This window comes from Leopardus geoffroyi, chromosome C1 (genome assembly GCF_018350155.1).
Source record: "Leopardus geoffroyi isolate Oge1 chromosome C1, O.geoffroyi_Oge1_pat1.0, whole genome shotgun sequence".
Lineage (NCBI taxonomy): Eukaryota > Metazoa > Chordata > Mammalia > Carnivora > Felidae > Leopardus > Leopardus geoffroyi.
The window spans coordinates 104,571,029-104,632,368 of NC_059328.1; the positions used below are offsets into that span (position 1 = coordinate 104,571,029).

General features: G+C 44.2%; 1 protein-coding gene and 1 non-coding gene across 6 annotated transcripts; one reads left to right on the top strand and one right to left on the bottom strand.

Moving 5' to 3' along the window:
* Positions 1 to 15,111: 15,111 nt before the first annotated feature.
* On the bottom strand, positions 15,112 to 42,134 carry LOC123598613 (neuroblastoma breakpoint family member 6-like protein). Of its 5 annotated transcripts, none has more exons than XM_045478966.1 (9): positions 41,717 to 42,134; positions 32,003 to 32,211; positions 29,992 to 30,091; positions 28,113 to 28,348; positions 24,220 to 24,271; positions 23,116 to 23,279; positions 21,458 to 21,613; positions 20,557 to 20,676; positions 15,112 to 15,584 (listed from the first exon to the last, which is right to left on the bottom strand). In XM_045478966.1, the coding sequence occupies exons 2-9, from the start codon at positions 32,178 to 32,180 to the stop codon at positions 15,574 to 15,576; spliced, it is 1,017 nt and encodes a 338-aa protein (XP_045334922.1). In that variant the 5' UTR covers positions 32,181 to 32,211; positions 41,717 to 42,134; the 3' UTR covers positions 15,112 to 15,573. The 5 variants fall into 5 exon arrangements, with proteins under 5 accessions (XP_045334922.1, XP_045334921.1, XP_045334924.1 ...); XM_045478965.1 differs by lacking the exon at positions 41,717 to 42,134 and adding an exon at positions 32,594 to 32,727; XM_045478968.1 differs by lacking the exon at positions 41,717 to 42,134 and adding an exon at positions 32,594 to 32,726 and having other exon boundaries at positions 21,458 to 21,562.
* Positions 42,135 to 55,079: 12,945 nt separating this feature from the next.
* On the top strand, positions 55,080 to 55,152 carry TRNAV-CAC. The gene has a single exon. It is a non-coding gene; the product is annotated as a tRNA-Val (tRNA).
* The last annotated feature ends 6,188 nt before the right edge of the window (positions 55,153 to 61,340 follow it).

Genomic DNA, 61,340 nt, shown 5'->3' on the forward strand with positions numbered 1-61,340 from the left:
AAGAATTGAGATCATACCATGCATACTTTCAGACCACAATGCTATGAAGCTTGAAATCAACCACAGGAAAAAGTCTGGAAAACCTCCAAAAGCATGGAGGTTAAAGAACACCCTACTAAAGAATGAATGGGTCAACCAGGCAAGTAGAGAAGAAATTAAAAAATATATGGAAACAAACAAAGATGAAAATACAACAATCCAAACGCTTTGGGATGCAGCGAAGGCAGTCCTGAGAGGAAAATACATTGCAATCCAGGCCTATCTCAAGAAACAAGAAAAATCCCAAATACAAAATCTAATAGCACACCTAAAGGAAATAGAAGCAGAACAGCAAAGACAGCCTAAACCCAGCAGAAGAAGAGAAACAATAAAGATCAGAGCAGAAATAAACAATATAGAATCTAAAAAAACTATAGGGCAGATCAACGAAACCAAGAGTTGGTTATTTGAAAAAATAAACAAAATTGATAAACCTCTAGCCAGGCTTCTCAAAAAGAAAAGGGAGATGACCCAAATAGATAAAATCATGAATGAAAATGGAATTATTACAACCAATCCCTCAGAAATACAAGCAATTATCAGGGAATACTATGAAAAATTATATGCCAACAAACTGGAAAACCGGGAAGAAATGGACAAATTCCTAAATACCCACACACTTCCAAAACTCAATCAGGAGGAAATAGAAAGCTTGAACAGACCCATAACCAGCGAAGAAATTGAATCAGTCATCAAAAATCTCCCAACAAATAAGAGTCCAGGACCAGATGCCTTCCCAGGGGAGTTCTACCAGACGTTTAAAGCAGAGATAATACCTATCCTTCTCAAGCTATTCCAAAAAAACAGAAAGGGAAGGAAAACTTCCAGACTCATTCTATGAAGCCAGTATTACTTTGATTCCTAAACCAGACAGAGACCCAGTAAAAAAAGAGAACTACAGGCCAATTCCCTGATAAATATAGATGCAAAAATTCTCAATAAGATACTAGGAAATCGAATTCAACAGCATATAAAAAGAATTATTCACCATGATCAAGTGGGATTCATTCCTGGGATGCAGGGCTGGTTCAACATTCGCAAATCAATCAATGTGATACATCACATTAATAAAAGAAAAGATAAGAACCATATGATCCTGTCAATTGATGCAGAAAAGGCCTTTGACAAAATTCAGCAACCTTTCTTAATAAAAACCCTCGAGAAAGTTGGGATAGAAGGAACATACTTAAACATCATAAAAGCCATTTATGAAAAGCCCACAGCTAACATCATCCTCAATGGGGAAAAACTGAGAGCTTTTTCCCTGAGATCAGGAACATGACAGGGATGTCCACTCTCACCACTGTTGTTTAACATAGTGTTGGAAGTTCTAGCATCAGCAATCAGACAACAAAAGGAAATCAAAGGCATCAAAATTGGCAAAGATGAAGTCAAGCTTTCACTTTTTGCAGATGACATGATATTATATATCGAAAATCCGATAGACTCCACCAGAAGTCTGCTAGAACTGATAACGTGAATTTAGCAAAGTTGCAGGATACAAAATCAATGTACAGAAATCAGTTGCATTCTTATACACTAATAATGAAGCAACAGAAAGACAAATAAAGAAACTGATCCCATTCACAATTGCACCAAGAAGCATAAAATACCTAGGAATAAATCTAACCAAAGATGTAAAAGATCTGTATGCTGAAAACTATAGAAAGCTTATGAAGGAAATTGAAGAAGATATAAAGAAATGGAAAAACATTCCGTGCTCATGGATTGGAAGAATATTGTCAAAATGTCAATACTACCCAAAGCTATCTACACATTCAACGCAATCCCAATCAAAATTGCACCAGCATTCTTCTCGAAGCTAGAACAAACAATCCTAAAATTCATATGGAACCACAAAAGGCCCCGAATAGCCAAAGTAATTTTGAAAAAGAAGACCAAAGCAGGAGGCATCACAATCCCAGACTTTAGCCTCTACTACAAAGCTATAATCATCAAGACAGCATGGTATTGGCACAAAAACAGACACATAGACCAATGGAATAGAATAGAAACCCCAGAACGAGACCCACAAACGTATGGCCAACTAATCTTTGACAAAGCAGGAAAGAACATCCAATGGAAAAAAGACAGTCTCTTTAACAAATGGTGCTGGGAGAACTGGACAGCAACATGCAGAAGATTGAAACTAGACCACTTTCTCACACCATTCACAAAAATAAACTCAAAATGGATAAAGGACCTGAATGTGAGACAGGAAACAATCAAAACCCTAAGGAGAAAGCAGGAAAAGACCTCTCTGACCTCAGCCATAGCAATTTCTTACTTGACACATCCCCAAAGGCAAGGGACTTAAAAGCAAAAATGAACTACTCGGACCTTATGAAGATAAAAAGCTTCTGCACAGCAAAGGAAACAATCAACAAAACTAAAAGGCAACCAACGGAATGGGAAAAGATATTTGCAAATGACATATTGGACAAAGGGCTAGTATCCAAAATCTATAAAGAGCTCACCAAACTGCACACCCAAAAAACCAAATAACCCAGTGAAGAAATGGGCAGAAAACATGAATAGACACTTCTCTAAAGAAGACATCCAGATGGCCAACAGGCACATGAAAAGATGCTCAACGTCGCTCCTCATCAGGGAAATACAAATCAAAACCACACTCAGGTATCACCTCACGCCAGTCAGAGTGGCTAAAATGAACAAATCAGGAGACTATAGATGCTGGAGAGGATGTGGAGAAATGGGAACCCTCTTGCACTGTTGGTGGGAAGGCAAACTGATACAGCCGCTCTGGAAAACAGTGTAGAGGTTCCCCCCAAAATTAAAAATAGACCTACCCTATGACCCAGCCGTAGCACTGCTAGGAATTTACCCAAGGGATACAAGAGTACTGATGCATAGGGGCACTTGTACCCCAATGTTTATAGCAGCACTCTCAACAATAGCCAAATTATGGAAAGAGCCTAAATGTCCATCAACTGATGAATAGATAAAGAAATTGTGGTTTATATACACAATGGAGTACTACGTGGCAATGAGAAAGAATGAAATATGGCCCTTTGTAGCAACGTGGATGGAACTGGAGAGTGTAATGCTAAGTGAAATAAGCCATACAGAGAAAGACAGATACCATATGTTTTCACTCTTATGTGGATCCTGAGAAACTTAACAGAAACCCATGGAGGAGAGGAAGGAAAAAAAAAAAAGAGGTTAGAGTGGGAGAGAGCCAAAGCATAAGAGACTGTTAAAAACTGAGAACAAACTGAGGGTTGATGGGGGGTGGGAGGGAGGGCACCTTTTGGGATGAGCACTGGGTGTTGTATGGAAACCAATTTGACAATAAACTTCATATATTGAAAAAATAAATAAAGCTGAAATTCTAGACCTTCTAGCAGCCATCTGGGAGCCTGCGAGACTCAGGATCATTCACTGCCCAGGAAATCAAAAAGGCGACTCCCTAGAGGCAGTCAGAAACCGCCTTGCTGAGGTGGCAGCCCGAGAAGCTGCCCTAACTAAAAAGTAAAGGTTCTTTGGTGCTACCGATCTTAATAGAGCCCTTGCTTCTGCCGGAGCCCAGTTACACTCGTAAAGATTTAGAGTGGGTTTCAAGAAAAGGGGGAAGTATGATACCGGGACAAAAGTGGGTTTAGGATCCTGAAGTTACCTTAGAAAGTGTAACTTAACCAAATTGTGCCTTGAGACAGGGGAAAATTGGGTTGATGTTCTGCCTTTTGCCCTTTTGCGAGCGCGTTGTACTCCATTTGTCAAGGGATTTTCCCCTTACAAAATTTTATTTGGCAGACCTCCACCTATCCTACTGAGGCTAGGAGACGACGTAAAGGAACAGCTGGAACAGGACCACTTGCTGGCTTCACTCATGGCCCTGCAACATGTACAAAAGGAAATAACCGGGGACTTAAAAGAAGCCTTCGCTTATCCTCCTGTTCTTCCCCACCCCTTTCAACCAGGAGACTTAGTCTGGGTCAAGAGGCAGGAGCTTAAAACCCTGGAGCCACGCTGGAAAGGACCGCACACCGTGATCCTGACTACACCCACGGCCGTGAAGATAGACGGTGTCCGAACCTGGATTCATCACTCTCAGGTTAAGAAAACTGCGTGAGGGCAGAAACACCCCAGGCTGATATGGAACCAGAGAACGAACAGCAATGGAAGGTCCAAAGGCACCCAGAGGATCCTTTAAAGATAAGACTAATTCGGGCATAATAATAATTGCCTGGGTTTGTATAATGATAAGCTTGGGAAACTGTACGAGATTGCACCCCCTATCTTTTTGGCCATACTGATGGGAACTCAGGGACACAGTCACGGGAAAGGTAGTAGCGTCTAATACCTCCTCCACTATGCCCTGTTTTTTCTTTGACTTATGTGACCTAGTGGGTGAATCATAGGGAACTTTACTAATTATAAACAGCCAATGGGGTTTTGTTCCTCCAGTCCCAGAAAACCCCTATATGACTACTTATGGATGTGGACACAGGGATCAAGAACAAAAATTGGCAGGTATAACAGGGATGTACGGCTGCCCAGCAGGTAAAAAAGATGAATGTGAAGGAGAGGGTCAGTACCACTGCGCCAAGTGGGGTTGTGAGACGCTAGCCCCCTGGCTAGCAGGACAGGGCCTTGACCCCCTAATTACTCTCCTTAGAATCCCGAAACCCCAATGTGAGATCCCAGGAACCTGTAACCCAACAAAAAGTATGTTTAAAAAAGGTTTCTAGTTCCAGTACTTTCCCCTCCTTTTGGGACACCGGACACACTTGGGGTCTCCAGATGTACACTTCAGGAGTTGATAAGGGCACTTCCTTTACTATACAGACGGTTAAGAGAAGAACACCCAATCCAATAAGGCCAAACAAGGACATGATTTTATCCCCCCGCTCCTTCTGACTGTCCCTTCCCAACCTACCCTGCAATCGGGTGCCCCCACAAAGTCAGAATTACCGACTACAAGTCATCTCCAAAACCCATTCTCCCCTGAGACACATTGGTTAGATGTAGTAAATTCTATGTATGCCTGGCTGAATTCATCTCACACCGAGATTGTACAAGATTATTGGCTGTGTTTAAACCCTAAACCCTCATATTATGTGGGAATGGCTACAAATGCTAGCATTGGACAAGACATAGAAAAACATGTCATAAAACTGCAAAATCCAAGCATGTCATTGTGCCCTTGGGGTTCGCGACCAATTTTAACGCTAGGAGACCTCCAAAGGCAGGGTTGGTGCATAGTGTCCCAAGAATATAATTGGCAGACCTCCCCTTACAAAAACTCTTGTGCAGAAATGCACATTCCAAGTAGTTCAGAGATACCGATAGCGCCCAAGATATAGCATACCGAGGCCCTACTGGAGCCTGGTTTGCTTTCTCATCAGGAATTATCCCCTGCATTGCAGCTGCGTACTTTGGAGTCGGCACCCGAGAGATTTGTATCCTAGTTCATATTCTCCTGCAAATATACCTATAGAGCGGAGAGGCAGGGAGAGAACATTTACTTCTATTAGAAGGACAATCCAGGACAAAAAGGGCAGCCCCAATCCTTATTCCACTTCTGGTGGGACTAGGAATTGCGGGATCCACAGCTGTTAGAACTGCTGGACTCATCGTAGGAGACCAAAATTTCAAAACCTTGAGCAAGCAAGTAGACCTAGACCTAGGCTACTTGGAAACTTCAATCTCTCGGCTAGAACAACAGGTAGATTCTTTAGCCAAGGTTGTATTGCAGAACAGAAGAGGACTTGATTTACTCTTTATGAAGGAGGGAGGCCTTTGCATGGCCCTCGGGGAAACATGCTGTTTTTATGCCAATAATTCTGGAGTAATCCGAGACACTCTCAGCCTGGTCAGAGATAACCTTAGAGCTAGAGAACAGGGCAGTTCTTATCAATTGGGTAGCATTATCAATTGGGTAGTACAGTATGTCAACAGACGAATTGGTGAAGTAAAAATTATGATGATTAGATCCAATTATGTCCCCTTAGTCCTTAATAATGAATCAAGGGATTGATTCATTAACAAGACAAAGGGGGGAATGTAAGGGTTAAATTGTAGTTTAGGGTTAAACTGTAGCTTAACCGCTTTGTTCTGCTTCTGTAAGTAACAGTTCATTGCTCAAGGGATTAAGAGATACTGGAAGAAGTGGCGCCAGATGCAGGGTCGAGAAGGTCAACTGGTTGCGCCTTAACGACAGAATGTCTAAAATAAACACCCACATCCTGGAACTTGTTCCTTTATGTTGTTCCCATATGCTAAGACAATGTGGTTGGGGCTATAAAAACTCTATACGCTGGCTGTTCGGGGCCGCACTCTGATCAAGAGTGTTGGTCCCGATCGGTCGGCCTTGCCTCTCGTTGCAATAAACTTTGCTGTGACTGTCACTGGTGCCCGTAGCATTCTGTATCAGGAGTCGTGTGGATGCAACAACAGCAGGCTCTGTGCTGGCAGCTCAGAGCCTGGAGCCTGCTTTGGATTCTGTCTCTTTCTCTGCCCTGGTCCCCACTGGTGCTCTCTCTCCCTCTCAAAAATAAACATTTTTTGAAAAGTGACTTTATTAAAGCATGGGGACAGGACCCTTGGGAAGAAAGAGCAGCACTGGGGTTGTAAAGAGAGACTGGTTATATACTATTGAGTTCGGGGAGGTAAAGACGGAGGCCTTTTGATATGCTACAAGAAGACTCCTGAGATGCCAGGGGCATTAACATTAGGACAATAGGAGTTCCTGGAGAAGTGTTATATTCTATATTTGCCTCACTGGGCTCAGGTTATAAAGAAACTTAATTTTACCTGCCATTTCCTTCTTGCCTTTGTTTCCCACATCACTAAGCAGAGGAAGGTGATATTAGGGGCTCTAGGAAACTATAGGTTTGTGGAGATTAGGCTATTGATAAGATTGCTGTTTTCTTGTCATTTACTACTAAGACATTTGTAAACTGATGGAGACGCATGTCCTGTATGACTGTGATTTCTGTTAACCGTTTGTCCCTCCCCCTTTTTTTTTGTTCTTGGGCAGCCAGGGGTGCCTGAGGAATATCACACATAACCCACCTTGGGGGTGGGGGAAGTTGTACTAGCTCGTGTTTGGCTCCCAGCTTGCGTTATGGTCCCTCATCAATCCTACCTGAAGCACAAAGAAAAAGAATTGAAAAATACAGAACTGTAGCAACCTATATAGGGCAATATCAAAAGTTCTAATATATTTAGAGTTCAAGAAGAGGAAAGAGAATAAGGCAGGAAAAAAATCGATATCTAAATGTGTTGAGAAATATGTATTTACCGCACAACACTGTTGGCTAGGGCGTACAAAAGTTTGTCCTGTTTCAGGAGAGGGGACAACCCGAGGACAACCGCAGCCGGCACCTGTGCGTGTGGATTTCACCCACCGCTCACCTCCCTCCCTTCCTCCGGATCTTCTCCGGGCACCTGTTCCCAACACCCAATCAGCAGTTTACACGCAAAGAGAACCAACGATGCTCGGCGGACCAGCACATCTCCAGGGGAGGCACGGAGGCTGGGACTGTCATTCACGGCCCGCAGCGCGCCTTGGCGGTGACAGCAAGAGCGCAGGCTCGGCCAGAACCCCGTGGGTGTTTGCATCTCTGCGGGTGGCGTGTAAGTGTGAACACGCTGCCCGGTAGTGTGGACTAGAGTGCGGCACGGAGATAGGAGAGAAGAGGGGGACCCCAGGGGGAAAGAGCGTGCGCAGGCAGGAGGGCCTCCTCCGGCAACCTGAGGACCTGGGTGGTTGGTGCAGAGTTTGAGAAGCGACCCTGGGACGACATCACCAGCATCCAGCCTCATCACTGGAGCTTTGGGACTGGCCTCGGAGCCGTTTCTGCATCTGCGTCTTGCAACACGCTGGCGACCCAGGGATGAAGAGAATTCCTCCTTGAAGGGAGACATGGCCAAAACATGACCTTACCGAGAATCTAGCCCAGGCCAAGGTGGGGAAGAGCTCCAAGTCCCAGCCAGTGCATCGCCAAGGCTAGTTTTCTCCCACCCGCCAATTAATTGCACCTCCGTTAGAGTTGAGCTCACCCACCCTTGGGGGGTGCCGTCCTTCTGATGAGGGATCATGGGATGGACTGAGGACAGAGTGCAAGCTACCCCACTTCATTGGATGTGTGTGACATTTCTCAGGCACTCCTGGCTGCCCCAGGACAAAGGAAAGGAAAGAAAACAAATGGCCAGCTGATAGAGATCACAGTCATACAGGACTTGGGTCTCCATCCATTTGCAAATATCTCAGTAAATTACAAGAAAAAGGCGGTCTTATCAATAGCCTAATGTCTAGAAACCTAGAGACTCAATTTCCTGGAGCCCCAACATCGCCTCTCCACAGTGATATGGGGAACAAAGGCAGAAGGAAATGGCAGGAAATTAAGTCTCCTTATAACCTGCAGCCCATTGACTGATACTTGAGGCCAGCGAGTAAAACGACAGGAACTCCCTACTGTCTTAATGCTAATGCTTTGCTAGAGGGAAAAACCACCTTAGCTGGACAATAGCAAGGCCTCAGGTATCTCCGGAGTCCTCTTTAGCACAGCAAAGTCCCCCTGGAGGCCTCCCTTTTGTCTTTACCTCCCCAACTTCGTAGTATATAACCAGCCTTTGTCCACAACCCAGACTTTTCCAGACTGCCCCGTGAGGACAGAAGATCTCTGCGATGAGGCGGGAGGGGAGGCGCCCCAGCGTGAGCCCCAGCAGTCCCCAACATCCCCCAAAGGATTTGCAGCGACAGAGGTGATGACGGCTTTCAAGGAAGCCTCGGCTGCCCTGAACTGGATTCCGTGTCCTTCCCCTACAGCCTGCTGCCCCTGCCAACTCTCCCAACTTAGTTGATGCCGACATCCTCCTGTGTGCCCCGGCCAAACTCTGAGTTCGTTCTGACACCAGCTTTCCTCAGACTCCATGTCTATTAAGTTGGTAATTAGTGTTGTCTTGTAGATAAAGTGGGGACATTGATCTACACCAGGGGTTCTCAACATTGCACCACTGATACGGTAATTCTTCGTTGTCGAGGGGTTTCCCATGAATTCTATGCCATTTTGGTGCACTGCAGGCTGGGGCTTCCCAGGCCTCTGTGTACTCAATGCCAGTAGAAGCCAAACACATCCTCAAATCGTGATAATCCAAAGTTTCTAGACATTGCCAAATGTCCTAGTGGGAAAAGGGGCGGGGGTGGGCAAGATGACCCTCTATTAAGAACCACTGATAAACTCCTGCCCCTTGTCTGAATTGGGGTTAATAACCCTCTTCATAAATGCAGGAAACTGATTCAAGTCTTGGCCCTGAGCTCATTCAGAGATTAAGATTTGAGACTTTAGTCTCAGCATCTTTGGGCTATGCTACCTTTGCTCCTTTTCTTTGCTTTTATCCTAAAATCAGCCTCAATCAAGCCTGGCCTTCCAGGCCAGGCTGGAGTTTGAGTCAACTCAGCAAGGTTCTTCGTGACCCTTTTGGAACCTCACACTTCTTTCAGTTTAGCCTGCAGAGAAGACACAGAGATAGCACTTTGTTCTTTACCTGAAACCCAGGGAGCAAGTGAATGATCAGTAACCTCGCTGATTGTAGTCTCTGTGGCTTGCGCTGCTCTCCAGAGCCTTTCGGTCCCACAGGCAGGGAGTTATGTCGTGGGTCACTTCTGGTCATTCAAAACAACCAGATTGGGAGAGACACATAGGAGAAGCCAGCTGCTACCTTGGACATGTCCACGAGGGGCCCCAAAAGAGTCCTGGCCAGAATGAAAGGCAGCCATTCCCTCCTGTTAGAAGGGAAGAAAGCCTATGAGATTTCAGGACCTAAAGTTACCATAAATCAACCTCATCTGAATCCCTGTCTTCCCATGTCTGGTGAAAGTGAGTTGAGTCTCCTTGCCAAAGTAAACAGACGGACAACATTGGTCAGGCTACCAGTGAGTAGGCAATCCCCAATCTTGCCTTGAACTTCCTTAGCCAGGATTTCTATGGATTCCAAGGGTGCAACTGAATACTTTTTTCATTTGCCCTTACTTAAAGAAGAAAGGAGGCCCCTGGCTGGCTCAGTTGAAGGAGCACGTGATTCTTGATCTCCAGGTCAAGTTCGAGCCCCGGGGTGAGTGTAGCAATTACTTAAACTTTTGAAGGGAGGAAGAGAGGGAGGAAGGAAGGGAAGATCAGGTGTGAAGGAAGTAGGAAAACTGCTACATTAAGGAAAGCTATCATTCTTGATACCCTCACAACCCGTCTCCTTAATTTTAATTGCACTTTCCCAGGTACATCCCCAGGTGTACCCATTTTACTCTCAATGTACAGTAGATAGGGCCATGTATGAGGTTAGGACATTCACAGATGAATATTTGAAGTATAATAGTCATTTTTTAAAAATATACATTCCAGGGGCACCTGACTAACAGTCAGTAGGGCCTGGCACTCTCGATCTCAAGGTCATGAGTTCAAGTCCCATGTTGGGTGTACAGCTTACTTAAAAAATAATAAACATATATATTCCAGAAAAACATATAACACACTAAGCTCAACAGTATCACATTTACAAAGATGGAAAAGAAGAATTATATATTAGCACATGAACACTGTCATAAAAGGGACCCTAATTATCTGTTGTTTCCACTAAGGAAAAGATCTCTTTTTCCTAGATCTTTTTTTTTTCTTTCTTAGTCTAGTCTCTCACTTTCTCAGAATCTGACATTCAGTGCCAAATCCTAACAGTGTTTTGATTCCAGACTATTCTTTCCACTCAGCATGTTTGCCTCTCTTTCATCCTCTTATATTTAGAAAAAAGTCGTCCTTTTTTTTTTAATTTTTTAATGCATATTTATATTTGAGAGAAAGAGAGAGAGAGCACAAGACGTGGAGGGGCAGACAGAAAGGGAGACACAGAATCCGAAGCAGGCTCTAGGCTCTGAGCTGTCAGCACCCACGAACCATGAGATCATGACCTGAGCCGAAGTTGGACGCTTAATCAACTGAGACACCCAGGCGCCCCAAAAGTCAAGTCTTTTCTTAAATCTCCAATTTGCAACATCAGATCTCACACTCAGGTTAGCCAATTAGAGATCTTCCGTAGGCCCCTATGTTCCTAGAAAGAAAAAGTGTAAATAACACAAGGCTTTATTTCATAGTAAACGGTTCCTAAAATCAAAGGCCAGAAAAGTGATCTAAATTTTTTTTTGTTCAGGAAAAATCCAGACTCTGCTGAGTGTTGTAGACACTTAGCCTCTTCCTCAGATTGCAGACAACAGACTTATTCTTGCCAGAGGGTCCGATAGAGAATCTTTGACCACGAGAGTCAACCAGTGCATAGGAGGGCATGCGTCCTACACTGAAATGAGAGGAATGAAATGACAGCACATCTTAATCTGTGTGACTGTTACATAGAGTTTTACATTTTTTCAGAATTGAGCTGTTGAAAAAGAAGAGCAGAACTAGAGGACCTGTGCTACCTGATTTAGGACTTAGGAGAAGTTACGGTAGGCGAGGCAATGTGCTAGTGGCAGCAGGGTACACAAATAGGCTGAACTGAGAGCCCTGAAATTGACATCTACTTGGTCAACTGGTTTTCATAAAAAAATAGTTAATGAGGGAAGGAAATAGGTTCAATAAATGGTGTTAGAACTAGTACCTATATAGGGTGCCTGGGTGGCTCAGTCAGTTAAGCATCCAACTTCAGCTCAGGTCATGATCTCACAGTTCGTGAGTTTGAGCCCCACGATGAGCCCTGTGCTGACAGCTTGGAGCCTGCCTCAGATTCTGTGTCTCCCTTTCTCTCTGCCCCTTGCCCGCCTGTGCTCTCTCTCTCTTTCTCAAAAATAGACATTAAAAAAAAAAATAACAGTGTCCATATTGATGGGGAATAGAGACATAGAGACCTATGGCAAGGAGTTTGGATTTTAATTAAAACACTCGAAGCTCATCCTCATTTCTCCTAAAAAGCGCCCATAATTTTAAATATCTCAACCAGAAAAACAGCTACAACAGCACCATTTCATCAACGGAAATGACAGACAAGACTCCCTGAGAGGAAGCATTTTGTAGTAGCTTCTGCACATGCGCAGACGTGGAGCACAGCCAGGTTTCCCACACACCTGGCTCTAGGAGTGTTTACTGTGGGTGGGTTTTCCTTCCCTTCTGACCACGAGTCAGTGGTAAATCCCTGGTGGCAAAACAGGGTCACAGCCAGTGCTGGGGATTGAAAGCGAACTGAAAGATGAGTCAGTTGCTGTTCAGACAGACACCAGACGCTACAGTTTTGGATCAGAGCCAAGGTTACTGCTGCCAGAACACAGAGTGCTCACCCTGCTGGCAGATGCATTTCCTTTCATATTTCCTCTGTAAGAGTATTCACATTTTGTTGCTTTGTTCTTAGCTTACTTCTGGACAGGATGCTATAGAAAACACAAATAATGTGTTGTTCTTTTCAGAAATGTTGTTTGATCAGAAGGTAGGATATTGAACAAGATAACTAGGCTGTCCTCTTCAAAAATGGAATGCCATCAGAAACAACAAAAACATGGGAATGCAAGCTGGTGCAGCCATTCTGGAAAACAGTATGGAGGTTCCTCAAAAAACTAAAAATAGAACTACCCTACGACCCAGCAATTGCACTACTAGGTATTTATCCATGGGATATGGGTGTGCTGTTTCAAAGGGACACATGTACCCCCATGTTTACAGCAGCCAAAATATGGAAAGAGCCCAAATGTCCATTGATGGATGAATGGATAAAAAAGAAGTGGTATATGTATACAATGGAGTATTACTTGGCAATCAAAAAGAATGAAATCTTGCCATTTGCTGCTATGTGGATGGAACTGGAGGGTATTATGCTAAGTGAAATTAGAGAAAGACAAAAATCATATGACTTTACTCATATGAGGACTTTAAGAGACAAAACAGATGAACACATAAGGGAAGGGAAACAAAAATACAAAAACAGGGAGGGGAACAAAACAGAAGACTCATAAATATGGAGAAGATACTGAGGGTTACTGGAGGGGTTGTGGGAGGGGGGATGGGCTAAATGGGGAAGGGGCACTAAGGAATCTACTCCTGAAATCATTGTTGCACTATATGCTAACTAATTTGGATGTAAATTAAAAAAAATAAAAAATTAAATTAAAAAAAAAAAAACAACAACAAAAACAAAGACATCAGGGATCAGTTCCAGGTAGTAAGGATGGAAGTGCAATTTAGGAACTTTAATTAGATCCTGGGGAAATATCAGTACCACAATACACACTCTTAATCCTTAATCTCTCTCTCATATTTACATGATATAGACACAGATGTTAAATGCATCTGTATGTATACACATACATGTTTATATAGATAGAACATTTTTTAAACAAAGGGAAAATTATATCTGCAGCATATATTAGGTAACATTACTGGATTAATATTGTACTTAGATTTGATAATTGAATTGTATTATTGTTGTATAGGATAATGCCCTTAATATCAGGAAATACATGCTGAAGTATTTAGGCACGAAGTGGGCTTACATTTACTAAAGCAATAGGAATGCAGGTATGGGTGCATGTAGACAGAAAAAGCAAATGAATGTTAATTGTTGAATTCAGATGAATAGAATACAGGTGTTAGTTGTATTCTTCCAACTTTTCTGTAGGTTTGAAATGTTTCAATGTGAATAATTTTGAAGGAAATGGACTGTAAAACATGGGAGACTGAACGGCTGAGTCCTGGACTCCCCCTTACAGAGGGGTGTGACAGTCCTCAATACTGCCTACTGGTACAAGAAAATGTAAGTCACTAGTCTGCTGTACACACCTATCTAAAGGATCCTTTCCTGCCACATGGGAAGGAAGTTCAAGAATTCCTTACACCTAGATAAATGGGTTAAAAAGGCTTAGGGTGGAAAGCCGCCTCCACAGGCCAAAGCACCCAAAGTTAGCTAGCGAGATATTATAATGGGATCACGAGTAACTTGCTATCCTTAAAGCTGCATGCTCCATCAATCTTAAAGAAGACGGCTAATTAGTTATATCCCCTACAGGAAACTACTTTCCATCTGGCACTAGTATCTTATTGTGCTTTGATCACAACTTCAAACGCCACTTGCCCCCCAGACCCTTTGCTTCTTACATGTAACACAGGTTAATGGTTACTATGTGATGGTTTCCTTCTGCACGTTCACCACATGTAAAATCTTGAGAGCTCAATACAGAGAGGAAATCCCCGTTTGGGGGTCTTGTCTCCTCCCAGACATTTGCCTCTCTCGTTTTCATTTCTGCATTCGTTCTCTTGCCGGACAAGAGAGAACATAGAATTCCTGATCTGTGACACTGCCACCCAGGGTTTGTCCTTCTTACACAAATCAGCCTTCTAGCCTGGAAATCTAGTAAGTTTAAGGCTACTTTATGTGTTTCAAAGCTTCAGAATAAGATGTCCTGCTTTTATAGCTACTTGCAAAAGACAAGTCAATGGGTACTTATTTTCAAATATAAGGAATTTTTCAGGAAAAACAAAAGCCCAAATGAGAGCGGAGTTATCTGAAACCTACCAGTTCCATGTAGATACTCTGTTTCTCCCTGTGTATTCTAAACAGAGACCTCTAGGATGGAACTTCTGCTAGACCTGTACGGGAAATAGAAGGGTGAACCGCAAACTCTCAGGATCCTTCTCTGGCAGAGATAATACCATCATTTCTTTGGGTCCCCAACAATTAGGCATGTGAGACTGCTGCTCTACTTACAGACTTTACAGATGCCTGTGAAGGCAGAATTTTTGCCTGAGTTGTCTCAGTTCCCAGAGTGTGAAACACGATGTAGTTTTTGTACCTAACACCAGGTACTCAATAACCTTTAAATTTTTAATATTTTAAGTAACCTCTACACACCCAACAGGGTGCTCGAACTCAGGACCCCAAAATCAAGAATCGTACACTCTTTGGACTGAGCCAGCCAGGTGCCCCTCAATAACATTTAATTTTGGAATGAAGTGATGCACCTGGACTTTGTTGATATCACTCTGGGATGTAAATATAGTGGACATACTGAGTTTCCTTTTAGCTGGAGACAGTTTTGTGATTTTGATTTGTTAAAAAAAAAAATGACAGGCAACAGAATGTATATAAAATAAACTCTATTCTCTGAGATTTCTGAATCTTCATCTTTCAAGGAAAATGGCCATGTGCAGAAGAGCTGATGAATAATCTGCAACGTCATTCTGACTTACTCTTGACCCAAATCCTTGACATTTTCTTCCAGCTGCTGCTGACTCCAGTTGTCCACAGAATGGGGGTGGGGAGAGGAGAGGGTTAGGGCATCTCGAGATTATCTGTGAATCTAGGTATTGGTGTCTCTTACGTAGTTATCAAATTTGCATGCTGAAGGGCTGTGATTTCTGGAAACTATCCGTTGGGAGTAAAAACCCAAAATGGCTGAGAAATCTGATTCTTAGAGGTGGAGCCCTCTCACTTTCAGATTTGGGGCTTTCACTGTTTTGTTGTTTTAATTTTTCTCATCAATGGGGGAATGATGTTCATGGCTGAGCTTTGTTGAAGTAAGAACTTTTCATATTTCCACTCCTAGTTCTTACCTGAAACAGAAGGGGGGAAAAAGCTAAGTTAAAATGAGAATCTTCTATTGGTTCTGCTGACACCAGAGGCTGAAGTGACAGCTAAGGAAGAAAACAGGCCATGTGCAACCTGAATGCAGTTGGTGGAGAAGCCATGGTCGGAAACTACAGTCTGGAAAGAGTTGTACTAGCAGACTAGTGTTCTAGGACAAACTAGGACAAGTATTCCGATATAAACCACTGCCCTGTGACGTGGAACACAAGGCCCCACCGCCTCATAGTGCTGAGAGCCCCACTCAATTCTGCTGCCAGTGGGTTAGCCATATCCATACCACCTCCCCCCTCAGGATCAGTTTACTCTCCATTCTACTCTTCTGGAGAAAAATGAAGACCTTTCACACCTTCCAAAAGATGTGCCTTGCTTCAAATATGTACCGTCAGAAGCAGTCAGTTCTACAAATGAGAGGTTATTTTGCATGGAAATCTTGCTCCTAAATACATGTCTTTTTTTTTTTTTTTTTTTTAAATAGGAGGGTGGTACCAAAGGAAGAGTCCCAGAATGTGCAGGGTCCTCAGACACCATCTGTAATACTGTGGTTTATAATAAGAAATGTAAATTTGGTCTTTGTCTCAGTTTCTGGCAGAACTCCTAAACCGCTTGGAATTAGTCTTTTGGTATATTAATACGGCGACATTTAGAAAGTGCCAGAAGGATGGAGGTTGATTACCAAGGGAACCGACCATGTGACAGGAGGGTTGTAAACTTTTAGTCTCATCCCCCCTGACCTCTGGGGATGAGAGAGGGGCTAAAGATGGAGTTCAACCATCAACAGCCAAGGATTTAATCAATCATGCCTATGTTACGAAGCCTCCATTAAAAACCCAAAAGGATGGGGATTCAGAGAGCTTGTAGGCTGGTGAACACATAGGGGTGCTAGGAGAGTGAAGCTCCCAGAGATAGCATGGAAGGTCTGCACCCTTTCCCCAAGCCCTGCCACATGCTTCCTGAGTTATATCTGATGTGGGAAACAAAGGTAGAAAGAAGTATAAATAAAATTAAATTTCCTTATAACCTGCAGCCCACTGATAAATACTTGAGGCTGGCAGAGTGTGACACTCCTCCAGGAACTCCCTACTGTCTTAATGTTAATGATTTGCTAGAGGGAAAATAACCTTAGCTTGACAACAGCTAGGCCTCCAAGTTCCTGTGAGTCTTCTTTAGCACATGAAAGTCCTTTCTGGGGTGCCTGGGTGACTCAGTCAGTTCAGCGTCAGACTTCAGCTCAGGTCATGATCTCACAGTTCATGAGTTCAAGTCCTACATCAGGCTCTGCTCAGAGCCTGGAGCCTGCTTTGGATTCTGTGTCTCCCCCTGTCTGCCCCTGCCCCACTCGTGTTCTGTCTCTCTCTCAAAAATAAATAAACATTAAAAAATAAAAAAATTAAAAAAAAAATATGAAAGTCCTTTTGGAAACTTTCCTTGTTTTTACCTTCCCCAACTCCCAAGTAATAACCAGTTGCTCTTCACAGTCCCAGTGCAGCTCCTCTGGTCCTGTCCTCGTGCTTTAATAAAATCACCTTTTTGCACTGGAGAGGTCTCAAGAATTCTTTGTTGGCCATTGGCTCTGAACCCCAATACTCCAAACCCCAATACTCAAAAAGTATTGAACCCCAGTACTTTTAAACCAGTAATCAGAGCGCCTGGTTGGCTCAGTCCGTAGAGCACGTAACTCTTGATCTCGGGGTCATGAGTTTGAGCCCCACACTGAGCACAGAGATTACTTAAATAAATAATTTGAAAAACATAAAATAAACCAGTAATCTAGTAAGTAAAATATTTCTCTAAGTCCTGTGAGCCACTGTAGCAAATTAAACCCTAAGAGGGGGTTCTCAGTCAACTCTGATTTCTAGTCAGTCAGATGTACAGGTGACAACCTGGATTTGCTACTAGCATCTGGAGTGGGGGTCAGAGGAGTGCAGTAGCACAGGACTAAACCCCTAACCTGTGGAATCTGGTGCTATCTCCTAGTAGGTAACTTCTACCTCTGGCCATTGAGGAAATAGCTAACTACTTTAGCTATTAGTATTAGCTAAAGCCACAGGACCTATAAATGAAAGACCTGAGGCTAAAATCCATGCCTCAAGCCTTTTCACTAAATCTCTAAATTTAAGAAAAGGGAGAAGAAAGGCTCCAATCTGGAAAAAGGTAACAGGCTCTACAGTCTATTGAGTACCATGTTTAGGACAGGAATAAGGCTTTACAGAAAGTTTCATTTAAGTATTCTTGTAAAGAGATTAGAGAGAAAGAAAGAAATCAGAAAGAGAAAAGGGAAAATTAGCAAATAAAGAGCAAAGTTAAACCTTGGACTGATCCATTTATACTCCGTATTTTTTTTTCTAATTTTTAAAAAATGGTTATTTATTTTTGAGAGAGACAGACAGAATCCAAAGCAGGCTCCAGGCTTCAAGCTGTCAGCACAGAGCCAGACGTGGGGCTCAAACTCACGAATTGTGAGATCATGACCTGAGCTAAAGTTGGACGCCCAACTGACTGAGCCACCCAGGTACGCCCCTACACTCTGTATTCTGTATTCAGAGCTCCACATCAGGCTCTCTGCTGTCATTGCAAAGCCCACTTCAGGTCTTTTGTCTCCCTCTTTCTCTGCCCCTCCCCCGCTTGCACGCACATGCATGCGCCCTCTCTCTCTCAAAACAAACAAACAAACAAACAAAAAAACCACTAAAAAAAACCCTCAAATCTTATCTGAATTTCCTTTATCTGACTAGAGCAGAACATACCAAAAATACAGGTGCCACATGAAACCCTACTTCCAAGGGAGTTTCCTGGGAATTCAGCGGCCATGGAGACTGTTCATCACCAAGAGAATCAAAAAGTTCAATACAGTTTTCCATACCTTTCCAGTGAAGCCCTTTGTTAAATTGGTACATAAATGTTTACCTCTGGGTGTTCTGGGAATTATTAATTACTAAGCAATTACCACATGCATGTGTAACTGAACCTTGTCTTTTCTCATGTTTATCTATTGTTAGTTAATTCAAGGTCCCTGGACCATTCAAACCTAAGTAGGTAGAGGAAAAATTCCCCCCCAGTACTCTCTTTTAGGATTTTGCTTAATGAAAAGACTAATCAAAAGCAAAATTTTTCAAACTGCAACTGGTAACCATTAGTAGGTTGTCAAGTCAACACTGTAGACTTTACTACAGACTTTACTTAAAGAATCAGGAAGGAAAATACTAGATAAGACCCATTACATACAGTAAGGGCTTTTTTTTTTTTTTTTAACATGACACTGGATCACAAAGAATTGTTTTTTATTGTGTCTTGTGATCAGAAAAATCCGAGAAACTGCTCTAGATAGACTGGTTACAGGTCTAATCTATATAGCTACCTCTTCTTTTCTCTTTTTTCCATGCTATACAAACAAGCCTGTTGAGAGAGGAATGCAAATCCCATCAATGACTAGTGTTCGGCTTTCCTAAGAAACTGTACACCTGGGATACTTCTGTATTGGGTGACCGTGGTAGACTGACGGTCCTTCCTTTTGGTAGCCACATATTTGAATCACCTAGGAGCTTTTGAAAACTAATATCCCAAACACACATGAAACCATTTTAATCAGAATCTCTAGTATGGTAGCTAGGCATTTGTGTTAGGCAAAACCAGGTTCTTATAATGACAACGTGATTTAAAGCTACTTAGGAGACCTGCCCTATTTCCCATGGTTCTCTTTGTTTCTCTCTAGCTGTCCTACCATGGCTTCTTTCCCATTGGACCTAAAGATTTTAATCTTCCTTCTTATGGTCTCAGGTGAATTTCTTTCTCAATTGGATTTCCAAGGGAAAAGTTTCCTTCTGTTTATCTACCTGGGCCTTTACAAACCTCGCCTCTGCATTTCCTTTTTCCAAAGCTAATTCACCACAAAGGCCCCCTCATGTCAAGTAGCTAGGCTTTCCTATGCCTGGACCTGGGCATGATTTACATGGGTAAATGATTTACAAGCAGGGTCAATGGGTGCTGTGGGATTGACAGAAACTCCCAGGTCCTTCCAGTTCTCTAAGTCATCAGCCAAGTGGTTCTAGTAATCCGAGGACAATCCTATTCAGAAGAGTCCTTGGAAAAAAGCAGCACAGGCATGAAAAGGTAAAAGGAATCTTAGGTGACCTAAACTGGTCCCTAATAGATTTGGCAGGGATATCTACTGAGGTGGGCATTGCACACAGCAAAAACTCAAAAAATACTGAGCCTGGTGTATAGGGGATAGGCTGAAGGTATTTTGCAGGTTTGTAAATATTTTTGTCAATCTGAAGGTAATTTGGTTTGGTTTTGCTTTTCTCCTCAATGGTAAGAGTTGGAAACCATAAGGTGACTGGAATATTGTTTGAGTGCAATAGATAGTTTGTATTTTGTACCAATATTTTATTTTCTTTATACAAGTTTGTCTTTTATTACCAATATAAGCTATACTTATTTCGATTTTTTAGTACTTTTATTTTCATCAGTTTGAAAATTGGGGTTTTGCTCTTTTAGGCTTATGGCACCTTTCTGGTCCTCATACTTCCTCAAAGACTACTGACTTAGAATCTAAATTCTGTTTCCTTGCTCTTCCAGCATTCTAAGACAGAGTTTATCTAATTTTGGCAAATTTTACTCAATCAAAATAAGTATTCTCTTATGTCTTCTCACCTCTGAGGACTGTTCTTTTCTTCTAAGCCTTGCATTAGTGAGGTGTGGTTTGTACCTGAAAGGTGAATTTCCCAGAGCTATTCATTCCTGGAGCCTAGAGTCTGAGGACCTGTAGAGGGAGCACCTAGGAGGTAGCCCTCACTATATTGAGAAAAACTATGAGAATTATGAGTCAAGAGGCTTTGGGTAGCTGTGGCCTCCCCATCATCTTTTGTTTCTATAGCTGGGTAAGGCACGAGAAAAGAAAGCTCTGAGAGTGACCTCCTCTTGTGGTTTCTGACCACTTACCTCTGGAAATACGATTCAGGTGAGCCAGAAGGCTCAGACTTTCTTTCCTGATATCTCTGTTTTCATTGTACAGCTGGGCAAGGGAGTCCAAGCTCTCCCTGTAGAAGTCAGAAGTATATCCTATTGCAGGAAATAATTAGCAGTTTAGGCAAGTTCCACACATTTGCTTAAGATAATGCTTTCTGCAATTCCTTTTCCCCTTCTGTCTCAGCCCAGGAGAAACCTCTGGGGATTCAAAGGTTGGAACTTCAGCATTATGGGGCAGATGCTTAATTTTCACCAGGCCCTGAACAAATGCCAGCTTATTCATTTGTATTTCACACCCAACGGCTGAAATTATGAAGGAGACTTTTCTCATTAAATAGTTGCTCCTTTGATATGGAAAGAGTCCCAGTCACTGTTCTGGCCCAGCCTGAGACTGGGAAATGATGGCCTCTGCGTGAGTACAATGTAAAAGGAAGATGTGTGGAGAAGAACAACCTTGAGAACAATGAAGAGTAACCAGGACATTAGGGAGGGGGGTAAGGATGACAGCAGCAGAGACCCTCACTCTGCTGAATGAGGTGCTCAGCAACCTGGGTTCTACTGAATGACTGCACAAGAGGAGAAGAGCAGCAGAAAGTGTACAGCTTAGGAGTCACAAGAAGGCTTTTGGAGGTCAGATAACTCTTAAGATGGAGGGACAGCTCAGTCTTGGGGCAAACCTCTATCTGAGCCTATTTACTCATCTAAAAAGTAGGAATGTTAATACCTGCCCTATTCTCCCTAGTTGGGCCATTTGTAAGAATAAGTGAAGTATAAAGCATGTCAAGTTCTTGAAATCTGTGAAGCCCTGCAACACATTACAAGTCCTTAGAAAGATACATATTGCCAGAAGCAGACAGACTTGGGACTCCCCTACCGTTTCCTTGGTCAGAAATGCTGAGATGATGTGCCAGCTTTTCTTGAAGGCAGGCATTGATGAAAAGAATTTCCCTCAGGTGCTGGTACAGGTTCTGGATCTCATCTTCTGCAGCCATTCCACCAGGACAGGGAATGAGGTAGAAGATGGAGAATCCTTATCACTAATGGGGTGGCCAAGGGCCTCTCAGCAAGATCCCTGCCTTGCACCATTCTTCTGCCAACTTCCGCTTTCATCAGGAAATACCTGGGAACCTCCTGTAGGAGCCTGCAGGCCTTCAAACAAAGCATGACCCAGTGCTAAGCAAACTCCACAGGGCCACCTCCCATACAAGGATATGGGAAGTATAAAGGAGGTTGATATAAGGTGGTAAAATATGGAATCAGCCTTCAGAGTAGGGCTTATCTAGTACTGGGAAAGGTGTGACCCCTCTTATATAAGACTTTTGGGTACTAAGGAATGTCTCTACTAAATATCTCTCCCACATGATTTGTGTCTGAACGTCATTAATAGAGGACAACCTCCCACTACATCTCAAAGTGAAATGGGAATGAGGAAGCCTTTGTAAGGGGATTGCCTGAGTAAGAAAAGGCACCCACCACTGGCAAAAAGACAAAGCCTGACATGGCTTATATCACTATTAAAAAACTCAGTTAACAGTGAGTGAATTAATATAGTCTCTTTCTCATGCCTACAAGAAGACATAAGACATATAGTTCTCTAATAATCCAAACTTTTATCCCCAAAGGAAAGTCAAATAGTCAAAAAAAAAAAAGGGGGGGGGAAGGAAATGAAGGTTGAGGCTTTAATCTACACACACCCATGAGGCCACTATCCCGAGGGGCTCTTACATGCCTGGAGGAGCTACACTGGCTAGGTGGGGCTTTTTTAGGAAAGGGGCATGCTTGTGGCATGGCTGCTAGACCCAGCCTTTTCTTCAGTAGATAGGCTGGCTGTTGGTTTTAGATTAGATTACAGTACTGAGACTAAACCCACAGACATTATTTAAAAATGGTGCTACACGTAGGATGGGAACCCTGGCCACTTACCCAAGGGTTGCCAAGAGCTGAGCCTTGTCTTTAGGGAAACCACTTGATGCTCTGGTACTAAGATGGAACCTTATGAGGAAGCAAGCCATCTGAGGGGAGATGGGGACTGCAGTCATGATAACCGCACCTCCAAAAATATGGGCAGCACTGCCAGTATTTCTCAGCTAGAAAAGCTTAAGGGACACTCTTCAGGAACCATAATCAGCAAGAACATTCCCAGAAAGGTAAGTTGCTTCGTCTTAGAGGAGGTCTGTTAGATTCTGTGCACATGCTGAAATAGTGGCACACAGTCCACCATCATCTCTCCATTCTCCAATCTGGCTTGCCTAGACTCCATTAGCTTGCAGATGCCAGTGGGGGACAGAGTGACTGAGATGAGGTGTGGACCACGAACAATGCAACAAATTACCTGCCCCACCAAGGACCTGTATTTGAAACTTGGTCTGAGCTGCACGTCCAGCCTGATAGCTTTTTCAAGGTTAATCTTTAGGGCCTGCCTACTAGATGGTCTCACTCAGCCTAAACCAAGGTGGTAAGCATGTAGAAACTATTGGAGCTTTATTCTCCAGTCTTGTGTTCCTTTATTCTCTTTATAATGGAAGTACTCACTGGTGACTTCCACAGCAGAGCTGGCTTCCTGCATGTCAAGCAGGAAGGAACTGCTGCGGGGAAGCTGGTGAGAGTCATGGCGACTGGAATGAGTCAAATACTGTTCATCTAGTGAGGCTTCCAGGGCTTCATTCACTTCTTCCTCCTGGAGCCCCCTGCTGAGCCTGGGGAGGATGGCAGGGAGGTAAGACAGGAGATTAAACTGCGGCAACCTGGAACCACAGCTTCGCAGCTGGTCCCGTCTGAAGCTCCTGGAAGCCACACCAGAAAGCAAAAAGGCCATCTGGATGAGAGAGAAAGCATAGCAATCCACTTTGACGGGTTCATGAGCCTAGAACTGGGATAGAAGGGGGCAGCAGGTGCTCAGTGTACTGACCTCATAACATGTGGATGAGGAAGTAGACTCAACTATTCTAAAAGGCACTTATGACACACAGAGACCTAGAATATTGGTTTTAAAATGCTGCGGACAAATTTTGTTTACTATCGTAGGAAGTTGTCCACTGAATGCTGGCTCCTGTGACAATGTCTCACTTTGATTTTTTTTTTTTTTTTTACCATACACATTTTTAGAACACAGACACCAGGGATCTCTGGCTAGTTTATCTTTATGTCAGACTGACTTTAGCTAACTAAACTTGATGAATTACTAAGAAATGGTAACCAATACAAGAACTTACCATGAACAGACAACATTGTTTAAAAGGGCACATCATTGGGGCACCTGAGTGGCTCAGTTGGTTAAGTGTCTGATTTCAGCTCAGGTCATGATCTCACGGTGTGTGAGCCCGAGCCTCATGTCTGGCTCTGTGCTGACAGCTCAGAGTCTGGAGCCTGCTTTGGATTCTGTGTCTCCCTCTCTCTCTGCCCCTCCCCTGCTTCCACTCTCTCTCTCTCTCTCTCTCTCAAAAATAAACAAACATTAAAAATAAATTAAAAAAAATAAAAGGACACATCACTATATGATGAATGAATGAAATAGGTACAATTAGTGGTTTCGGTTTTTTTCCCCCAGATCTGGGACTTTGGCCTCTTGGTCACTTGCTTCTAGAATCTTCCCTATACTTCACCATTCCATTATCAGCCCTTTTGTCCTTCAGTTACCTGGGTGCCAGTGGCTCCTGTCTATCTTCATCCTTCTTATCATTGTGATTTTCTGAGAACCAAAAAACAGAAACAGCTAGTCAGAAATTGAGCAGATCCCATTTCACACATTACAAATATTAGGGCCTATATGATCAGGGATGTAATACTCTACATGTTTGTTTAGAATGCTCTGGCAGAGAAGGCTTAGGACTGTATCTTCAGAGAAGCAGCCTGGCAGGCTTTCTTGAGCAAACTGGACAGTAAGCCTTTGTTAAGGGGGTTTTGTAGAATGCTCTGGCAGAGAAGGCTTAGGACTGTATCCTGGTGTGGTGAATAATCACCATGGCATCTGCTACCAAGTCAAGGCAAAAAGTTTAAAATGTCTGCTGTTCACCAGTGCTTGGAATACTTGTTCAGTTGCCTTCTGGACTTCTCCAGTTGTAACCTTCATTTTTGCCCCATAGCAGATGGCTAAACTGCGGTTGTGTGTCCTATTAGGCTTTCATAAAGAACTCACTGCAGTCTCTAAGGAGCAAAAACTTCTGGAGAAACCACCTAACCCTTCCAACCCAATGACTGGACAAAGGCACCTGTGCATGTCAGTGAGTGGAGAACATGAAGAGAAACTTCTCTTTTTTTCTTTTTCTTCTTTCCTGACCCGGCTTAGAGACCAGCCCAGTTGCAGAACTGCCTAAACCTTAAACCACAAAAGAGAATCTAGCTCTCTGATCAAAAGAACTAGGAAAATGGGATCTCTTGCCTGAAAAGTGTGAAAAGTGCCCCCTTTTATTTTCTATTTCTCAATTTTCTTGCCTCCTTGCTCTTAAAGTAGCCCCAGTCATTCAGAACTGCAATACAGTGAGGGGGCACCTGGGTGGCTCAGTCAGTTAGAGCATCTCTGACTCTTGACTTTGGCTCAGGGCATGATCTCATGGTTCGTGGGTTCCAGACCACCCTGCCACCCTCCCTACCCCTGTCCCCCAGAGTGAGGTTCCATGCTGACAGTGCAGAGCCTGCTTGGGATTCTCTCTCTCTCTTTCTCTCTCTCTCTGCCCCTCCCCGGCCCTTGTGCACTCTCTGTCTCTCAGAATAAATAAACTTAAAAAAAAAAAAAAAAAAAAAGAAAAGAAAAGAAAGAAAGAAAAGCAAAACAGTGTGAGAAGAGAAATCTCTGAGAGAACTCACTCTTTCTGAACAGAGGAACTGGGAAAAGGGACCCTGGGAAACTGGAAAGTATGGAAGAAATACCAGAGAGAAGAGAGTCTGGAAAACTGTCTATGAGCTGATAAAAGTCCCAGGGCTCATCCCCAGAATATGTGTGGAATAGACCCAAGGAATCATGGCAAAGGATGAGAAAACTGAATTACCACACAAACCAGCAACTAGTCCAGAAGAAACCTAAGGAATGTATTTGCTAGACTGACCGAAACAGCATATCAAAGGCAATGAACACTGATTTGACATTGGATACTACCTGTAGAAGGTGAGGCAGAATTTGGTCTGAACCTAATGGGGTTGATTGCCTGCTAAAAAAACAATTCCAGAAGATTTTAACAGGACCCAGAGTCTTACAATACAATATTCAAAACATCCAGAGGACCCTATAAAAGTACTCAACATAATAAAAACATTATCATTTCACTAATGAATAAAAATCACTTGACAGAATTAAACATCTACTCAGAAAATAAGGAATAAAAAGGAACTTCCTCAAATAAGTTGGAAACATTTCTTGGCTGGACCATGCCTACTCATGTTTGCATTAGGAGACATAATTTTTTTCCTCTGTTGTCAGCAGTTACTATCATAAAATAAAAAAGATTCGGGGGCGCCTGGGTGGCGCAGTCGGTTAAGCGTCTGACTTCAGCCAGGTCACGATCTCGCGGTCCGTGAGTTCGAGCCCCGCGTCAGGCTCTGGGTTGATGGCTCAGAGCCTGGAGCCTGTTTCTGATTCTGTGTCTCCCTCTCTCTCCGACCCTCCCCTGTTCATGCTCTGTCTCTCTCTGTCCCAAAAATAAACATTGAAAAAAAAAAATTAAAAAAAAAAAAAAGATTCGTTTGTTCATTCAAATATGAATAAAAGAAACAAAAACAGAAAGGGAACTTCCTCAACCTGATAAGGTACTATGATCATTAGAAAACTCAATATTAATAAGAATATCAATTCTTCTCAAACTTTTCATAGATTGAAAGCAATGTGACTCAAAATCCCAGAAGGATTTTGTTGTTTACAGATAATGGCAAGCTGATTGTAAAATTTATATGGAAAAGCAAAGAACCTTATTTTTAGGTAGAGTGTTCTTAGATAGAACTACAAAAGCATGATCTATAAGTTGTACTTCATAAAATTAAGAAATTCTGCTTTCTGAAAGATACGTTAGGAGAATGAAAAGATAAGCCACAAACTGGGAGAAAATATTTGCAAGTTAAATATCTCATAAAGTACTTGTATCCAGAAATGCAAAGAACCCTCAAGACTTGATAATAATAAAACAAACAAATCAATTTTAAATGACAAAATATGAACACTTGGTTCACCAAAGATACAAGGAGAGTCAACAGGCATATGAAAAGAACCTCAAAATTATTAGTCATCAGGGAAATGCAAATTAAAACCACAATGCATGGGTGCCTGGGTGGCTCGGTCGGTTAAGTATCTGACATTGGCTCAGATCATGATCTCACGGTTCATGAGTTCGAGCCCCGCATCAGGCTCTGTGCTGACAACTCAGAGCCTGGAGCCTGCTTCAGATTCTGTGTCTCCCTCTCTCTCTGCCCCACTCCCACTTGTGCATTTGAATAAATGTTAAAAGAAAAATCTGTTTTAAACCACAATGCTATGCCCTCCCCACACTTATTACAATTGCTAAAAAGACAAAAAGCAAAAGAACAACAACCTGAAAATATCAAAAGTTAATATTGGGGAACAGCTGTAACTTTTATACATTGCCAATGGGATCTGAAATGGTATAGCCACATTGGAAACCAGTGTAGCAGTTTCTTCTAGGTTAAACGTGCATTTACCACATGACCCAGCAATCCTACTCCTAGATATTTACCCAAGTGAAGTTGAGTGAAAACATATTTTCAGGGGCTCCTGGGTGGCTCAGTTGGTTAAGTGTCCAACTCTTGGTTTCTGCTCAGGTTATGATCTCACAGTCGTGGAATCAAGCCCCAAGTGAGGCTCCACACTCAGTGCTTGGGATTCTCTCTCTCTCTGTCCCTACCTCTCCCTCTGCCCCTCTCCCCCACTCATTCTCTCTCAAAATAAAGAAACAAACATTAAAAAAACCCCACATATTTTCACACCAAAACCTGCAGGTGAATCTTTAGAGCTATTATTCATAATAGCCCCAGACTGGAAATAATCCAAATGTTCTTCAGTGGATGAATGGATAAATAAAAGTGGTATGTCCGTATAATGGCACAGTACTTAATAGTAAAAAAGGAAACCAACTACTGATACATTCTGGAGATGGAAAATCTGTAGGGACAGAAAACAGATCCAGTGATTGCCAGTAACTGGGGTTGGGCACAATGGCTGACTACACAGAGGCACAAAGGAACTGTGAGTGGTGATGGGACTGCTCTACATCTTGGTCGTGGCAGTGCTTACAGCACTGTACGGATTTCTCAAAGCTCACAGAACTGACACTACAGTGGGCCAATTCAGTGTAAATCAATTATCCTTAAAAGAAAGAAATGTCTGTGGGGGCTCACCTTGGGCCCAGGTGAGTGCCCCTAGGTAGTTCTACCTAATAGCATCACTATCAATAGGCTGAGAAGGGCACAAAACAGCTGGACAACTGGCTAAAATGTCACTCTTAGAGTCATATGGAAGCATGGAGACTTATGTGAGGCTAGGACCTTGGGAGGAGCTAAGGGTCTCCAGAACCTGTAAGCCAACTTACCAGCGATGAGTTTGCTGGCAAGGCTCTCTGCCAGCTGGCTTCCTTGGGCCAGCTGCTCACAGAATCTCTGTCCCTGGTAGTAGGGAATGTCAGCATTCCTGAGGAGGCCCTCAAAAGACTTGACTATGCTCTTCGTATGCTGAATGAAAAGATAACAGACACCTTTCCCTTCTCGTATCTTCTGTCGTAAGTGGGTCAGTTCTCGGGCATGAGCCTGAATTAGGGTATCATGTTTCCTAAGGTAGGAAAGAAAAGTAAAATATAACAGTGCATGTAGTGAATGATAGGTTGTGGGAGTTTCAACAGAGACATCTCTTAGAATGCCCCTAAGGAATTCCCCAACTTGAATTCTTATACAAGTCATGTGACTTGGCCTGCCTGTGGCAGAGGGAATGAGGAAACAGCATTGGGTTTGTTTATTGTTTTATTAGCTTTGCTTTGAAAAGATGCCCCTTTAGTTCCTCAATTCAGACCACATCCATTTCCATGGAATATATACTACCTAGCATTATACAGAAAGTTGCACGCACACACGCACAAACCAGATACGGAAGTGTTGGATGGGTACGTGTGGTGTTAATTCAAAGGATGAAAAGGAAAATCAATGTAAAGGTCAAGAAGGATAACATTCTTTTGAGTGACATGAAAAGGAGTAATAATCAGTAAGGAGGCACTTAAGAGTAAATAAAGTTCTGAGTAACAATTATATCACTCTAAGTGGGTTTTCACCATTTTCTAATTATTATACAAATATTATGCACAGATTCCAATCTAAAAGTGTGAGCTCTGCGAGGCTAGAGACAGTGCCATGTAGTACCCAACTTACAGTACCCAACAGAGTGTACACACACAAGTAGGCATTCGGTTAATACTTAGAACCACATAATCCTAAAGCTGGACTAGATATTTAGGTCTACCTCATCTGATGCCTGAATCTCCTCCCTGCTGTCTACTAAATTATATTCTACAGATTGTCTTTCAAATTCTATTCCATAGAGCTCTTAAAAAGTGTCAGAGTTGGTGAAGGCATAGACTAGGGAGCAACAGAGGCTCCAGACCTATGCCTTCTTCAATCAAGTATCTCTGCTTTAGGAAGTTTTATACATTTGAGCTTCTCAGATTCCCTTTCAACAAAGGGTTAAAAGACATCTGGAATCCCACAATCTCCCCTATATTTGAAACAATCTGAGGATGGACAAGGCTAGTCCTCAGCACATTAATAATCCATTTTCCCAGACTGCTTGATTATCTATCTGCCCAACAGCCCTACCAGTTAGTGCTCCACATAGTATGGTACTTAGAAAAAAAATCAAAGTTGAGAAGGAGAAACATTTTTATCATGAAAAAGGCACTTTGGAAAACTTGGGAAAATCTCTCTCATGGTAGAAAATGTTAGTCCATTAATGACAACTACCACTCCCGTAAAAAATAAAAGCAAGTATAATGATTACAGAAAATATTTGTTGAGAGCTTCATATGCATAGGAGATGGTTTTAACCTGTAATCATGTGTCTCATCTTCATAACCCTCTGAGGTAGATACCGTTGGTATTTTTATTTTGCAGGTGAGGTAGCTGAGGTAACTGAAATGCAGGAAAGCTGAGTGAATTTGCACAAGGCCACCCAGCTGGAAGCCACATTGCTAGTATTCCATCCCTGGCATCTGTCTCCATTTTATTCTTATGCTATTTAAGAGAAAACCCCAGAGACCAGACTGTTCTCCCACCCATTCTCACAACCCCGACGGTTGTCTTTGTCTGGTTCTGTGCCTGCCAGATACTCTCCTGCCCTTCTCCTTGCACATGCGCTCTCTATACTAGCAGCCCGCAAGGCCCACTTAAGACCGTAATTCACACCCTCCCGCACAGGCACCTCCTTACCCCAGCCTTGCAGCTGGGCTCCTCTTCTCTGCCAGCTCTCCCTCAAACCGCGCTCCCTCCTCTAGCACGGATTCAATGAGGGCTTTGTGCTCTTCACTCTCTGAAAAAAAACAGACACACCTGCCTCAGTGGAAAGCTGGACACGCTGCTCTGGTCACTGCCTTCACACGAGGAGGCAGGGTCCACCCCAAGGACAAATGTAACCCCATTACCAGGCTCTCTGCTGGGATTTCCACATTTCATTCCTCAATCTCCCAGGCTACATGGCATTTGATTGCTCCCCATCTTAGATATGGGGAAAGAGAAGCTCATGGGCAGGTAACTTGCTCAACTGGATTCAACTGGAATGAGACAATCCCTGAGGAATTCACATCCCCTGAGGTCTGACTCCAAATCTTGGGCCATTTTACCAAGCTTGGTAGCCTCTGAAATAAACCATTAACCTGGGGCATGAAGTAGTGATTTCCTGTGTTTAGGATGTCTCCGAAGATTGTCAGACTGATGGTTCTCCCACGTTGAGAGTTTCAATAATTCCCTCAATAGTTCAAAAATTTAAAAGTTTATCTGGATACAAGGGTGTAAAATGTATATGGAGGGGAAAAAATCTGAAAGACGTATGTTCAAATGCAAACAGGTGTTGTGTTAGGTTAGAGGGAGAGAATACCCGGTGCTTGCCATTGCACTGTCCTAGGTTTTTGAGAATTATCATGTAATCATCACAACTAACTGCAAAGGCAAATATTCTTACTACCATCACAGGTGAGAAAACTGAGGCACAAAAAGGATAACTTGGATTTGGACCCAGAAGTCTGGCCCCAGGGTACATGCTCATAATTACTGTACTGTATTATCTTTACACCAAGATCTAGGGCAAGATCTCTTTACTAGCTCCAAAATATTTGTCCTACAATTGTGATTTTATAATAAGTGATGTAGAAAAAAAGCCCTTTATTCTTCCACACCCCAAAGCTCATCTTTTTCTTCTTTAATAAGTAGGCTTTTTTAAAATTTTTTTCTCCATGTAAGTTGGATAAGCAAATTTCATCCTCTACTGATTTACTGAAAAATTGTAGGAATTTGAAAGCAAACTCAACTTCAATGTCAGCAAGCATCCTCCTCTACTGTTCCTGTCTCTCATGTGTCCTCACTTCCATCATGTTTCCTTCAGTCACTACAGCTTCCCACTGCTACCCCCCCAACCCCATGACAAACACGTGTGAGACTGTCCAAGGATCTCCAAATGTGAAAGCTGAGCATGGAGAGGGAAGGGCCAGCTCCTACACAGACCTGGTCTGCTGGACTGGAGGCCTCACCCACTTAGCCTCATTCTCATTTTGGCCCTGCATCTCAAAGCCCAGATCCTGGACCAGCTTGTTGTCTGCAAAGTTCATATTCAAGGGAGAGATCAAAAAGGTGTTACAGAGTCTCTGATTTTCCTGGAAATACGTTCAATCTCACAGAGTGTAAGGGGCGGCTTCCTGGAACTTATGTGGGAAAAGAATCTGGCTCCAGGCATCAGGACTTCCCTCGGTGTTTGCTATTGATGTTCTCATCTCCAGGTATCTGGTTGAGTGGGAAACAGCTTTAAGCTCCCATAAGACAGGGAGGGTATGCTATTACACTATTATGCCAGTATGGCTAGCACAGTGCTTTGCAAACGGGTACTTAGAAAAAGCTGGAACTGAATCCTGAGATATTTAAGCCAACAGTGTTACTATATGTTTATAGAGTCTGATACATGTTCCTGAGAGAGAAAAGACAGTTTAATGCCTGAACCCACAGTTTAGCCTCTATGCCTTCCTACCCTCTCACTATAAACTTCATTCCTTTGTGCCTCAGTGTTTCCATCTTCTGCAAATTGAGAGTAACATATCCACTTCTACTTTTCCAGGAGTATAGTCAGGATGAGATTTATTTTGATGGAGAGAGAAGAATAAAGTTTGGGGAGTGTTTAGTTTCTCAGAGGGAAGATGGGCAGTCACTCTGGTGACTGTGACCACACTGGGCTTACTGTATTTCTGCAGCTGATTGGCCAGGGAGTAAGCAGTAGCTTTGGATGTGAGGAATTTCTCTGTGAGGTCTCGGAAGCTCTGTTTGGTTTTTGCCAGCTGGGAGCGCAAGTACTGGTTGGTTTCTAGGCTGCTCATTTCTGTCCTCGGATCAGAGAAAGTGGTGAGAGATTCTGCCATGCTGCAGCTGTGGCAGAAGTAGAGCCAGAACCTAGGAAGCAGAAGCCCAAACAAATAATCATAAACAAGTGAATAGGTTATGGTGACAGTTGCACTGCTGGTAAATTACTACACGCGGACCTGGGTGGCTCAGCTGGTTAAACATCCAACTCTTGGTTTTAGCTCCGGTCATGATCTCACAGTTTGTTGAGTTCAAGCCCTGCAGTGCAGAGCCTGCTTGGGATTCTCTCTCTCCTTCTCTCTCTGCCCCTTCTTCTCAAAATAAATAAACTTCAAAAATTTTCTTAGAAATAATTGTACTGTACAACTCTAATAGGTGAGTTTTATAGTATGTAAATTATACCTCAAAGTTTCATTAAGGGGAAAAAATGGACTTAAACACGCTAAAGTATGCAGATGTAATTCATACTTACTTTGGGGCTAAACTCTGTCAGCATTCCACAACTCTAAGAATTCTCAACCACAAAAATAAGGCATAAGATAGCAGAGCTCAGAGCCAAGGCTACCATGCGCAGCTTAGGCTCTGATAAGAGTGCCAGAGGAAGCATCCAGCCTGCCGGGCAACTGTCTGGAGTCACAATAACAGAACTGGAAAGTAGGGAGTGTCATGGAATCTTAGGAGCCCCAGTCTTCCAATTGCTGAGGCCATACTGATATATAAGATCACCTGGTCTGTTCTGAAGGTCACCACCAGTGGGGACCACCCCATCCCCCAGCAGCCATGGCCATGTACTGATACCACAGACTTAGCTCTTTCTAAAATTTAAGGATATTTTTCATTGTTTATTCTCGTAAGTGCACAGAAAATATGAAGGAATCAATATTTTCCCAAAATCTTTCATTATCTTAAGGACTGTCCTGAAGTCACTTCACTTTTCCTTCATGAAAAATTTAAAACTTTTAGATAGTCTTGGTGTTCTTTTTGCTTCTCTAGTTTTATTCCATACCGGTTTAATATTATAGGAAAAATTTCTGAGTATAACTCAATGTGTGAATAATTAATTTATAAGGATTTCTATCCTGTATCTCAATTTTCTTCTTGCCACAGGCTTATGTTTGCTTCTTTTCCCTCACTGAGGAAGCTTATTGGCTTTGCATTAAACTTGAAGTCAAGTTTGACATCCTTCTTCCTAGCTCCACCCTCTTCCTGTATGTATGGATTGCTTTGTGTCATAATCTTTATATACCTATTTTGTTGGGTTTTTAAAAATTATTTATTTTTGAAAGAGAGAGAAATAGGGAGCAAGCAGGGGAGGGGCAGAAAAACAGGGAGACAGAATCCCAAGCAGGCTCCGTGCTGTCAGCACAGAGCCCCTTGAGGGGCTTGAACTCACAAACCATAAGATCATGACCTGAGCCAAAACCAAGAGTCAGACAACTGAGCCACCCAGGAACCACTCTATATACATATTCTGGGATTGTCACTTATGAATTTCATTCTAGCTCCACAGGGTATCTTTCCCACTTGTCAAAGTCACTGAAAAAGTTTTTGTATATGTCTTTGAATGCATGTTGTGGCCACCTTGGGCTGACTTATAAACTGATGTTATTCTTCATGTCCAGAGCCGTTTTTGTAGAACACTGACTGATAGTTTGTGTTGACCCATATCTGTTGACTTGCGGTTGTATTCTCAGAGCATGGTAAAAATCAAGGTGATAGGTCAATGGTGGTTACTGGTGGTCCACATCATTCCTGTACAATGAGATTTAGTGACACAGAGGCTAAGGTTTTATTTTTATTTATTTATTTATTTATTTATTTATTTATTAACATTTATTTATTTTTGAGACAGAGAGAGAGCATGAATGGGGAAGGGTCAGAGAGAGAGGGAGACACAAAATCCAAAACAGACTCCAGGCTCTGAGCTGTCAGCACAGAGCCCGACACGGGGCTCGAACTCACAGACTGAGAGATCATGACCTGAGCCAAAGTCCTATGCTCAACCTACTGAGCCACCCAGGCGCCCTGAGGCTAAGGTTTTTTTTTTTATTTTTTATTTAAAAAAAAAAATTTTTTTTTCAACGTTTATTTATTTTTGGGACAGAGAGAGACAGAGCATGAACAGGGGAGGGGCAGAGAAAGAGGGAGACACAGAATCGGAAACAGGCTCCAGGCTCTGAGCCATCAGCCCAGAGCCTGACGCGGGGCTCGAACCCACGGACCGTGAGATCGTGACTTGGCTGAAGTCGGACGCTTAACCGACTGCGCCACCCAGGCGCCCCGAGGCTAAGGTTTTAAAGAGCCACACAGGTAAGAGAGAAAGTGATCCCTTGACACCTCCTTATTTCCTACAGATCATTTTCTTCCTGGTTTTGTGAGCCTGACACTAGAGAAACTTCTCTGGAGTATCTGTCTCTTCCCTTTAGCTACTTTGCTTTTCCAGGCTAGTGGCCCACACATACGTGACCATGGCCACCTCCATCTGTGTCACTGAACACTCATGACCAAGTGAAAGAAGACCAGACAGACTACCCATCCCACTTGCCCACTTGCAACCAGGCTATGTGATAGTATTGGTTTGTGAGATGTCTCAAATTAAGTGACTTCAGTCCTTTTAAATGTATTGAGGCTTCTCTTATGACTTAGTGCATGTCGATCCTGGAGACTGTTCAAAGTGCAGTTGAGAGAAATTGTATTATTCTGTGCTTATTGGGTAGAGTGTTGTATAGATGGTGGTTAGGTCATGTTATTTAAATCTTCTATTTCAGGGGCGCCTGGGTGGCACAGTCGGTTAAGCGTCCGACTTCAGCCAGGTCACGATCTCGCGGTCCGGGAGTTCGAGCCCCGCGTCAGGCTCTGGGCTGATGGCTCAGAGCCTGGAGCGTGTTTCCGATTCTGTGTCTCCCTCTCTCTCTGCCCCTCCCCCGTTCATGCTCTGTCTCTCTCTGTCCCAAAAATAAATAAACGTTGAAAAAAAAATTAAAAACAAAAAAATAAATCTTCTATTTCCTTGTTGGTCTTCTGCCTGGATCTTCTACCCATTATTGAAAGTGTGGTATTGAGGTCTCCAACTACTACTGTTCAATTGCCTATTTCTCCCTTGATTCTGTCAGTTTTTGCTTCCTGTACTTTGGGACTCTGTTAGATGCAAATGTTTTTATTAGTAGTATAACTTCCTGATGGATTAGGCTCTATATCATTATAAAACGTCACTCTTTATCTCTCCTAGCATTTTTTGTTTTAAAGTCTCTTGTCTTTTTTGTCTGGTACTAGTTTAGTCATTCCAACTTTCTTATGATTGCTATTTGCATAATTATGCTGTTATATGGCAAAAGAGATTTTGCAGATGTAATTAAGTTGTCCTTAATTGGGGGTTCTTATCCAGGTGGACTGACATAATTACATGAACTCTTTAAATTTGTGTCTAGAGGTCAGAGAGATTCAAAGCTTGTCAGGGATTCAACGAGGGAGAAACTCTTCATTGCTGCCTTTGAAGATGGAAGGGGCCACAGGCACAGAAACCAAATCCTCAGTCCTACAGCTTCATAATTAATGCCACCTACAAACATAAGCTGATGATTTAAAAAAAATTGTTTTTAATGCTTATTTATTTTTGAGAGAGAGAGAGAGAGACAGAGTGCAAGCAGAGGAGGGGCAGAGAGAGAGAGACACACAGAATCTGAAGCAGGCTCCAGGCTCTGAGCTGTGAGCACAGAGCCCGATGCGGGGCTGGAACCCATGAACTGCCAGGTCATGACCCGAGCCAAAGTCGGATGCTCAGCCGACTAAGCCACCCAGGCGCCCCACCCCCCCCACACCAAGTTGATAATTTTTTAAAATACATTTATAGTATGTGCTATACAGAGTCAGACAGACTCTCACTGTCTCCGTGCATCCTTCTTTTCTGCTTTGTACTTGCACATTACTATATCTGTCTAGATTTAGGAATAACTGCCAGTGCTTCATTCAGCCTTTTCTCCTTTTTTGCATGTGCTATGGCTCTCTGGAGCCAAATGGCACCACTGAGGGGGCTGAGCACAGGGCAGCTGGCTTTATTGGAAGCCACAGGCTCCTGATTTAGACTGAATTTCACCTGCCTACAAGGCCCAAGCACACTCCTGACAGCTTCCTGTCAGCAATATATGGATTACTGCCTAAAAGCCTTGCCCTTCCCTGGACCTGTAATGTCTTTAGTATTATTGGGGTATCTGGCCCACCTCAGAGCTACTCTCCTTCCTGGAGGTTCAGTTACTGCATCCCTACTGCATAGTGAGAAGCTACCAGGTGGCCAGCCGGAGGCCCAGCATGCAAATCAAAGTTAAATGATGATACTTTCTCTAGATCACTTGAAGTTGTAGGCAAATGTGGCAAGGATATTATTTCTAAATGTTTTACACTACAGAAACACACCAGAACTTAACCTCCCATCTTGGAAGATACAACCTGGAGGAGTGGTTGTTATACTTCAGGCCAAGCTCTAATCCTTCCAGAATCACAGTTTGGCCCCCAAAGCTGTCAACCTATGGTTTAGACAAACTCTTGAATATCTTTTATTCCAAAATAATTGCCAGGTTCCCTTTTTGTTGTTGTTTGACAGCTTCTAGATGCTAGATCTCTGCGTAGACTAGATTTACAAATCTAGTAAACAGTCCTGTTTAGTAAAATAAACAGTCCAGCAGAGGTAGGAAAAAGGATTACTGTTCTAATCTTGCATGCACAAGAGAGTCCCACAGATGCTCTGCAAGGGCAGCAAATGAACTGTGTTAGGGTCAACAGCAAACTCACACATTGGCCAGGAATCAAACCTGGGTACATGAAGCCACAACTACTGCCACTGGACTATCAATGGTCTGAATTCAAGGTTGCTTGCATAGTTCATAACATTCCCAATAGTTCGGGTTCAAGATTCAGTGACCCCAGAGCTCCCAACTACACTGAGAGCCCTTCTGTTTTTGGAGGTTGGTCTGGAAAGAACCAATTGGAAGAGAACTACACTGAAAGAGGCTAGAAATTCCCAGCTGACGTCTGCGATCCAAAATTGCCCCTGAACAAAGGTCTCCATACTCCAATGGCACCTTGGAGACATGACTACTAAGAATTCCTCTAAGACCAAGTTCTAGGACATTTCCTCCAGGAACTTCCTCAGAGGAATCTTTAGTGGTCTTTATTTCAGCTGCTACAGAACAGATTTGAATTAATTCAGAAGCCAGAAGGTCAGGCACACCAGAGTTGTTACTTCCTAATTTCTGAGCACAGGCAGAGGCTGCTTGGTTCTTTCATTATGAATCCATGTTTCAAAGCTAACACAAGTATAGTGCCCACTGCCTCAACTGAACCCTGTCCCTGGAGGTTGGGCCCTGCAAATCTTCTCCCATCACCTCTCAGGGTCAGTATGGTCCTAATGGCCAAGGGAGAGTGGACTGCTCTTGGTTGATTAACTTCTTTGATCAGTGTGGTCCAGATGCCTTCAGGACCTTGATGATTGGGAACCAACATGTTAGGGTGGTGCAAACTTTTGGGAATTTATCTTCAAGGAGTAAGACTCAGACAAAGCACAAACTTGGTCTTCAGCCATCATATGTGTTGCTGTATATTTTTCTATACTTGGGAAGTAAACTAGTGTCACCATTTGGAACACATGTAAGTGTTCTCCAGCCATCCTACCCTTGTGTGTATACCATAGAGAAAGTGTTGCCTGATTCCATGATGAGACATGGATAGGAAAGATCTTTTTAGCTGGTAGTGTCCAGGAGGTGGGAACAAACTAGATGTCTGTAAATGTGGGAATAGATAATAAACATGGTAGAGACATGCCACAGTATTCTATGTGGCAGATGGATATGATGAACTAAATATTGAAAACAGTGCTAATAGGAAGAATTAGGAAATAGAAAAAATATTTATGGAATAATCTTATTGAATCAGTTAGAGCTCAGTTTAGGAAATACGTTATCAGAAAACTATTGATTTCACCTTGGAAGGGCTGGCAAAGTAGAACACAGGTGGAAGCACTGGTACATGAAATTCAATGCCTTTCCTACCTGCTGCCTAGGAGTCAGGAAGTTTTGACTGCTGCCAATACCACTGCCTCACACACACTCTAAATTGGTGACTAGCCATGAGAATAAGGCTGCCAGCCACGAGTATCTCTAAAGAGTCATGGTTCCATAACCTTGCAACAACAGCAATAGGAAGATTGCCTCTCCTCACTTTTGCCAAAAACACATGAGTGCATCTAATCGGTAGAACATAATTTCTACCCAGAACCCAACCTGCAAATAAGTCTGAGAAGTATGATTCTTAGTTTTCTAAACTCTTCAACTAGAAGGAAGGTGAAATGGATTTTGAATGAGCCAATCCACATTTAAAGTGGTTCTAAGCGAATCCCCCCTAAAGAGAGGACCACATATTTTTTTAAAGACACACACATTTAAGGGGGCGCCTGGGTGGCGCAGTCGGCTGAGCGTCCGACTTCAGCCAGGTCACGATCTCGCCGTCTGTGAGTTTGAGCCCCGCGTCAGGCTCTGGGCTGGTGGCTCGGAGCCTGGAGCCTGTTTCCGATTCTGTGTCTCCCTCTCTCTCTGCCCCTCCCCCGTTCATGCTCTGTCTCTCTCTGTCCCAAAAATAAATAAACGTTGAAAAAAAAAAAAAAAAAAAGACACACACATTTAAATATACAAAGAGAAGTTAGAATTAAAGGACATATACTAGGGGCGCCTGGGTGGCGCAGTCGGTTAAGCGTCCGACTTCAGCCAGGTCACGATCTCGCGGTCCGTGAGTTCGAGCCCCGCGTCGGGCTCTGGGCGATGGCTCAGAGCCTGGAGCCTGTTTCCGATTCTGTGTCTCCCTCTCTCTCTGCCCCTCCCCCGTTCATGCTCTCTCTCTGTCCCAAAAATAAATAAACGTTGGAAAAAAAAAAAAAAAAAAAGGACAATACTAAACTCCTTAGAGTATGTGCTCCCAGGGGTCGGGGCGGGGGGGGGGGGGGGGGTGGATGGGAGTGGGATGAACCAAGAAAATAATGAAAGACAACAAGGAGGAAAGGGCATTCATTGCTCAGGGCACCCACCATCAAGTGTCCTGAATTAAGGAACAAAGCTTTATCCTCTGTACCTGGGATCTATGAAATCCATGAACTAATCAGTGACATGAAATTTCAAAAAATGCAATAGGAAAACAAAATTCTTTCGAAACAGACCAGTTAAAATAGGCAAGGAGAAATTATTAAGGACAGAAATCACACAGAGGTAGTGGAAGTGAAAACAACTCTCAGCAATCTCCAACCAACACTAAATACAACCAATTATAATGGATCCAAATCCCCTCAAAGTGGGCGTAAAAGTAAATTTCAGCTACAGCAGTGTGTTAGACAGAAAAAGACTACATATTAAGAACAGTACAATCTGTACCAGGCTAATTGTAAGCAAAAAAGTGAAAATATGACTCTTAAAGACAGAGGGGAGGGGAAAGTTTTTAAACTGGTTGAAGAAACAATATTTTAGCATCTACAGGAAACATCAAATTGTTTTTCCCTGGCCACCTTCTCTGGCCAAGATGGTGTCATGAAGGAAAGAAATCTTGGAATTTTCACTTTTATGCATCCTGTATAGGTCTCTGCAAAACTTCACAGCTTAAAAGCAGGGCTATTTGATCCTTGGTCTTCTCTAGACACTCAAAAGAAGCTTCAGAGGTGAGGAACTCAGTTACCACCCAGATTTTCCTCAGTAACTCAGCACATACCCAAAGATCCAGCCTCCTGAACCTTCACTGGGTGAAGAACTGGTGAAAAAATGGGAGGAAAGGGTTTGGGAGGCACTCAGCAATGAGAAGGCAAAGAGATAGCTTTAGCCAGGGAGGGAATTAACTTTCCCTAGGTCTACACTAGCTTAAGGACCAGACACAAGAGCTGATTTTTTTTTTAAGATTTTATTTTTAAGTAATCTCTACACCCAACATGGAGCTCAAACTCACAATCCCAAGACCAAGAATCACATGCTCCACCAAGTGAGCCAACCAGGTGACCTATTTTCTGATGCTTTTCTAGAAGTCTATTAATCTACTTGGAAAGAGATTTCCTCCCCACCCCCAGAATTAGGCTCTTTCAAATCAGATATTTTGATTTGAGTGCCATTACTTTACTTTACAGTGCTGCCTTACAGGAATCCCCCAGGACAGCCTTTGCTACAGGTATTTTCTATATGCTACCTCTGTTTTCCAGAGAGAACTGATGTGTAAAGCTATTTTAGAATTGCTTTTTCAAAGTCCTTCCAGACACTCTTTCTGATTAGACCTACTCCAGCAATTGTGAAACAAGCATCAGTGGTTCACTAGTAGAATTCTGGCCTTCTATGTGGGAGGTCTGGGTTCCATTCCCAGTCAAAGGAGGGTTTTCCTTGCACTTTTATGTGTCCAGTGTTCTGTTGGATTATCTATTGCACTAGCAGCACAAGTTATTACAGGGTTGAGGGTCTCAGGAGGCAATGCTAAAAAGAAAAAAGGGCAACTATACCCCCTTAGGTTAATTCCAGAGCAAAACACACTGAGGTCTAAACAAGGGATTTTTTAGAGCTCTGTCTTTGAAAGGACAGGTTAGTATGGTGGGTCCTTTTGAATACTTGAAACCAAAGCCATTGTTACTTTTTTTTCTGCTGGCAAATATCTGGAATATAGTGTCATCCGGTCACTGATTAGCATGCTGGATCTTGGGCTGGGCTGACCACTGAGCAGTGTCTCCCTATAGAGTGACTATCAAGAAATGGGAAGTCCAGGAAGGAGAGAGGCTGTGGGGCCCAGCAGACACCCTCATGGCTGGGGAGACATTAGCAGCCCAAGGAAAGGTTGTGTGGAGGAATTGGCATGGACATGAGGGAAGCTACAGAGAGGGGCCTCAGACTTTTCTGTGCGGGTAGGACCTAGATTTCGGTGGTCCTGGCAAAATTAAGGACAAGAATGAGCCCCAAGTAGAGAGCAGCCTGTACAAGAAAATCATGTTTATTTTACACTCCCCCAAGCAAGACCTTTTTTTCCGATGTTTATTTACTATTTTAAAGAAAGCGCGCACAAATGCAAGGGACGAACAGAGAAAGAGAAAGAGAATCCCAAGCAGGCTCGGCACGGCCAGCACAGAGACCACCAGGGGAACTCGCTCCGGTGAACCCTGAGATTAGGACCCAAGTCACAATCAAGACTCCCACGCTGAACCGGCTGAGCCACCCAGGTGCCCATCTAAGTAAGACTTTTGGTACGTGGCTCATTTTTAATGCTTACGTATTAGCAGCACTTGGGGGAAGGCCATGACTATCACTGGCTCTGGAGCTTTGGAGGAGACTCTGGAAAAGGAAGGCTCTTGGAGTCACCTGGTTTGTTTAAGCCAGTTTTCATCGACTCTCTTCCTCAGCAAAGAGTGGACGAGGTTGCCTAGGGGAGGCGCCCGGCCTTAGACCCTGGGGTCCCTAACATCCCCCAAATGATTCCGAAAGACAAGGGACGCAGCAACGGAAGTGGCGCGGACTGAGACGGCTTTCGAGGCAGGCTCCGTGCCCCTAGACTGGACTCGGGTCCCTCCCAGCCCGTCGCCCCTGCACTTTCCACCTACCTCGGCTGCTGCTCTGCACGCTCAGGGCCCACACAGAGTGCTCTTCGACGCCGGCCTTCCCCTCACGCCACACGCCCGCTTTGTCCGAAAATCCTGCTGCTGCTTTTGTTAATTGCCGTCTCGGAGCCACACAACCGGCTTGCTGATTCGGGCAAACGACTCTCCCGACACAGGCGGGGAGAATGACGCCATTCGCGACCCCCCGCTCCACTAGGACTTCGGGGTTTGGGGCCTTTACCCTCGGGACCCGGGGCTGGGCCGCCGTTGAGGCTTTCTGGGCTCTGCCCGTCAAACTAGCCTCTTCCGGGCCCGGCCTCCAGGGTCAGGGGCAAGGCCGGGGCCCCTCGCCGCGCCGCGCCCTCTCCCTCCGTCTGCCGCGCTCAGCACCCTTGCGTGCGGCCTGCGGATGAGCCCCCTCGACGGCGGCGTCGATTCAGTGTGTCCGGCGCGGGCGACGCGCAGCTGCGCGGTGCAAGCGGATGCACGCGGCGAGCTTGCGACCCCGCCCCCGCTGCCCTCGCGGCCCCGCGGGCCGTAACGTCCCGGCCCCACTGAGCTGCCCCGACGCCCGGAGGGAGGGACGCGAAGGAGAAGGGCAGCCTCCCCTTTCAGCCTTGTCCAGTGTTAGGCTCCCGAACCGAACCGTCGTGGAGGAGACAGAAACGGAGAGGTGGAAACAGAGCCCAGGGGAGGGAGGAACTCCACGCGACTTTCCTCCTCTGCAAACAGCCCGAAGATGAAATCGGCGTCCCGTAGCTGGTGAAGGTGAGTTCCGTCTGGGGGGGAGCCAAAGTCTTGGCCCAGCTTCCAAGTGAGTTCCTTTTGGCCCTTGAACGTCTGTCCCTGGGTTTCTTGTGGATTCCAAGGATGCACCTGGCAGGTTTATTTTTAAAGCACGTACTTTAAGATTACTTTAAAATCTTTTGGCGAAGGAAGCAGTGTCTGATGAGTTTTGGATGAGGACTTTCAGGTGTGGGGAAAACTAGCAAAAGCAATTGTTAGAGGCCGCTTTTAGACAACAGGCGTGAGCAGTGGAATGTAGAAAGGGCCCACAGGGACTCTCTGGCTGAATACAGTCAGGCCCACCAGGCAACCCATCTCAAAATACCCATAGGCCCTAACTAACCAATAGGCTACTTAAAACCAGGCACAGTTCCCAAAAAAGGGAAAATGCCATACGTTCGCAAACTCCTCACCTTCCCCCTTTAAATACAGCTCCCACCCACTGCCTCATTGCAGACAGTCTGCTTTGCTGATCTATCTGTAGCTCCCTTGCGGTGTATTCAATAAACTTCTGTTTTGTTTTGCCGCATGTGAATGCTTTCACTGCCAACAACACTGACCCCCTCCCCCCCTACGTTGGGTCGCCCCACGTTTAAGGGCCTCCATCCCATTAGGAGAGGCCACAGCAACTACAGTTGAGAATGTCACACACCTAGAGGCACTTCAGCCAGGTAGGTTTGACTCCTACTTGGGCCTATCTTACTTTCAATGAATTGAGGAACTTATTTAAATATGCATGCGAAAAATATCTGTGCGTCTGGGTGGCTCAGTTGGTTAAGTGTTAAGACCTTTGGTTTCCATGCAGGTCATGATCTCATGGTTCTGGGGGTCTGAGCCCCGCATCAGTGCAGACCTGCTTGGGCTTCTCTCTCCATCTCTCTCTCAAAATAAACATTCAAAGATCTAGAGATATGTATAGATCTAGTACATTGAGTACACCTTTTGCTATTTTTACACAGATGGCAAAGAAGAATCAATGATAAAGCATCAAAGCCTTTAAATTCTGATGTTTCTCTATTAAAGTTTTTCCTGTCTTATTCATAACCTCTTTTTATCCCAAATCTGACATCCACGGCCAAACCCTAAAATCAGTTTACTGGTTCCAGCCTATCCTTCCCCATATTGTATCTCCCATACAGTATCTAAGCCTCTCCCCTATCTTCTTTCATATGCCAAAAAGAAAAAAAAAAAAGCTATCCTGGAGTTGCCAATTTGCTCATGTTTGACAGTCGGCCTAGCAAATGGGACTCCCCCATAAGATTCTTTCTCCTCAAGCACACCTGGGTGGCTCACTTGGGGGGCGGACTGGGCTGATGAGTGTTAGATGCTTGGTTTGGACTCAGGTCCTAATCCCAGGGGTTGTGGGATCAGCTTCTGCACTAAGGATGGAGCCTGCTTGAGTTTCTCTCTCCCACTGCCCCTGTCCCCAGGTCACAGGAGTGTGCTCTCTCAAATAAGAAAATAAAAACAGACTGTCCCTAGAATGAAGCAGAAAACTTACACATTATTTTTCATGATCAGAAATGATATAAGTTTTTATTTACTGTGAGAGACAGTGCGCACGAGAGAGAGCAGGAGCAGGGCAGGGGCAAAGAAAGAGGGAAAGAGAATTCCAAGCAGACTCTGCACGGTCCCCACAGAACCCAACTTGGAGCTCAAACTCACAAACCATGAGATTGTGACCTGAGCCGAAACCAAGAGCCAGACACTCAATGACTTAGTCACCCAGGCCCCCATGATCAGAAGTAATTTAAAGGCCTTGAAAATGAACTTCTATTTCAAGAAACAATCTAGAGGAAATGCTAAATTTTGTAGACATTGGGTCTCTCCATTATCTTTGCAGACGACTGAAGATTTATTCTCTTCAGAGAATACAAAAGAGTATCTTTAGCCATATGATCAACCAGTACATGTAAGGACACAGATACAATATTGAAGTGAGAGGAGCAGAGTAAAGCATTCTTTGATCTGTGTGATGATTTTATATATATATATATATATATATATTTATATATATATATATATATACACACACACACATATGTACATATATAAATAAAATTTGAAATATGCATATATGTACATATAGATGTGTGTATATATATGCATATTTCAAATTTTATTGAGCTGTGTAAAAAAAAAAGTACAAAACTGGCAAACTTACACTACCTGACTTTAAGACTTACCATAAACTCTTCTAAGCAAACTTTTTTTTCTTCAAATTTTTAACGTTTATTTATTTTTGAGAGACAGAAAAAGAGCAGGGGAGGGGCAGACAGGGAAGGAGACAGAATCAAAGCAGGCTCCAGGCTCTGAACTGTCAGCACAGAGCCCGATGCAAGGCCTGAACTCCCAAACCATGAGATCATCACCTGAGCCAAAGTCAGACACTTAACTGACTGAGCCACCCAGGTGCCCCTAAACTAAGAAAATGGAAATTAAAACCACATTGAAATTTTATTACACTCAGTAGAATAAACAAAATAAAAAATCATACATGACTTGTGTTAAAGAACAGTAGGGCAGGCTTTATTAAGGAGGACTACTAAAATGGGGTTTTGTAGTAGGAGAGACCAAGCTCAGCTCTGAATACAACAAGGGAGAGTGGGAACGTATAGTCCAGAGCAGGACCAGAGAGAGGGTTAATGAGTGAAAATTTACTAAGAGGAAACCTCAGGGGTAAGGGGGGGAGATTCTGGCTAAACCAGCCCAAGGGGCTCTTGCTGAAGGCCTGCCAAAGTCATCAGGCATCACCCCGGGACGGAGGACAAGGAACCTGACCAGATGTCATGGAGGGGGTTCTGGTTAAAATGACTTAGCAGGATTCTTGCTAAAATTGGACAATGCAAAGACAAACTCCGAAGGCTGAAGGTCAGGGCCCGCTTGAGAAGAGAGTTTAGAGGACCCTGACAGTTCTGTCAAGGAATTTTTGTCAACAACCAGAACTCTCATACATTGTTGGCATGACTATAATGGTGCAACCACTTTGGGAAACATTTTGTCAGTTTCTTATGAAATTAAACATACACCTCTCCCTCTTTCGTTCCATCAAATCCTCCCTTAGGTATTTATCCAAAAGAAATGGGGTGGAAAAGTGTCTACAAAAACACTTGGGGGTGCCTGGGTGGCTCAGTTGGTTAAGCGACCAACTTTGGCTCAGGTCATGATCTCACTGTTTGTGAGTTTGAGCCCTGAGTTGGGCTCTGTGCTGACCCCTCAGAGCCTGGAGCCTGCTTCGGATTATGTGGCTCCCTCTCTCTCTGTCCTTCCCCTGCTCATACTGTCTCTCTCTCTCTCTCAAAAAGTGAATAAATTAAAAAAAAAAGAAAAAAACCCACTTGTAATGAGAATGTTAATAGCAGCTTTATTCGTAACAGCTCAAATTGGAAACAACCCAAATATCCATCATCAGGAGAATGGTAAAGAAATTGTGAAATATTTATGCAATTATGCTGAGAATCCTTCTCAGCAATAAAAAGGAATGAAAAGCTGATCTACTCAATGAAATGGATAAAATTCAAAGACATTACATAGAGAGAAGCAAGTAGACATAAGCATACATACCCTGTGATCCCATTTACAGTAATTTCTAGGAGCAAAACATATTTGTGAAATAAATAAGGATAGTGGCTGTCAAAAGATTAGGAGGATAATGACAGTAATATTCATGATTCTGCTTTTAACATGACTGATCCAATAGTAACTAAGTCAAAACACATCTGATAATAGAATGAAGTAAAATGCTCTTAATTAGTCCCATTTTATAGAACAAAGAAGGGAGACACTTGAAGTGTGTTTAGCCAAAGCCACACAAGGGCAGAACCATTGTTTCTTTTTTTTTAATTGAAATATATATTAATTAGTCTTATATTAGTTTCACGTGTACAGTATAATGATTCAACATTTCTATATGTTACTCAGTGCTCATCATGACAGGAGCGTTCTTAATCCCTTTTATCTATGTCACCCACCCCCCACCCTCCAGGGCAAACCATCTTTACAACATAGAGCTTGCCCTCTTGAGCATACATTAGTTGGGTCTTCTTAAATTTCCCTACATCAGGATTCCTCAGCTGTTGGGATGGGAAGAAAAGGGAGAAGGAGAGGGCAAGTGAGGGAGGGATGTAAGTATAAATTCTTTCATCCCCTCCCCATCTCTTCCTCCCTCTGGGTCTCTCTCCCCCACCCCCTCCTCCCTCCTTTCTCTCCCACACCAGCTCAGACCCTCCTTCCCTATTCTGTTATATAACAAAAACAATTCCCACCTCTCTGGATCCGGCTTCTGTCCACAAGACCTCCTAGGAGGTCTCACTGCCCTTTTCCAAACACCCCCTTCCCCCCTCCCCACCCCCCACTGATTTGCCCCACCCTCCGGGTCCACACCACCTACCACAATGCGGACACAACTCTCCTAAAGGGGGCAGGGGCCTCCTGGGCAGAGGGTCCACTGTAGGCCTTTCCTGTTGCCTGCTGCTGGGGAGGCTGAGGAGTTAACCTGGATAAAAGCTTTTTACAAAGAACTTTGGGCTTTGAAAAACTTTTCATTTCCATTCTCGGGGTTCTTCATGGGGCTAAAAGCTACAGACAACAATGTATTCAACAAGTCTTAACAGAACTTCCTGGTATCAGACTCTGGTGAGTGTCAGACTCTGTTCTCAGGGAGGGGCAACAAGACGGACCTTCAGAACGACCCCTGCCCCTGGAGCTCCCGTGCTACACATAGGAACCAAAGCAACACATCTACACAGAGGCCTCTTGGAAGGGTGGGCAAACTCTCTCACTGGGTGAGGGCAGAGTGACAGAAAGAGCCATCATGGGAGCCCACCAGGCCTTGAGCTTCCTAAGGACCCTATGTGGCTCAGGTCCAGGGTATCAGAGCCCGCGATCTCTCTGAAGGCACTGGCAATGAACAGGTAAGGGGCAATTTGTGGCAAAGCCGTTCTGTGCTTTTAGTTTCATAATCACCCGACATACCAGTTTCAAATGGGATAAACAACACCATTTATCTCTCTAATCTATTTTTTGAAGCTTTGAAATTTGCAGTTTTCCTACAGGACTGGCAACCGTACATCCTGGGTGGAAGTGCCAACACAATGAAATCAAAAAAGCCACCCAGTAAAGTCTCAGTGGTGCAATTGGTTAGTGTGTTCAGCAGTTAACTGAAAGGTTGGTGGTTTGAGCCCACCCAGGGACAGGCTGCTTCACGTTTACCTCAATTCCCCTGTTACCTGCGGTTTTGCACCTGCACATTTCCTCACATAAAGTACACAACATTACTGGATTCTGGGTCCTAGCCACTTCACAGCACCTAACCGTTCAGAGCGACCCCACCTCCCCAACCTCATTCTCTGACGGTATCTGCTGGCCTATGAGCTTTATACCTCTACAACGCCAACTTCTCAAACAGATAGAAGAACCCGGGTTCTACCTAGTGTGGTAAAAGTCTGTAGTCCGCCCTGAAAGACTGGATGAGTAAGTGAAACTTTTTGTGACTCCCATCTTTTTTCTTTTTTTAATTTCTAAACATGATTGCCTTCATTGTTCAAGCTGCTTGCTTTGGGAAAATTGGTCTAGGGAGCTGACGTTTTTTTGAAAAAAATGCTAATTGTTCATTTTTTAAAGCATTTTAGGTTCACAGCAAAGCTGAGGGGAAGGGACAGAGATTGCCCACACCCTTCCTGCCCTCACCCCCCCCACAAATAGCCTGCCTGGTTGTCAACACCCCCCACTGCAGTGCCTTTGTGCCTTTGTGACAACTCAGGAATCTATCCAAAGTCCATAGTTTACATTAGGGTTCACTCTTGCAGGGTGGGTTTGGACAAAAGTATCCGGAAATGTGTCCACCGTTATAAGTATCACACAAAGTAGTTTCACTAGCCCAAATATCCTCTGCGCCCCTTTCTGGCAACCACAAATTCTTTTCCTATTTCCATAGTTTTGCCCTTTCCAGAAGGGTGTGTAGTTGGAATCACACAGTATGTAGCCTTTTCAGATCGGCTTGTTTCACTTACTAATAGGCACTTAAGATTCCTCGATGTCCTTTGGTGGATTGGCAGCTCATTTCCTTTTAGTGCTGAAATACTACTTCATTGTGTGTGTGTGTGTGTGTGTGTGTGTGTGTGTGTCTCACAGTTCCTTTATCCCTCCACCTGTAAGGGACATCTTGGTTGCTTCTAAGTTTTGGCAATTGTGAGTACAGCTGCCTTGGCATCCGTGTGCGGGTTTCTGTGTGGGCATAACTTTTCAACTTGTCTGGCTAACAGGGAGCCCGGACGCTGGCTGCTATATTAAGAACATTTTTAGTTTTGTGAGAAATTGCCAGACTGCCTTCCACGGTGGCTGTACCATTTTGCGTTCTCACCAAGCAGTAAGTGAGAGCTCCTGTTGTTCCCCCATCTTTGCCAGCCTTTGGTGTTGATGTGCCTCAGTTCTTTTTCATGGGGAGTAGGAGGCCAACCGTGGTGTCCCGTCCCCAGGGAGTGCCTGGATTTGGGCATTGCTCTATCAATAATGTTGTGATCAGTGGATCCTCATCATCATTGTCCTCTGCATTTGTTTGACAGAGGCATTTCTTCCACAGTATGTGTGATACTTATTTAACCTCTTCCATATTGCTTTTGAAATTGAGTTGGTTTTATGGTTTTATGATTACGAATTCCTGTACACATATTTTTGGCCACTTGTGCAGGTATTTCTACAGCGTACAGAACTGGAAGTGCAATGACTGTAGTATAGTGTTCATATGCTGCTAATTTGGGGAAGTCCTGCAAACTTGCCTTCCACGGGAGCAGTACCAAATCACAGTCCCAGTTTATTTCCCAACCTATCAATGTGCCCTTCTTCATTACCTTGCCCACACTGCAATCTTCCTGAACCCCTTACACATAAGACTTTTCTCTTTCAAGGCCCTGAAATCTCGCTCAGCATTAGATTCATTTTAGTCCACCTCGTCCGTCCCTAGCACCAGCAGCTCCTGTGTGTGTGTACTGATGTCTCCGCTTCCCCTGAGCTGTGATCATCGAGAGGAGGACTGTCGGGTTTTCCCTTGGCTGGTAATGAAGAACCATTCCACGTCCTGGTTGGCCAGGGTTTTCATGCACTGATCACCCAGCCCCAGCGTGGCTCTGGGCTCCTCTGAAGGCTGCCTGCGCCCATGCCTCAAGGGAAGGCTTATGGAGGGAGGCTCCTGGGCTCCGCTCATTACCTCCCTCATTGACTGTCACAACACTACTATCTCCTTTTGTGTTCTGGTTACATCCTGCCTGTGGCTATTCCTAGTGGTGTTTCCATTATGACACTGATATACAATTGAGTCTAAAAAGAAATTTACTAAGTAGAAGCTGTAAATCAAAGTATGGAAACTCTTCGGTAATCGGTGATAAAGGTACATGGCTGTGGCCAACTATGAAAGTGCTGTGTTCCTTAATGAGCTTTGAGAAGCATGATTTTTGTCCCATTTTTATGCGATCTCCTCTGTCCCCCTTGTCACTGCAGGTGCACTCCCTCTTGCCCTGAGGCATTAAGTAGGTGGGAGGGCCTCAGCTGTCTGCTCCACACTTTGAACATGAAAGGCACACTTGACGGGATTTGTTTTCTTTTGTTTTTGTTTTTGTTTTTGTTTGTTTGGGGGAGCCTCTCTAGGGAACTTCCTTGTTCAGACCATTAACAAGAGTCAAGATTTAGTAAATACTTCGGTTGGGAGATGTGATTGCATCATCCCGGGAGCCATGGAGTCTGTTTCTGGGGAGGACTAAATCGTTTTGTTCTTTCTCTTCTTCATTCCGTCCATTAGTTGCCAGTGTTAAGTAGGCCTTACTTTTAACCTTCTCTTTCTTTTCAACATCAGGGAGGCTGAGCCAGGAGGGGATGGCAAATCTTGGTGAAGGCTTCTCAGTGTGTGCTGGCAGGCTGGCCAAACATGAGGGCTCTGGAGGCAAACTGCCTGGCCCTGAGTGCTGGCCCTCCCCGTCACAGGGCTGGGCCCCTTGGAAAGTCAGACCAGCCTTTCAGTGCCTGAGTGTCCTCACCTGCAAGCAGGGGTGCTGATAACCTACACCGTCTCGGGGTTGTTATGGGGACTAGATAGGTTATGCTCGGTACAGCACCCAGGAACTGCGTGCTGCTCACACGGTGACGCTTGCTTGGAGAAAACTGCCAGTATCATTGTAACTAAGACTTCTGTTTTCACTTCTGACTGCACCACTGCTGACTTTCAGCATTCCCCAGAATGAATGAGGAGTGTTAAATGGTTCCCATGGGCTCTCCGCCTCTATCAGTGACCAGCACCTGGAAAACTGGTCGCTTGATAATTTCCATGGTGAGTTAACTGACAGTACAGTGCAGCAGGGAACTGGATCCAACTTGATCAAATTCTCGGACCTTGGACAGGCGTGATGAGTGTTCAGCTCCAGGTAGACAATCTTTTGCCCGTGCTTCTAGCAAGAGCTTTTGATATCCAGTCAGACTTACCCCGGAGTATTATAAGAAAACTTCAGCTATGCACCAGTGACCCCCCCCCCCACCTTATTTTAAGAAAAAAAGGAGGAAGAAAATGTGATTTATCTGGAAATTGTAGATTTCACCTTTCAGTGATGATGGAGTATTTGTAGCAGAACAGCATTCGCCCTGAAAAGAAATGAATGAAGTTTGAATGGAAGGAATTCTGCTTGAAGATTTGGAGAACTATCAATGCAGATAGGACCCACCAGTCTTTCAGCTCAAGGGGAGAGATGAGAGAGAAGAGAAACTCAATGGAATGAGAATAATTTTCTGCGTTATCCCCTCAGGGCATTTGCCAGTTCTTGGCAGGAACAGGAGACTGAGAAACTGGAGAGAGGGAAGCTACTAAGAGTCAGAGAAAACAACATGTTAAGTGATCTCATAGGTCTGGACAGAGAAGTTGGGGGGCCAGGGGGTGGGGGGGGGGGAAGAGGAAGGACATATGGAACTGTCCAAGGATTCAGACTTGAGCAGCCAAGATCCTGGAATGGGTTAAGTGAGCTGGGTGCTTGGTACAGAAGTTCCCCACAATACATTTGCAAATTAAGCTATGTGCATCCAAGGGGCTTGGAAGGCCAGCAGAGTGTGGCTGAAAGAGAGTGGAATTTGCAGCACTACCGTGGTGCTTAGGGGATAAAAACTGAAGCTCAGGATTCATGGAAGAGGAGGGGCCCAAGGAAACATACCAAGGTCGCAGGTGGGAGCCCTGGACGTCTGCAGCACAGCAGTGTGAGCAAACTAGCTGTAGATTGAGGCTTTCCCTGAGGGCGAACCAGCTGCAAATCAGCTTCGTCAAGGATTAGAGGTGATGCGCCCCTCTGCTGCCTGCTGGGGGAGAAGGTGAAAGATCTTCAGAGAAACAACATCTCCAACCTGGCTGTCCTTCACACCACGGGTTCATCATTCAATCACAATATTCTAGGATTGTAAAGGAAGAGAAGCAAGAGAAAGAAGGCAAACCGTAGAAATTGCCTCTTGAGATCTTGAGTTCTCAGATAAGAACTCAAAGCAGTAGGTTTTAGGGGAGCCTGGCTGGCTCAGTGGGTAGAGCACGTGACTCTTGATCTCTGGGTTGTGAGTTTGAGCCCCACGTTGGGTGTACAGGTCACTTGAATAAATTTCTTTAAATTACTTAAAAATCAGGGGCACTTGGGTAGCTCGATCGGTTAAGCATCTGCCTTCATTTTGGCTCAGGCTCAGGCCATGATCTTAAGGTTGGTGAGATCTATGGGGCAGAACCTGCTTGGGATTCTCTCCCTCTTCCTCTTCCTCTGCCCCAAGCTTGTTCTGTCTCACCCTCTCTCCCTCAAAATAAATAAATTGAAACTTGAAAAAATATATTACTTAAAAGTTAAAAAAAAAGAAGATAAAGGGTATGATTCAGCTGTTCAGAAAACAGATGACAATGGGGCGCCTGGGTGGCGTAGTCGGTTAAGCGTCCGACTTCAGCCAGGTCACGATCTCGCGGTCCGTGAGTTCGAGCCCCGCATTGGGCTCTGGGCTGATGGCTCAGAGCCTGGAGCCTGTTTCCGATTCTGTGCCTCCCTCTCTCTCTGCCCCTCCCCCGTTCATGCTCTGTCTCTCTCTGTCCCAAAAATAAATAAACGTCGAAAAAAAAAAATTAAAAAAAAAAAAAGAAAACAGATGACAAGATAAAATATTTCATCAGAGAAATAGAACCTAGTTTTAAAATCACATGAAAATTAAACATATGTAATAGTTGGCATTTTAAAAAAGTCAGCAGGTCAGTTTAACTGCAGCTTGGACTCAATGGTAGAGAGAGTGTGAACCTCGAAATTTGTAAGTAGAAAGAAACTCTGCAGACTGAAGCATACAGAGCCAAAAGGAAGAAATATTAAGAGCGTAACAAAGATAATGAGCCAGGTCATGAAGTCCTAACACGTGTGTAATTAAAGTCTCAGGGGTTGGAGGACCAGAAAGTGGGGCAGAAACTATATCATGGAGAATCAAAGAAAAATCATGATGGTCTCTCCAACCACATGTGCAAGAAGTTTGGTGCCCTGCAAGCCAGGTAAGGACAAGAAGGTCACACCCCTAAACTGCTGAACAACCAAGGGCAGCTGAAAACAATCACAGCAGCACCCAGATTGGGGTGTGGGGAGGAGGGGACACTCCTATGACATCGTCCAAAGATTGGGAGCTGAAATCTCAGCAAAAACATGAAAAAGAAGACCTCAATGAAGGTCTCAGTATGAGAGGACCCTCAGTACGAAGGACCTCAGTATGATTTCCAGCCACCACGTGCTGCCCCCGACCCAGTATCTTTCAAGGGTGAGTGAAGTGAAGACCTTTCCACATAAGCTAACGAAAAAGAACTGCAAAGTGCAAAAGGTAACTCTTCAGGCAGAAGTAACTGCACAGGTCACAGGGGAACTGTGCAGAAGGAAGGAAGGAAGGAAGGAAGGAAGGAAGGGAGGGAGGAAGGGCAATGAATAGGTAAAATATGTGGCTATGTCAAATAAATATGACTCTCTGAGCAATGGTAATAATGCCTATGTTTTTAAAATGTATGTTGAGGGGCCCCTGGGTGGCTCAGTTGGTCAAGTGTCCCACTTTGTCTCTGGTCATGATGCCATAGTTCACGAGTTTGAGCCCCGCGTTGGGCTCTGTGCTGACACCTCAGAGCCTGGAGCCTGCCTCGGATTCTGTGTTTCCATGTCTCTGCCCCTCCCCTGCTCACGCACTGTCACTGTCTCTGTCAAAAATAAATAAAATAGATAAAATGTATTTTGAAATAAAATTAATGCCAATAACTCAAAAATGAGGAGGGTAAGTGGAGTTAAGATATTCCAAGTATACAGTGCAATAATGTGATAAACGTGTAAATGCTTGTACTAACAGCCAGACTAATATATGCAACATATCCATCAACCCGGGAAGTTTCCCGGCAAATTATTTCAAAGAGGGAACCACTTCTCTCTGCTAATACTTCCTGGAAATGGAATCACCCAGGAGTATCAGATAGGTACATATAACTATGCGAGGGGCTTATCCGTGTTACCGCCTAAACCATAGTTTGGATGTTTTTACTACAGAGTACTTAATCCATTCTAAACATATACAAGGGTTTGTGTATCACCTCTGTTGACGGGCATTTGGGTTGTATCCGGTTTTGCCTAGTATGAATGATGTTGCACGAACGTTGGTGTAGAAGGCTCTTTGGATGTTGGCATTCATTTTTCTGGGGGAGTGAATAGCAATATTCCTAGGTAACGGGGCAGGTCAGGTTTTTCACTGTATGAGAAACTGCCAAATATTAGGAAAGTCGTTGTGCTAAATTACAGTGCAATCAAGGTCACGCAGTAATACCGTACACACTCCAATGCGGGAGGGAGAGAGGAAACCGCTTTAAAAATACCTCTTTTTCTAGGCTTTTCGTCTTCACTTTGTTCCCAATGCTGAAGGCCCCCCTGAAAGTGGCTGTGGTCACACCGAGTCTCACCACCAGCCCATTCGGGAGACTCCAAGGCAGCCCACCCAAGAATCACTCAAAACGCCAGGTAGGAAGAGACCTTCCCTCCCCAGTCGTGGCTCTGCCACTCTTCCGCTCGGTGCCACTCAACTCGGTTTCTGGCTCTTCCTTTTCATCCCTCTGGTCCGTGACCTAGATTTCACTGGAGCGTGTTGGCCGCGGACCTCCTGTCAGTGGCTTTAAAGCAGCGCAGGCAGGAGCCCGAGGGACCCCCTTCGCCCAGAGGACACCAAAGAGACTCCGCTCTGCCGGGAGGGCCGCGGGGCGGCGCAGAGCCAACGGGCTGGCGGAGGAAGAGCGCGAACCCGACGTCTGCCCGGGGCCCCTCGTCCTAGAGGCGGACACCCTGCGTTCGGTGCCATTCCCGAGGCCAGGCTGCTGAGGGCGCTAGGGTCCCGTCCTCGGGGGCGGGGGGCGGGGCGGCGCGGGGTCCTTTGCCGGGGCCGCTTGGGGGGCGCGGGCTCCTCGCTCGCAGGGGCGCGGCTGTTTCCAGGGCCTTGGGCGGTTCGAGCGAAGTCGGCGGGCCCGATAGTTGTGGCCGAAATGCTGCTTTTGGGGGTTAGAGCCGGAGACCCGGCCGCCTGGCTCGTTTCCGTAGTGTAGTGGTTATCACGTTCGCCTCACACGCGAAAGGTCCCCGGTTCGAAACCGGGCGGAAACAGCTTCCTTTTACCACTACCCGCCCCCCCCCCCAACCCCCCCATCTATTGTCCTTTAAAACGCAAAAAGAACCAGGGCCGGAGTCCCACCGCCACCTGAAAGCCTTCTCAGCACTCGACCACCAGGCCTGGCCGCTGTGTGTCTGCTCCCAGTCACCTTGGAGAGCGGGCCACACCCACTTAGTCACTCCCACAAGGGCACGCAGGACGAGGCCCACTTCAGGTTACCTCTACTTCCACGCATCCGCTGACCTGCTCATCTGGCGCCTCCGTCTGCCCGACGGGCTCACAGCTACGGTGGCTCTGAAAAGCAGCACGTTCTTCCCTGGGCGGCACACTTGCGCCACAGGTGTATTTATTTGCCTGACAGAACGCAAAGAACACAAACCAGCTGCACCTGGGACCCGAGCCAAAGACGCGTAGGCGAGGAGTTTCAGGCTCCACCTAATGAGCCCATGGGGACACCAAAGGAGCCCGTCCCCGTGCCGTCATCAGGACAGCTCTGGAGCTACTTCGGAAGTCGCCAAGTAGAGGGACTCCGCCCCTCCCCCCCGCTGAGAGCCGAGTCCGCACCTTACCCATCAGCAAACGAGGCTCAGAAAGAGAGCACGGCCTTGGCTCTGCAACACACACGGCTCCAGCTGGACTAGAGTGTGGCACAGGCCAGTCGCCTTGTGGTCAGGGCCCAAGGGGTCGCTGAGGCTGGAAGAGGTGGTGAGCAGCAGGGCAAGGGCTGGGAGCCTTGTGCGGCTGCATTCAGCCCTGCGCCGTCGGGAATCGCCTCAGCTTGTGCTCTGTCCGCCTGGGAAATGTCACCTTGACTTTCAGGGTTTTCATCTGCAGGGGCCGAAACAGGGATCCTGTGTGGGTGGATTCCCCGGGATCGGATCGGTGGGATGGGATTTGGATTTTTCACCGCTACTGCTCAGGTTCGATTCCAATCCAGGAGACTTTGTGGCGCTGTCTCCATACTTGGGATTTGCCTTTTCTTCCCCCAAAGTCTGGTGTGCACCCAGGGACGCTTGCAGAAGTGGCTGTGCAGTGAGCCCCTAAAATACGGGAGGTCAGGATTCAGTGTCCTTGTAATGGCCAGGCTGGGAGAGGAGAGCTGGGATGAGAAGCCAGGCCAGCGGCTCCCTTCCATTCACCTCAGAAACCCAAGGTCTCACTTCAAGCATTTTCCTTTAAAGAGAACCTGGCACTTGACTTCGTCCCGCCTTTCAACCAAACAGACTGGGGCTTAACAGCAGTGGCAGGACCGACAGTTTTCAGGGTTAGAGCAGGAAGCCAGGCTGACTGTCTGGTTTCCATAGTGAAGTGGTTATCACGTTCGCCTCACACGCGAAAATTCCGTGGTTCGAAACAAGGTGGAAACAGCTTCCTTTTCTTCAATGTTAATCCTCCTAACAGAAGGAAAAAAGGCAAGGGATTGGGAAATTGGGAAGGACTAGCTGTACCTGTGATTCTCAGGAACCATGAGAAAAAGTACAATTACTACTCACCACTATCTATGAGCCAGTACTCATTTGTCTTCTCAAAAGCAGGTTGAAGAGGACGCCAGGGTGTTACCACGTTCCCCCCACCCCCAGAAACACAGCAATACCCAATTCAGGTTGGACTTTATATCAGGAAATGCCTTAAAATTCCCTTTGTTTATCTTCTAGCGCCTGAATCTTCTCCATAGGCTCACACTGGATAAAAAGATTGTGTATCTGAAGTATTGTCTAAGGGTATGGCTCACTTTCCCTTGACTCCATAGCAAAATCGCAGAAGTTTATTTCCTTGACAAAGCCAAGGTAAAGATATCTAAATCTGTACCTGGATCTCAAGCCAAGGATTTCCAGAGTCATTATTTCCATATGCATACCAATTAAAAGTATATATTTTTGTATGTTACCGAACTAAAGAACCCAACACTCACTCAAGGATACTATATGTGTTTTTCAACAACACAATCTTATTTACATATGCAAAGAGAAAGTGTGATGAAAAGACTTTCAGTAAATCCCTGAGAGTGTAAGCCACCAGAGGTGGACAAGGGAAAGGGTGTGGGGAAGCAGAAACTAACTGAAAGACAAGTATGAAAGAACCTTGCTTAGAGCGCCCATGTTAATTTTTTCCTGAACTGAGGCACAGAATGCCTGGTCTTATGTACCCAGGACCCAGAAATATATTGGGAAATATATCAGGAAAATGGAGTTTTCTTAAATGCTATAGGAAAACAGAAAATTGTATCTATGTAAACCAGTCTAGTGAAAAACATAAGGAAAAAAAATTTTTGATACATTTTATAGAAATGAAACCAACTGGGTCAGGAATCCCCAACACAAGACTACACACTGCTAATTATAATGGCTTCAAGTCTTCTCAGGTTGTTATAAAAGTAAATTTCAGTTACAATAGGATATTAGAAAAGGGCTAAATATTAAAAGCAGCACAAACCTGTACCAAGCTGAGCACGAAAGAACTAAATATGATTCTTAGACAAAGGCAGAGGGCAAAAAAGTATTACATTGAGTAGAGTTGTGTTAAAAAACAAAATTTGAAGGTCTAATTGGCTTTAAGTAATTCATGAATCGGGCAATATCCCAGCTAACAAGTAGAGGGGAGCTTTGCAAGGTTTTTATAGGAAAGAGAATGGGACAACACGGTATTAAGCAAAAGAAAAGAAAGGATGTTTCAGACTGGGTCATCTTTCCTTAGGGGGAGTAGCTAGGATTCTAATTAGGTGGATTACTTCATCTTCCTTTAGGGAAAGGAGAGGGCCCAGGTGACAGATTAACTCATTGGTGCTGACCAGAAAGTTCCAGATTTATTGGCCTAAAATTCTAAAGTTTTTTTTTTAATGTTTATTTACTCGAGAGAGAGGAAGGGAGAATGAGTGGGGGTGGGGGCAGAGAGAGAGAGAGGGAGACACAGAATCCAAAGCAGGCTCCAGGCTCTGAGCCCTCAGCAGGGCTCAGACTCACAGACCAACTCACAAACCATAAGATCATGACCAGCTGAGCCACTCAGGTGCCCCTATTGGCTTCAAATTCTACTCTTGGAGAGGCAGAAACTGCAATTAAGTCTTGGTTGTTGTCCTGGGGACAAGTGACACTATCTTGGGCCTGTGTTTTTCTTTTTAACAGGTGTAATTGTTTTAGGTCTATCCATAATGTCGTCAGACTGCTTTGCACTGAACTGGCTTCCCTTCATGGCCAAAGGTATGATAAAGGAAATCTCGAAGTGAAGTTTCACTATTTGCTCTTTGTCTCTAAAACAAAGGAGATTAAAAGAGGAATCATTCAATATTTGGTCTTTTCCAGAGACTCACAAGATACATCGAAATAGAAAGTACAAGTATTGCTACAGGCAGCTGGTTAGGTTCCAAGAGGATGTCTGGAGGCAAACAATGAGGAGATCAGAGCCAGACCAGAGGTCAGGAGAGTCATAGGCCCTTCCTGGCAGCACTCTAAAACAAAGCCACAAAAAGCTATATCCAACCAGACAGGCCCAAGATAGCTGATGAAGTAGGTTGGAAACCCCTGGCAAAATAAAGAAAAAAAGATGAGAACTCCTGCTTCCAAGCTATCCCCACCCCAAGTAATGAACATTCTACCCCCTCGTTCACAACTGTCAATAAAAGATAGAAACCTAAACCCCAACTTTTCTGAACTTCTCTCTCCCCACCTCCCTCTCTCTCCTGCTTCCCTGCTCTCTATCCCAAGAGTAATAAACTTTACTACTTGTGTCCCTACTCTGCTGTGTTGCACGTCTATCTCATGACAAGACCAAGAACCTTTGCCAACCTGTTTGGGACGGGCCAGGTCGGAGCCTCAGGGTCTCCCCGGGTCACCTGGCAAGAGTATCACGCAGATTTTCTTTAGCAACTTGGGCACATTCCTGAATGTTCAGCCTCCTGAATTGTCGCTGGGTCCTGAACACCTTTTTGGAAGAACTGGTGACCATAAGTCTACGCTAGCGGATATCCTAGAGGATCAATAGCTGGGTTTGCAATCCAGTCCCTGGGCCAGGCTTCCAGTATAGGATAGAAGGCCCCAATTGATAGAATTTTTATGTTCAGGCTCCTTGACTTCCAGAAGCTGTTGGAAGCAGACTTCAATCCTATTGTGAAACTTGTGATGGATAAAAGGGCTGAATTTTGGTTGCACATCCCCATGGCTCTTAGCCTAGTAAGTAGTGATTCACTTCTACCTAGGGATTATTCCCTGCAGTCATTCATTCAACCTGTTTTCATCCTATTCTTCTAACCTTCCCTTGAGTGGGCATTACTCTCAAGTAATTTATTCCTAGTGTCCCTTTGTTTCCACATAGAGATCTTATGATTTCTTTGATTTCTCCACCTCTGCATGTTCATAAGTCTGGCTAAAGTTAGAAACCCACACCAAAGACAAGTCACACAGCTGGACACAACCCCATCTACTTTCACAGGATCCCAGGATCCAATTTTGAGGTCTACAGCTGGTGGTTACCTTGGTGTGGGAGCTCTTGTGGGGCAGGCAGGTTTAGAGGTGGAACAGAAGGATTGAATAAACACAACTATCATTCCTTTCCAGGGAAGCAATTCCCTAAAGAATTTTTTGTCTTATTTTTAATTTTTTTAAAATGTTTTAAAATTTATTTTTGAGAGAGAGTGAACAGGGGAGGGGAAGAGAGAGACACAGAATCTGAAGCAGCCTCCAGGCTCTGAGCTGTCAGCACAGGGCCAGCACAGGGCTCAAACTTGTAAACTGTGAGATCATACCTGAGCTGAAGTAAGCTGCTTAACAGTCTGAGCCACCCAGGCACCCCAGAAGCTTTTGTCTTTTGCCAAGTCTAAGTGACCTAGGCATGATTTCATGTTGCAACCCTTGTTGGGTAAGAATTCCCAGATGTATGTTGGAATATCTAAGCTGGTTCCTTTACTTACTTTCTGATTCTTGTCCCACTGAGATTTGAACTTTGCTTCTGAATTTCCAGTCCAGAGCTTTGATCCCTGGACCTTAAGATAATGTTGGGAGGAGATGGCTTATAAGACTTTTGGAGAAACAAAAATTAGCTATCATAGAAAAACATGCAGTATGGATTTACTCTGTGAGCCAGGTATGGTTATAATGTCCAGTGAATTTTCTTAATCTTAGAGTACCAAAAATTCTTCCCCTTACATCTGTTTCTAAAGTTCAGAGTCTTACCAATGTATCATATGCTTCTTGACTTCTCCTCCAATTGACGGAATCACAGGGAGAGCTAAACTATGCCTTTGGAGTAGAAATCCAGTATAAAATGATGTAACTTCCAACTAGGTCCCTTTGATTATTGGGTTTGACAAAGAATTTCCACTGGCTCTCATGTTCAGTATGTGAACCATGCCTAATGGTTTCAACAGGGGTTGGATGGGGGATAAAGAAGAGGCTGATAACTATGGAATGATACTTTAGGGGAGCATAGATGAAATTTTATTTCTACTCTTTCCCTCTCTTGTCTGTATATTTCCCACCTATTATCTCTTATTCTTAGCTCTAAAGAGCCATTCAGGACTGTTTTTATCTTATTTCCAAGCAAAATTTTATTTATGCTGATTTTATTCTCTATCCTTCCTAACTGTTCTGCTAGGATCTCTCTACTTTGTAGACTGCTTCTCCTGTCTGTCCTACTAAATTCCTTTTCCTGTGTGTCTCAGAGAAAGAGACAGAGAATTATTCTCTTATTCATTTATCCATTCTTTAAAGCTAGGTCTTGAGGATATATTAGGTACTTACACACACACTTGGCTTTCTAGGAACTTCCAATATTTTGGAAAATAAGGACAAGTAGACAGTTATTTCATTAGGGAATTCTTAATGTCAAAATGTAAATAAATACATCAGAGGGCATCTAAGTCAGTTTAGAGGGTCAGAAAAATCTTTCAAAGGAAATGACTTCTGGAATGAGATTTGAAAAATGAGAATGAATCAGAACAATGAAGAGGAGGCAGGGAGAGACGGTTCCCCATAGAGGGAAGCACGTGCCTAGAAGTGTGAGAGTGACCAACACGTGGAGATCTGAGAACTGGCAAGAGACTAAGATGATGAGCATGTCGGGATATAGATCATAAGGTATCAGCCATTTTATTTTATTTTATTTTTTTCAACGTTTATTTATTTTTGGGACAGAGAGAGACAGAGCATGAACGGGGGAGGGGCAGAGAGAGAGGGAGACACAGAATCGG

Excerpts from the sequence above, each read along its gene's own strand:
- LOC123598613 (XM_045478966.1), bottom strand. The coding sequence starts at position 32,180 with ATGGCAGAATCTCTCACCACTTTCTCTGATCCGAGGACAGAAATGAGC. Across the intron at positions 24,272-28,112 it reads TGCCAGCAAACTCATCGCTG|AAAATCACAATGATAAGAAG; the intron begins GTAAGTTGGCTT and ends TTTGGTTCTCAG. Across the intron at positions 23,280-24,219 it reads CAGGAGCCACTGGCACCCAG|GCTCAGCAGGGGGCTCCAGG; the intron begins GTAACTGAAGGA and ends CATCCTCCCCAG.